Here is a 72,089-nt window from a genome sequence, read left to right on the forward strand (position 1 = left end):
TTATCATCAATTCACACATTTGTACTTTCCATAATAGTCTTAGTTCTCTAATTATAACATATATAAGCCTTTCTTTTAAATGAATAACCAAGAAACATACATTAATCACTTCTAGCATCAAACTTACCAATATCATCATCTCCTTTGATATAACATTTACTCCCAAAAATTATGAAATACTTAATTGTAGGTGAGTGACCAAATCATAGTTCATAAGGGGTCTTGTTTGTGTCCTTTCTATCTTGCACTCTATTCATAGTGTAGACTAGTATATTCATATCTTCTCTCCAAAATGTCTTGGATACATCATTCTCCACTAACATAGCTCTTGCAACTTCTATAACTGACTTGTTCCTTCTCTTTGCAATGTCATTCTATTCAGGGGTCTTCAACTCATCTCTTTCTTCTACTGATCTTTATTCTTCAATCTTATTCCCATTCTATGAATCATTTCTAATGATAACTTCCACATTTTCATGGTTATCCTTTGAATCTACCAAAGCTATCTCTTCTAATACTTTCTTTTCCTTCACCAATTCAAGCTCATTAACATCACAATCATTCAAGAATCTTTCCATACTTGCTTTGAATTCTACATCTTCGTTAGAAAGAAAACACTTTCTATATTTTCTTACTCTATTAGGGCATGTTGATGCATAATGAACAAACTCATTACATATCCAACAAGAAAAAATTTCCATGACTTCTTTTTCTCTTCTCATAAACAAATCAATACCTTCTATGATCTGCATGTCTTCATTAGATCTGAACTTATCTTTTCTTGTTCCTCTATCCATAAACTCAATGCTCAAATCAATACACAATTCTGATCTCTTACTAAGAAGCTCCATCTTCTAGGTGTCAAAATTTCCTCCATTAGATTTAGGACTATCTTTCTTGAACATATTCACCATGGATCTCCTTAAGTTGTTAAACTTTATCTTCAAGGACCTAATGCTCTGATACCAATTATTAGAAACAATAGTTCACCAAGATAACTGGGAGGGGGTGGGTGGGTGTGGAGGGTGTGTGAATCAATTACCCAAAAATTAAAACATTTATCTTCCTTAAAAAAACTTAACCATTCAACTAAAATAAACGACAACCATTGTAAAATGCACATAGACAATTACACTAGATATGTTGACTAGGGAAACCCTTGATTAGAGGGAAAACCCCAAGGGGAATGGTGCCCACAAGATGATGTACTAATATAAATATTGCTTGTTAGAGGATGGAACCTATTAGGATTCTAATACAATATTTAGTAAAATTAGTCCCTACGAGGAGACTTTGAGTCTTTTTTAGGAGATTCCAACCCTGTTAGGAGTTGTGGTATAGTATATGAAGAAGAGACCACTGTCCAAACATGTAATTTCAATTACAACAAGAGCTCACTACTCAAACAATTAATTTATTGTTATCTTCCTCTTTCCTTTGTTCTATTAACTAAACCAATCATTGTTAGACCTCTTAGACTAGGTCACAAATCTCAAATTTAAATGCCAAACCTTAGATCACTCAGCAAAACCTCAACAATGAATTTTCCTTCACTTCTACACTACTCTTCTCAACTTCACATTCCACACACTCTACTACTTATCATTTATCATAAAACCATATCATTCCTTTTCCATGATAAAGGAAAATTTCCTTTCTTTATACCAAGTCCTCAAAATAATTTCCTAAGTTGGGTGTTAGACCTTCTCAATTAATTATTATATGACCACATTAAGAACACGTTACACTTAACGACAACATTAATCTTCCACCTCAAAAATTTAATAACTTTCCATACACATAATACTATGATGAGAAAGCTTAGACACATCATCACTAACACATCTTCTTCATGTCCTCAACCTTGATTCTCAAAATATCAACTCTACTAAGAGATATAACAAGTTTACCAAAACATGCCTCTGTAAACTCTATCTTAGAATAGACATCACCAAAAATCTTAGAGCTTCTTCTATACTTATACTTTCTTCTTCCAACATTAACTACATCTACTAGATACTCAAAAGTATCTCCCATAACCTTGAGTGGTTAGAGTGCTCAGCTATTTGTCCATACCAACTTGATCTTTCCATTGATCTTCTATCAGATACCATAGAAAATTGCTATATTGACATCAATGACAAACTTAGTCATGAATGTAACATATCATCATAGTAACATATCTAGAATACCCCCCCATAGGAATATCATTAGCATTTATTCTTGCAACCAATCTTCTAACAAGGAGTTGAAGAAGCAAGTTTTTCTTCTATGTAAATACCATGATCACAAGGCTCATTTCCTTTGTAAAAGTGTCTACCAACATTACCTCTAAACTTGCCAACCTAGAGACACTCTTATAAGAAATTGATACTTTGGATCATCATAGGGAAACAAACACTCTTATAAGAAAATGCAGATGCAATACATGAAAAATTACACAACTTGTAGTTCTCTTGATATTTGGATTGTAAATTCTCAAAGACACTTGTAAGTGATTCCAATGGCATAGTACCTACTGCAACACTTTCCTAGATTCTATCCTATAGCTACCATAATATCCTTTATGTTGTCTAGTTTTTGTTTGTGCCATACAATCTCTTTCTAAAATTGTTCCTTTTGATTCTCTTTATAAAACCACTCCTTCACCTTCTCTCTCATGCCTTAAATTTTGATTATAAAACTTCTAAATATCTACCTCTACCATATCTAAACCAACTTCACATTGTTTTGTAACTCTGGCATAGGTTTTTTTATCATTGGTAGCTTTCATTTCAACATTCAATTTTTCAAGATTGGTCAACATCCTCACTTGCAGACCTCTCATGTCAAGCACTTTCTGTACTATTTCAACACCATGTTCTTGCTTCTAAGCTAACAATTTTTTAGGTACATTTTCTTGTAAAACATTAATTTTGTTGAACAATTGTAAACTCTTAGAAATTGTATTGTTGTTTTCATGTATGTATGTATGTATATATGTATGTGTATATATATATCTATGTATATATATGTACAAATGTATATATATGTATGTATGTATGTATATATACATGAGTATACATACAAACACATATATGTGTGTCTATGTATATATGTATGTATATATACAAAGATATCTTGTGGATTATGGATTGCAGATTATGGATTATAAACAAAAAAACCACGACATTAATTATTCCCCATTTTTTTTGATTGATTATGGAGAGTTGTACATGAAAGAGGGTGGAGAGCTCTAAACATTGGTGGAGATCAACAGATATTTAGGATTTTGTTGTCATTCCCTTTTGATCATTACATTTTGTTGTCGTGTCATGCCCTTTCTCTACAATTTTCTTCAAGGGGAGAAGAGGTACCTATGAAAATGTTCTTTTTTGTTTTCCCTTGTAAACATGTATCTCTTGTTGAAATATAATAGCTTTAGTCAAATTCAATGATAACTGATTATGATTATTATATACATATGTGCATATATGTATGTATATCAATTCACTATGTGAATTTCTTTACATGCATACACACTTGCATAGTACTTGTGCTAAATTAAATCAATCATTCATGTCTTGAATTTACACAAGAAATTATCCTTGCATTCAATTGAAACTATTCATACCAAATTAAGTACATGTAGAAATATTTACTTACAAATTATATTATCTCTAGGTCATTGAGTAAAGATCACATGCATAATATCATCTAGGTAATGATCAAATGCATTCACATTAACTCATAATAGGATCGAGTAGACGATCCATTTATGTTTATACAGATCAATGACTTAATATAAATCATGCTTGATTACATTGACTAAACTAATTACTACAAGGTTAATAATTATTTATATGAACAATCATGTCATGAATGGTGGTGTAGAGTACTAGGGCACTATTTTCAATTTTGGTTTAATGTTTTGGTTGTTCACCTAATCAGGCTAGGATAAATAGATCTTGGATGAAAAATCCATGGTTGTAATGAAAAGACACCTTCATGTATGCCTAGGTCACTTTGGGAAAAATTGGGTCTTTTTGAGTTTTCAGTAAAGATAGCCTAGGATTAGGGGTTTTTAGTTGTTTTTGAATAAGTTGGAACATTTTCCAAGTCTTAGAATTCAAAAATTGTGAAAATTGCAAAAGTTGCACTTTTTGTGTAAAATTACTAATTTGCAAAATTATATAAGTTGCTTAAAAATGCAACTTAGTTGAAAAGGAGTTGTAACTATTCTAAAAATAGTGGATTTGGTTTGGATGGATGTAGGAATGATATATACCTCATCTGTGAGGTCACAAAGGGAAGATTGTACAGATTGGGAGAAGTTGCAATAAGAGGTTTTTTAGTTTTGAAGCAATATTACTGGTTTCTTGTAATTTGTCCATATTGTACAGATTGGAAGGCATGATCAGATGATTGTTTGAGGAATTTTTTTTTTCATCTTTCTATTTCTTTTGGTTTCATAATTTTTTGTGGAGTTTCGTTCAAGTTATTCTATTTTTTGTACAGGAGGGTTTGTAGGACAACAATTTTGTGCAAGCTTCAAAGATGGGCCCATAGCTATGACTCTAGTAGTTGGTTTTTAATGGCCTCCTAGGGAATGAAAATTAGATGGGTCCTCTTAGTGATTCTATGGTTTCAATACTAGGTAATGTGTTTTTTCTATTTTTTCTAACTAGCCCTAGGTCAAGTGCCTATGAGGATTTGACCTTGTGAGAGTGTTGTTTGGAGTATAACAAGAGAAGGAGACCTATTGCAAGGCTAAGTGTTTGGAAGGAAATTGGAGGAATGTGAATAGACATTCTTGAGTGTTGGATGTGTTTCCATGACCCCACTTTCTCATAGCTTCTTTGTAATCCAATCTGAATTAGGTCAATTACAACTACATTGTTTACTAAAGGAAAGGGAGTCTTGGAGTGGAACTAAGTCTTGGCTTTGGGATTGGATATAGATCTAAAAAGGGTATCTGGAACCCTTTTTTTTTTTAAGGTTTGTTTGGGACTTTTGGAAGTTAGACACCAAAAACCTCTTAAAGAGGCCTAATAGGGCTACTAGGTGAATTTGGGTTTGATACATTGTGGAAGTGTGGGGATCAAACTAGTGATGTATTTTTTGTTATGTGGATGCCCAAAGTCCATTTCATGCCCTAGAACCATTGGAGAAAACCATTTTTTTGTTTTCATCATGTTGGCCTAGTTATGGGGATTAGGTCCTAAAGCCATAATTTTGATGAATTTGATCCTTAGATCATGGATTCTTGAAGAAGTTGGTAGTCTTGCTTTCTTCAGCACTTGGAGGATTTGAACTAGTTATAACCTTGTAAAAAGGTTTTGGATTTGGTAACTTTTTAATTTGGTGTTAGAGTGGGAAAGCCCATTTACACCTTTCTAGTTGTGCACTCTACATCAAATGGACATCAGACGTGTCCTCTTGTGACATGCTTTTTGGCTTTTTATTTTTTGAAACAATACTTATACCCAATTGAACAACCAAGAGAGGTATCAAAATAAATAAATGTCTTGCCCTTTGGTGTTAAGTTACTTCAAATATAAAGAGAAGACATTACTAATAATTATGTTCTGAAAATAGAAAAGACATTCATAGTCAAACCTATAAGAAATCTAACCACCTTCAACATCTCTTTATATTTCCCTTAGTGGGTGAATAGAGAAGATTTTCTTTATGTATATATATTTGTATATATATACATACACACATGCGCACACACATATAAAATAATAAAGCTCACTTGACCAAAAAAATAAAACTCACTCAACCCATGCTAAGTGAGTTACCTTAAAATCTTGCACATAAATAATGCAGACCAGGGAAAATGGGTTCAATTCGGAATAAATTTTACAAAAACATATCATAGCATATATTTTTAAAAAGAAAAAATCCATAACCTAGTTAAATGGGTCTAGTTGTTGATTAGCTGGGTTGATTACAAATTCTTGTAGAACTATCATTAGATTAGGTACAATAAAATGAACGATCAATTGCTATTAGCTAGTAGGATAAAATATTATTTTGCAAGGTGATAAAATTGCATTAGTAGATGTATGTATGTATGTATGTGTATATGTATATATGTATGTATGTATATGTATGTATTTATGTATGTATATACATATATACATATGTATATGTATATATATTCATATATACACACATACATGTGTGTGTCTATGTATGTATATATACAGAGAGATCCCTTGGATTATGGAGATTAGTGGAGATCTAGAATTTTTTTGTCATGCCCTTGTGATCTCTATATCTCATTGTCATGCCTTTGTGATCTTTGTATATGTATGTATGTACATATACACATATGTGTGTATGTATGTATATATACACATACATGTACATAAAGAGAACCTTCTTTAAATACTTTTTTTGGGGAAATATAAAGTGATACATGTTTAGAAGGAAAAGAAAAGAACATTTACATAGGTACCTCTTCTCCCCTTGAAGAAAATTGTAGAGCAAGGGCACAAAGATCACAAGGGCATGACATGACAATAAAATTGTAGAACAAGGATAGGGAGATCACAAGGGAACAACAAAAAAATGAAGAGATCACAAGGGAATAAAAATGAAATGTGGTGATCACAAGGGCATGACAACAAAATCCTAGATCTCCATGGATCTCCACCAATGACATAGAAATGAAATGTAGAGATCATAAAGAAATGACAAAAAAATGCAGTGATCACAAGGGCACAACAATGAAATATCCACCAACATTCAGAGCTCTCCACCTTGTTTCACACATATCTCTCCACAATCAATCAAAACAAATGGGTAATGATTTATGTCATTTTTTTCTTTTCTAATACACATGTAGGCATTACAATTGTGATACAAATGTTAGTATTGCAAAAATGTTGAGGAGAATTGAAAAAAAAACATGAAAATTCACAAATTACCCTACCATCATAATTTGACACTAAATGTTGTAGTGTTGTGTTAATTCTTTTTAAGAATTTCAGTTTGAAGATAGAAAAATCTATGGTTGAGCTTCCCACTATTGAAAGATAGTTATTAGATCTTGTGATTAAGTGAAAAGGAATAAGAAAGAAAATTTCTAATCAGATGAAGGATTGCAACAAGTATGATTCATTTGATCTTGGTAGTTGTATTAGCAAGAGAAGAGAAGATATTTCTAATGATATGTTTGGTTGTAGTAGTAAGTATCTACTAATACTATTAATTTGGTCATCACTATATGATCCAAAATGTTATGAAGTAGTGAATTTGGTAATAACTTCTTCCATGTCTCCATAAAATATAGCATAAGTTTAGGGTCCCTTGGTTTCTAAGAATTTTTAGTACCTATTCTCATTGCTAACAAGTGTTGACAAGTGTTGATAAGTGTTAGAACATCACCTAAGTGGTCTTTAGAACTTGAGTTACAATAGTGAGCCAACTTTGTGAAGATTGTTTGAATTTGGTATTGTAGCTAACTCTAGAAGGTAAATTATTGGATTGGTATACATATGAAATACATCATTTCATATCTAAGGAGAATAGATTGAATCATATCAAGAAATAAGTAGATGAGTGCAAATTAAGAAGGTTATGATCAGTATAAGGAAAACCAGAGACTTATCTATCATATCAAGGTGATCATTTTTATTCAAAGGTATCTTATTCAAAAATTTGAGTTGTAGATCAGAGATTAGCCAATGTTTCATCCTAACAAGTGCATTAGTCAAATCCTTTAACAAGGTGGGCTTAACAGTCTCTTTCCAAATTTCCTATCAGAGTGCATACTTCATTATATGTTGTAAATCCTTTCACAAGGTGGACCTAATAATCCTTATAATTTCTCCTAATAGGGTAGATCATGAGGAGTGATCAATTGTAAGCTTTAACAAGATAACTTTATACTGCAGTAATAAAGCTTGTGGGTATCATCCCCACCCTATTTCTAATTTCTATTTTGGAAGGTTTCTAGGTTACCAAATATTGTGTCAAGTGTTGTGAATGTTATATTTCTTTTAGTATTTAATTTATGCAATTAGATCATATTAAATGGTGAATGGTTAATTGGTGCATTAAAGTATAAGTTTTAATTGTTCTTGATTCACCCCCACCCCCACTCTCAGTCACCCATCCTATACTATATTTTCAATAATTGGTATCAGAGCATTGGTTCTCACATCAAAAATTTAGTAGATTGAGAAAAGATTGGAGGCAATAGAAGTATATAGATTGGAGAAAGCCATTGAAAATGAAAATTTGGATCTACAATTGGCCATAGATTAATTCAAGAGAATGAAGGAGCAACTCTCTAAATCCTAAAAAGAAGAAAATATCTTGTAGCACAGATGACTAATGATCTCTATATTGAAGACATTTATCAAGAAAGAACTTTAGATGAAGCTGATGCAACAATCAAAGATCTACTTGAAAAGAATCTTACCCTTTAGGAAAAAGTTAGAAAGTTGAAAAGAGAACAAGAAATTCAATCAACTAGGTTGTGTGAAGTCATGGAACAAAAGGACAAAGCCAAAGAAGAAATATAAGAAAAGGAAAATGAAATTAAGTAACTATCTCTTTAGCAAACAAATATGATTGATCAAATCAATGATGAAAAGCAAGAGCTTATCAACTTAAGGATAGAGAATGGAAGATTGCATAATGATCTTAGCATAGAGAAGTGAACCAATGAGATGATGATGAAATCTCAAGGAAGCATGAATCAGTTGAATGAGAAAAATCATTTTAGCCACAAAGGTAAAGAAGGATTAGGATACACAGAACAAGGTGAATCATCTTAGCAAGGAGCTCAAAAGAACAAAATGCCTACATATAAGAATTGTCGAAAGATAGGACATACATCAAACAAGTGTTGGAGAAATGATAAATCAAAGTTTAGTGGAAAGTGTTGCAATTGCAACAAACTAGGATATAGAGAAAGTGAATGCATAAAGAAACCTATGTTTGAAGGAAAGTATCATAATTGCAACAAAAAAGGGCACAAATATTTAGAATGCAAGACCAAGAAATGGAATCCTTCAAAACAAATTGTCAAAGCTATATTTGGTTGGGATTACAATATATGGTGTAGATGTCACTACAATAGTGAGTTTTGACACACTGGAGAAAATTGCATAAAACTCACACAAGGAAGATAGACACTACAAAGAGATGTTTTGTATGTATAAAACTTGGACATCTTGCCAAGAACTGTATCAACCAAGGAAGAGTTAAAGATGAAAAGAAAGTAAGGTCTGGAAATATTAGAAGTTAGATGAAAAAAAAATGGGTAAGGAAATATCCTAAGGATGAATATTAGAGTGATGAAAGTGTTGACACCCAAGTCAATGAGTTGGGTGACTCAACTATTTCAAACTAGTTACCCATAGAGATTAATAGAACTATGATTTAGAAGGAAATATCTCACATTAGTTCTAATGAGCAAGAAGAATATTATATCAGCATTCTAGATGCACAAGGATCACCAAGTTATGATGACAACTGAAGTGATGTCTTAGATACTACCAAGCATGGTTGAGTTACACAACCTTACTAAGTTTGGATACAGATACTGAGTTTATGACCCTATTAAGTTTTGATTTTAAACTGATACATCATAGTTCCTACCAGGTTCAAAGTTCCTTTCATTGAACTTCCTACTAAGTTAAGAGACCTTACCAAGTTGAAGGTGTCCTGTGAGTAGTGAAGACTTAGCCAAGTGGAGGAAATTCTATCACCAAGTGAAATATTGTATGATGCATTAATGGTGACTTTAAAATTGAATTTTGTTAAAAAGGGAAATCAAAGGTTATTATTTCATCACAACTTTTAATGCATAGAGAGTGAAAAGAATTTTAGAGCCCCCGAGCAATTCAAAGAAATTTTATCAAAGTTCTTTCCAACATTTGAAGTTTTACCAAGTTGTATGTCATCTTCTAGCAACAAAGTGAAGAAAGGTACGGAGATGATAGTTCAAGGAGTCGATTATAAAGCATTGACATTCAAACTAAGTTTGGTGATTTCTAAAGAAAGTGATCCAACTAAGGCACAATCTCAAATTGCTCCTAATGTACTCCTCATTCATGATATTTAGTCATATTATCATTTTTCAATTCAAGAGCTAGGAACCCTATAAATGAACAAGGCATTCAATGAGTTATGTGCAAATGGGAGCTTGAAAACTGACCACAAGCATTTGGAGACAAAAGCTTTAACACATATCATGTACATGCTAAAATATTTCTAAGGGAAATGGATTAGGTTAATCCTTAGTCAATTCTATGACATGTATTTTTGGTTGGACCAACCTATTCAGATCACCAAGAAGATGATACACACAATTATAGGGTTGTCATTGCTAAACAAGGCAAAAATCACCAAAACCCTAGGCCAGGTAGAACTAAGAAAGAGGACTCTTATTGAGTGGGATGGTAGAGGTGTGAATCTGAGTGGCGTAACTAACATGGAGATAAAGTTTGATGTCTATGTCATTGCCCACAAGATCTACAACTTGAGTATATTGAACAATGTTTCATATGAAGTTGTTGACCTAATGTTCAAAGTTGTGAAGAACAACTTATCTTTTGACCTTGTTGAGGTACAACTCAATCAACTCAACAAAAACATGGAGAGAATTTGGTCATAAAAGAATAATCCATGTAAGTTTGGATCTCTATTGACTTGTTTATTATTTTATATACAAAAGTTCTTTCCTTCTAAAGGAATTGTGGTTTAGAATAAGGATACACCAGTTTTCTATCAGATTAATGAATTCATAGCATAGATGGGTGATAATTTTTAAAGTGTAATGGATGCATATTTTGAAACTTTCAAAGAGAAAATGAAAAGAAAATATAGAATCCCTAAGAAACTTGGGGAAAATTATGAGAAATATATTTTTTTTTTGTGGATTCTGATAAAGTGCACATCCATGTAGTAAAGCCTAGAGTGCCATGGGTTAAGCCTCTTGGGTATGAGGTTAAGATAGATGACACAAGGGATATAATTGAGGCTCTTATGAATGAACTAGTAGACCCCCAAGGCACCATATTTTTGTGCCTATGAGGAAGTGAAGGCTAGGATCTCATCTTAGATCAAAATTCATCGAGCCATGAAGAAAGAAAGGAAATAAGTTGAGAAGATTCTCAAAGAAACCAATCTAGCTCTCCTCTTTTGTTGATAGAAGGTAAAGGAGATAGCATAGAGGATGAGGAAGTAGATGAAGAAATTATAGAGGGAGAAGAACCTGACGAGGAGGAACCACCTAAGAAGAAAGGAAAGGTTATCATAACCAGACCTTCAAATTCCTCCCCTATTGTATTCACTCAGAGACTTGATAAGTATAGGAAGAAACTAAAATTAGGTGAAGAAGAAGAAGATGAAGTAGTCTTTAAGAGGTCTTCCCCTACCTTCAAAGAAAGGCTATCAAGACTAGAAAGTGGAGGAGGCATGGGAGACTTCAAATTTCTTAAGTATGAGACAAGGAATAAGGAGGAGAAAATTTTTATTAAGGAAGCCCTAGTGGCTAAAATGGAAAAATGGAAGTACTCCCCAAAGGAACTGACAAAGCAAGTTCTTGATATCATACTAAAAATAGTAACACATAATTGGGATAATGCATTAATAATTTCCAAGGATGTTAGACAACCAACTCTCAGACAACTTATGTCGAGTCTATTTGATAAAGAAGTGGGAATGAAGGAAAGCTGACCCCTAGGTTCAATGCATTCATGATCCTATCAAAAAAAATTTAAGTAGTTGTAAAGTCTAACATAGTTGCATGGAAGAATATCTATGGGCTATGCAAACCTAGTAAACAAGTTGTGCAAATTGATGATGAAGAAGGTGTTGAGAAAGATGATGAAGAAATAAATGATGATGAAATTGATGATATTGACAATGTAGAAGGAGATGATGTATAGGATGAAGAGGGTCAAAAAGTAGTAGGAGGTGATCTTCCTAAAATTTAGAGTATTAAAAACTCAGACCCATATAAGATAGAAATAGATGTAATAGCTTCCCTCCCTCTCTCTAAGAAAATCCTTAGTGCCATGTAGCTTAGAGAAGGCTACTACCAAGTTAGTTGAGGTAAACACTCCTTCACTAAGCACCCAACTAACCATTGGAGCAATACTATCAAGCGTAATGATGAGTGAAGTTTTCATCACTTCATCTATCAAGCAACAGGTTCAAATCATCTCACCATTAGTGTCACAACAAGCACTAGTAAGTCTTACTATCATATCTGATGTCGATACTATTTCTACTATTGTTACTTCATCTATTATTTCTACTATGGCAAGAGCAATGATATTTTAGGATAAGCCTCAACCGAGCACTAAAGTTTTGAAGAATGAAAAGGAAATTATTCCTTTAGTTATTCATAAGGAAAAGGATTAAGAGGTAGAAGCCTCTATTGAAAAAATTGATCTATAGGAAGATATTGTAATACTAGATTGGGATCTTTCCAATTTGACTCCTGATAAAATGAATACTCTTGGTGAATTGTGGAAGAAGAGGGCAAAATAGAAAAAGCTTAGAGAGGAGAAGAAAAAGAAGAATCAGGTGCTTGTAGACATCAAGAATATATTTGTTGATGCACTAAACATTGGGGTTGATGATATACAACCAATTTTGGACCAACTTGTTGAAATTTTTCACAAGTATAATGTAGAAATGGATGGACAAGAAAAACTTCTATAGAGGGAAGAAAGAAAGTTTGAAAATGAAGGTACTACAAAGGATAGTTATTGATCAAGTAAAATTATCTACAATTCTTGCTACATTTGAAATTTCTATAAATAATGTTTTTGCTTTATTTGTAAAGTTAAGTGATACATATAACCTTGCTAAGGAAATAAAGGAGAAACTATTTAAGATAGATTCTAGCATGAAGGATAGTGCACATTAATTGTCGCTTGATCGTAACTACAATTTTGAATATTTTGTAAAAATCAAATATGTAATAGATCTCCAAGTAGAATTATTAAGGAAAGAAGCCAAGATAAGGGCTATGTTAACATAAATATAGGACATGATACTTCCCAAAATGGATGCAATGTAAAAACATATTGAATATGCAAAAACATTGATTCATGACAACAATTTCTCTATAGTAGATCACATGATGGAATTATCAATAAAGGTGCAAATGCACCCCAAGGTGGCTTTATTAGTCAAAGCAGAGCTAGAGAATTTGTTGGAGGCCAAAATAATTTGGCCAATAGATTATTCTGAATGGATTTCTAATATGGTACCTGTTACCAAGCCCTCTAGTGATATCAAAATTTACACCGATTTTCAGGATCTTAATAAAGCTTGTCCAAAGGATGACTTTCCATTTCCAAATATCGACATGATTGTGGATCTCACTGCATGTCATGAACTCTTGTCACTAATGGATGGTTTATCTAGATATAATCAGATTCATCTAGTAGAAGAAGATCAGCATAAGACAACATTTACTACACCTTGGGGTACATTTTGCTACAATATGATGTCCTTTGGGTTAAAAAATTTTAGGGCGACCTACCAGTGTGTGATGACAATAATCTTCCATGACCTAATCCATAAGATACTTGAGGATTATGTGGATGATATTCTAGTCAAATTTCTCAATGATTTAGACCACTTATCTCACCTTGAGGAAGTGTTCAACCGACTGGTAGAATATCATCTCATGCTAAATCTGAAGAAGTGTGTGTTTAGTGTTACTTCAAGAAAGCTCCTAGGCTTCATTGTGTCACAATGCGATATTGAGATTGACCCTAAGAAGGTCAAAGCAATCATGGATATGGCTCCTCCTAAGATACTCAAGCACCTTCATTCTTTGCAAGGAAAACTCCAATTAGTTTGGTGATTCATTTCTCGGCTTGCTGATAAGTGTCAACCTTTCACTCACTTGATTAAGAAAGATCAAAATTTCAAATGGGACCCAACTTGACAGTGCAATTTTGAGCTCATCAAACAATACTTAGCTAATCCACCTATTTTGGTTCCTCTAGTTGTAGGGTGCCCACTCATATTGTACATCACAGCTACTCCTACAGCATTAGGTGCTCTGCTAGCACAACTTGATGATGTAGGGAAGGAATGAGCTATTTATTACATCAGTCAAACATTAGTGGGATATGAGCTCAACTACACACCAATGGAGAAGGCATGCTTAGCAATAGTGTTTGCCACCCAGAACCTATGTCACTACATTTTGAGTCATACTGTACAATTGATATCAAAGATTGATCCATTAAAATATATGCTCTCTTCTACAGTACTCATCGGATGCCTGGCAAAATGGGTTATGCTTCTCAGTGAGTTTGACATTCAATATGTTGATAGAAAGGCTATCAAAGGCTAGGCTATTGTAGATCATTTGGTTGATGCCCCCTTAGTTGTAGATAACCCACTCATCATGGAATTTCTAGATGAATACCTTTGTTTGATAGAAAAGCAATCACTCTGGAAGCTATATTTTGATGGCTCCTATACATCTCATGGTTCCAGTGTGGGCATACTCTTGGTTACACCTCAAGGCAATTATATCCTTAAATCTTTCAAGCTACAATTTTAGTGTACCAATAACATTGCAGAGTATGAGGCCCTTGTTGTAGGACTCAAAATTGCCATTGAATGCAATATCACAGAGCTTCAGGTCTATCGTGATTTTCAGCTTATCATTAAACAAGCTTTGGATGAATATCAAACCAAGGATGACAAGTTACTACCTTACAAAGACCTAGTTGACCAACTAAAGGAGAATTTCACTCAGATCCAGTTCATATAGATACCTCGACTCTAGAATAAAGCAGCTGATGCTATGGCTACTATTGGTTCTCTCTTAGAAATACCACACGAAGCTACGTAGTATGAATTCTTCATTGAGCAGCTGCATGAACCCACATATGAGAATGATGAATCAAAACGGGTATGTATCTTGGTTGGTCCCCAATCTCCATGGTAACACAAATTTCATGCCTACCTACTAAATGGTATCATATCTTCTCACCTCACACAAACCCAATGCCAAAACCTTATTCACAAAGCTTCCCATTACACTATCATTGCACAAACCCTATATCATTGTGCTTATCATGATACTCTCTCTCGATGTTTAGATCAAAATGAGGTTGTGATGGCTCTCAAAGAGATACACGCTAGACTTTGTGGTGCTCAAACGAGCAGGATGGTGCTCACAAAGTAGATCCTTCAGGCTGGATATTATTGGCCTACTCTAGAACAAGATGCCTATGAATTTGTGAAATGATGTTTACCTTGTCAACAACATGATAATTTAATCCATGCTCCAGCACAAGACTTGCAACCCATTGCACCACCATGGCCTTTTTCCTGTTGGGGATTTGATCTTATTGGTCTTATTGAGCCACTTTCTTTGGAAGGGAAAAAGTGGATAATCACCACCATTGATTATTTCACTAAGTGGGTTGAGGTAGTCCCCCTTGTTACGGCCATGGGAGTTCCAGTGTCCAAGTTTATATTGTATCATATCATATGTCACTTTGGCATCCCATCTACCATATTCACAGACCACGGAGGTAATTTTGAAAACCTAAATATGGAGGAATTAGACACTTCCCTCTGCATCCACCACTGCTTCTCAAGCCCATATTTCTCATAGGGTTGATTTTAACGTAAGTCATTCATCATTAGATTATAGTTCATTTTAGCATTATCATTCATCATTAGATTATAGTTCATTTTAGCATTAGATTATGATTCATTTTAGCATTGTTGACATTTACCATTAGGATAGGTTTTATTTTAGCATTGTAGTTCATCATTAAGTCATACTCCATTTTCTTTTAGTTTGTAATTCATTTAGATCTTTCATCCATCTTTAGTTTGTGTTAAAAGTGTCATTATATTCATTTTTCCATATCATAAATCTATTGATTATCCTTTAGTTGGTGATTCATTTTACATTTGTCACTTGTTTTTATAGCTTGTACTTATACAACATCATACCAAATAACTCTCCAAAGAAATCAATTCTTCGAGATCGCCTCACATCTATCATAAAGCAACATCACATCATCAGGATCATATCAAAAACCTATCATACTACATGACATCTATCATATAGAAAATCTCATCATCATCACATCTACAACATCATAAGGAAAATCATGTCATCAAGAATCACATCAAAATGTGTCACATTTGTGAATATCATAAATCAAAATCACATCACATCATATCTACACTATCATAGCTGAAATCATATCAAAATAATATTATATCGTGTATACAATGTCATCAAAAACCACATCCTGAATCACAAACTATCAACACAATCATAAAATCATAGCACATGTTGCATCCTGCATCACCAATCATCAACAATACCATCGAAACATTCCTATCAATCACTATACATCACATCATCAGTCCATAAACAAAAATATCACCAGAGTCATCCAATCTATATATCAATGAAAGAATAAAAGTCCATCAGTGTATAATGTCCATATAGTACAAAAGGGTCTAAGCTCACACAAAATGTGTCTTGAAAAGTCGATATATACATGATACTTAGTATCCCTAACAAAAGATGCCTACTCATTGATGGTCAACCCATCATCCCTACATCATCAGTCTCCTCCTGTGCCCCTCTCTTCACCCCTAGTGATGGTGGTGGTGGAGGTGGTGGACCCATCAGTCCTCCCCCTGTCATAGAGCTCTCTGCATCCTCTCCCATCCCACACTGCTGGCTCGACCCTGCCCTCTAACTATGCCCTGTGCATTGAGACCCACCTGCACTCTCTCCCCCAATGCTCCATCCACTCTCCCCTCCTCCCTGCATCTTTGTGTGGGTACCTGCTATGCCTGACTGAGTCATCTGATTGTAATGCTCAATCTGTGATGTTGGCACTGTAGCATGGTACCTCCCTTGGTAGAACCTAGCCCTCTCCCTCAACTCCTCCATCTCTGCCACAATCTTCGTAGCTCCTCCAAACCCCCTCCCACTGCCACCTATTCCCATAAGGTCACCACCTCCACCACCAACATATCTCTCTCCTGCTGGAGGGTGTCTAGTCTAGCCTACACACCCTCTTGCTCCGTAGTCACAACATCCAATCTCCCCTCCATCTGGCCCACCTCTATCTGTAGCCTCCACACCTGCCTTGTCTGCCTACCCCTAGGTTGTATTTCGCTCTTGTATAAACTGATCTCACTCTACCTGGAGCTGGTCTCTCTCTTACTGAGTATCCCAAAGTAGCTGGCTTGTCACTATGTGTGCCTACTCTAGCAAGGCATATCGGCCTACCAACCAGTCATCTCCTCCCCCAGCAAATGATCCTCCTACCTCTCTGCCTGCTGCCCTCTATCATCCCTGTACCTCCTCTCCTACTCTCTCTAGCTGGGCTCCCCTCTCCTTCACTCTCCTCTCTAGCTTAGCTCTCCTCTCCATCGCCACCACCATCCTCCTCTAACGAGTAGGCTTCTCCCAATGTACAATCGCTATTGCATGTTGTTGCAACCCCCTCACCACATATCGCCCCTGTCAGGTTGCTCGGGCTAGCTTCCCTACCACTGCCATTGCCCCTGTGCTCTATGCCCTCCCCACTAGTCTCAACTACACAAAAGTATCTTAGTACTCTTGTGTGGAGCTTGCATCTGCTACCCCACCGAACCAATCCCACTGCTATGGCTCCAACTCTCGTCATGCCCTCAACAACCCATCCCTTCACAAGGATGGCTCGTACATCAACATCGGCTCATGTGCAACCCACTTATAATAGTGTGGATCTCCCACTACCATCTACTACCACCCAAATTGATGCATTGCCCTGTCCAACCTGTATTGCTTTGTAATGTGCTCTCATCTCCCAAACACAAAGCATGGAGAAATGGTGTAGGGGAGCTGTTCTCCCTCCTCTGTCCATGGCCCCAGGCTCATGTATGGCCTCCACACCACTGCTACTATCTCATTAATCCACACTCTCCAATAATCCATTAAATCTGTATGATGATATGTCAAAGGCTCAACCTAGCTGTATACCACTAGCTCCTCTAGCTGCCTATCCCTACATCCCAATGGCTTGAGCACTATAATATGCTCCTATGCCCACACTTGTAACAGTCTTGGGAACCCAATACTCCTCCCTTGTCAGCCACCTTGGTACACTATCTAATGAAGGTCCTGGTATAGCTCGACCAACATCAAAGAACCCCATGCCGCTAGGCATCTTGCATCCACAATCTGCATCACCACTGGAACCAACACCAACATCACACTTGTACCACCTGTATCTGGGGCAATATACCCTGAAACCAACCTCAAAACATAGAAGTAGATTTACCTCTCTATCATCACATGATCCAGATGCTCGTCCAATGCAAACTATCCTCACCAGATCTTGCGCTCCACTCTGGGCCCCATCAATCTCTGCATAGCCACCTTTGTTGTCATCTCTCTGGTCACCATGAGTGGCATCCCCCGCACTGGCAGTCTGAATATCTAGTACACATCCTCCAGCATCACCGTTATCTCCCCCATCGGTAGGTGAAATGTCACTGTCTCACTATGCCATCTCTTACACAACATTGTAACCATCATCATATAAGTATGGATTTGGGGCAGCCTTGCCAGGTGGCCTAGCCCAATCACCTTGAACCGCGCCCAGTCAACCGGTGTCAACATCTCTCTCACATGCAACACTACTGCTCGCTGCTCCCATGACACTAATGCATCTAGTGACCACTGCACACAACCAAAACCAATCTAGCCGTTAGTTTTCTATCTCCTTGTTTGTCCTACACCCTCCCTTCCCTCAACCCTAGCTTTTTCTAACTTTATTTTGCCAAAAATCATGTTCCCGCAGAAACAACATTCCTGTGAAGCCTATCCTCTCATGTTCCTATGGAATAATATTCCAACGGGATCGCAATGTTGACTTTTCTCTGAATCCCTTGACCTTTTCCCCCGATCTAGCTAGCATGTTCTTGTGATCTCTCTAGCTGGCGATCCCGCCAACCCTTTCTCCCACAGGATCATGTTCCTACACTATCCCCTTTTAAACCCCTTTCCCACTATACAATGACCTTAACCTGTGGGGATGCATTCCCGCTACATGAATCACATTCCACTTTATAGAGACATGATCCTGCTGACTCTATCTCATTCTCGCATGACATCCCATCCCAGGATCACTTTCCTGCAAAATACTATTTAAATCCCCCACATCCTCCCACCCGATGCTATGTTTCACAGGATCGTGATCTCGTTGATCTCACTCGTGTTCCCCATGGACCCATCCCTACAGGATCATGTTTTTGGTTTCACGAGAATGATATAACACATGCATAAACAAAAATCATGAAGAGGTTTTAGACCCTATCAATTGATCGGGTGTCCCTCGTACTCGTACTCATCACACTATGTCTGCTCAGTGCTCTGGTCGCCCAATACCTGCCATCGTAATCTCCACTACAGAGCTCCTACTCAACAATATCTCCTCCTCAATCTGACTACAAATGACCCCTTCTAGCCCCCTCTTCACCCCTTATAGCCCACCCTAGTGCCCTGGCTACCCCTCTTGGTCATCCCACCCTTCCAAAACATATTCTCATCCTACAAAACCACCACCAAACAACTTTGTACACTTGTAACACATCTTGATTAATTATTGTGTTGCATCCTTTAGCTCGATCTCCTGTCCCCAAAGTGTTATCCCTTAGCTTAGGTACTCTCCAATGGATCCTTGTAGGAGATAGCTTTCCTCCTATCTGATCCTTGTCCATTAGTAGCTCATCCTGCCCATCTCGTTGGCAAATGGTTCTCTTTTAAATTTTTTCTTTATTTTTAATTTGGCTTCTTCCCTTTTGGGTCATCATGTATCTTTTCCAAACACTCTCCTTGTTCCCTCCTCATGTTTGCCATGATCTTCCCTATCATGGTATGCTGTGCATGGGGCAATCTGAGCATAAGGTCTTGATCTAGTCTTTTGTTTGTTTTTCTTTTCTGCTTATGAGTTACCCAGTATCAGTTCTACGCTACTTCCTCTCGGATTCATGTGTGATGCTAGGGCAATCCTTGTGTGTTTGTTTTGCATCCATTTGTACATCCTCTAGAAAGTTGGTAAAAAGGCCATGTTGTTCTTAGTAACCTTGGCCATTAACCAAAATTTTTATATTAAATCTTGTGCTAAACTACATGGTAATACTTCCTTTCATCTCCATTATCCCCCATCCAAACAACTTTCTCTTCTCATCATCCATCCCTTCCTCCTCATCTCCTTTTCTCATGCTCCACCCCTTCCCTCCTCCCCCCAAATCCTAAATCATCCTATGCTTGCTTCCTCTTGTGCATCTGACCTCCCTTGATCATTCTCTTGTCATGAGAGTTTGAGCTAATTTTGCCCCTTCTCTTTGCCAATCTATGTCTCTGCTCGTCTCACTTTCTTCTACTTTTCAAGAAGTCATCGAGCCTTGTCTTCTCTACCCATCGCCTTCTTGAGGAGACATTTTTAAGTCTAGTCTCTCCTCTTCTTATATGAGATTGGGGCAACCTTGTTGCTAAAACATCTTCCTCGTGTCATGTCCGTTCGAACTTGTTTGAAATAGTGTTGTCTCAACACTATGTCAAAGAGGGGCAAAATGTAGACACCTAAATTTGATTACACCGCTTTGATAATCCTATTTAGCAATCTCTAAAGGCATCATTAATTAAATTCCTATTTAATTAAATCCTCTACCATCCCCTAGTTGATTAATTTAATTAATCATCTATAGTCCTAATTGATAAATAAAATAACCCACTATTTGTCAATTAATCCTATTCTCCTATCTAATTCCAAAACCCACATTTATTAAATAAATCTATTTGATAAATAAAGCCCTCAAAACTAATAACCCCTAAACTATCTTAAATCCTCCATTTAGCCTAATCCACCCCATCCACCCATACTAACTAAGCTTAGCCACTAACTCACCCACCCCCATGAATGCCATCCACTTGCACATCTCTAACATCCCTAATCTAATCCTAACCCAAGCCTAACCCATCCCCTAATCATTTGCACATTCCTAAGCAAGCTTAAGACTTTCCTAAATCAAACCAAAGTCTCCCCTCAAAATATCCCAAACACTAAGCCATAAGTGCTCTTACAAAGCCATGAATGACTCTTACAAGTTCATTCATTGCTCTTACAAGCACTTATTAGGGCCATTTAAAGCCTTGAGCCTCCTTTGTTGATTCATCCTTGCCCTTTTCTCCACCCACTCTCCCTGTGACATGTGTCACTCTCTAATTGGTGCTAAACAAGTGAAATCCATGTGCTCCCCTTTGAGTGCATCCTAGCCCTCCCTCACCATCTTGCCATCCTTGCATCTTACCCCTTCATCCCTCAAGCCCTTAGCCTATAAATTGGATCCCCTCCCAAGCCATTTTATCACAATCCTTAAGCTAAAGTTACCATGTCAATTTGAGAAGCCAAGTTCATACCATTTTCACATATCCACACCAAAAATCCCAAATCCATCTCCATTGAAGCATTTTGAAGCTTGAGCATACATCCCAAATCCATATCAATGGCCACATCTACTAATCAAGTGATCATCCTCACTAAGAGAGCCTATCCATGGCTCATATTCTCATTTGAGGACCTCACTTTGTCTCATCTAAAGTTTATACTAGTTTTGTTTTTAAATAGATTAGTATTTTTTGCTAACATATTAGTATACACATTTTGGCATGCCTGGTGGGACCCCATAAGGGTCATTTTAATCTTCATTTATGCTAGTTTTACATGCTTATTTCTCATTTTCATGTTTTGGTTAACCATGCAAAGCTAACATTAATGGAAATATCTTTTGTTTGTGTTACCTTTTGATTTTGCTTATAGAACCACTTTGAATGCCTCAAGAATGTGCTCCCAACCCTGTCCTTGATTTTCACCTAGTGAATGGTCAAAAACACAAAACTTTTTGCATCCCTGCAACCACAAAAACTTGATCCTGCGATGCGAGAATGCTACTATTCTCTGGTGTGAACGTGAACCTGCGACTGCGAGTTTGCACTTCATCAACACACAACCTCTGCCACGTATCATCAAAAAAGCCTCTTCATCCCCATTAACAAATCTTCTAGTAGGAACATGCCTCAAAAATAGCAGGATCATCATTCCCACCTTACCATTTCCTATCTTAAACTTCTTGGGACTGTAATAAATTTTTGTCAATGGGATCGTCATTCTCACTTGCGAGAACATTGTAAGGGCATAAACCTACGAGATAGCTCTATCAAAAAGAGCTCTCAAATTTTTGGCTCGCTACTTTAATTCTTTTTAATAGTCTTTCCTATCATTCCCATGATCTAGATTCATGGTGAGATTATCATTCCCGTGAATAGGAACTCCAGCGAGATCGTGAACCCACTTGTGGGAACACAGGTACCCTAGCGAGAACACTGTTTCTCGCATTTTCTCTATGAAAATGCTCCCTTTCTTTTTTTGGTCTTGTCAAATTCATTGTCATTTGTCTTTGTAAATTGGAAAAATGAACTTGTATGTTTAAAAACCCACAAATCAAACACTTCATTTTGGTGCGTTAAAAAGAACAAACAAATATCTCTTTTGCATGAAACTTAGGCAAGTTTGATTTTTGAACATTTACTAAATTGGTTAAGTTAAACACAAATCAACAAGAGTCAAATTGAGTAGTTTTTTATTGGACTCACCCTCTTTAATCACCCATCATTCTAACCATTGGTTGCAATATCAGTGCCATATATGAGGATGGGTCTACCTAAGAGAGTGTTAAGTGTTCCATGATCAAATTTTACTCAATTATTTTTTGAGGGTTTGTCCTAACTTATAAAATTTCTTGAATGTCCAAAAATCTAGATTAAATCAATCACACTTCAAGTTTGGGCTTTAAAACTGAACAAGAATCAATTGATGTGGAGGGCCTTCGGGCACGTGCTTGAAATCAAATTTTACCCACATCTTTATTTTGGTCTTAAAAAAAAATCACACTCAATCTTGGATGCCTTAAAGAAAATCAATCAATACTTGATGTGGAGGGCCTCCGGGCACGCGCATTTACTTTCTTGTTGACCCTAACTCTCCTTTGTGTATTCGTTCTTTGATCACATTTAATTTTGTTGACACATCTCAAAGTTGGAATTGAACATTTGCATCCTAAACATGTGTGCTTGCAAAGTCTAGATCAGAAAATGTAAGCATCAGTTGGAAAAGAACTCTATCTTTTTACCCAAGATCATCCAAGTCTTCTCTCCCCTTGTCATCTTTTGAGGCCATCTTGAGTGCATAAGATTAGGATCCAAAATCTTGTTTAAATTTTAGGAGGCTTGCTTGGGGATTTCATCACCCCTTGGGACAACCTCAACTCCAGCATTCCGGTGGAGTATAAAGATAGGGAGTTGAATCTAAAGACACCTCTCTTGGGATCAAGATTTTGTCGCTCGGGCTAAGCCCCAAGGAACTTTATACCCTTGAGAAGTGAAAGAGGAGAAGTGGGTTACTGCTCCTCTCGGTTGTGTGACATCTTTTTGATTTCATCTATGGATTTGGGCCTCACGTATTGTGCATATATCAAGGACTCCCCAGATAAACCAACTATTAGCTTTGTAGCCAACCATCTAGGATGTTCATGTGCTTGAAGTGATTGTTCAAAAAATTTGTAAAAACATACACACTCCTTGGAACAAGTATCAAATTCTAGGAATCAAAACTTCTATTTGGTTTTTCTTATCTATTGCTTGATCTTTTACTTGTTGAATGAATGGTTGCCAAAATTGGTCAATCTTAGCATAGGGCATACTTAGCATAGTCACTACCTCCAAAGAACCCCATGGTTGTGATTCTTAATCCTTGGAAGTATCTCATGTCAAGCCATCCTAAGACTAAGTTTAAAAAGGCTAAGCTTCCTCAAATACCAGCCTATAAGGAAATCGAAGCAGAACATAAGAAGCATACCCCAAACCCTAGGATTGCTAAATTGGATCAAATTGAGAAAGATGAAGCTGAAGTAGCATTACAAGCTAGAGTAGCATTACAAACTGAATGGAACTACAAAATCCAAAACCTAACCCTTCGACATGGTGTTAATACAAGCCTTATCGACAACTCTACTATTACTCATTCTGATTAGGTCCTTCCTTTTTTCCGCACACACTTACACACTTATAGGTTTCGTCTCTCATCTAGTAATTGCAGTATCCCATTCAAGCATTTGAAGTTAGACCATCTCCTCTCATCTTAGGTTGTTGAAGAAGAATCTTCCATCTACATTGTTAAAATCTCAGCATTATTTCCTCACTCACTTAGAAAATCTTTGCATCACATCTCTCATCATCCTGAGTATCCTTGAAACACAAAAATTTTCTAGGAATAGGTTGCTTTTGGTGTCCCACATCACCTTGAGCCAAAGGTTAGGGTCACACCTTTTACATCACCATCACATTTCCCACATTCATATTTTAGGAACACACAAGCTTCTTGCACTTAGCATCACATACTTTTAACACCCTTAGTATCATCCCTCGCTGCATTTAGGAGAAGCATCCTTTTATGCCACCCACCACACATTTTGGTAGGCATACATGGAAAAAAGACATGGATCCTAGTCATAGTGGTAACACATCCTGAGCTCAGCCATACTCTGTGGTATCCATGACACCATCAGACCAACCACCGCAAATCCTAGAAGAACCAGGATCATCCATAGATATTGAGGCTTTCATGAACCAACCTAGTCATGCTACTATCATAAATGCCATCATAGATCACAACAACAAAACTATCATGACAAATTTCTTATGAGACAATGTTGGTGTCTTTGAGTTTGGACATCCACCACCTATCAACATAACAGATCCTACTCACCCATTGTTTGGATGGCAACCACCTTAGGTAGAACCAGCAGACCCAAATATCCCCTCAACCCAGGTGCTAGTTCCCATTCCACATAACACTCATCCCACTCTCACTCAACCATTAGTGCATACTTAATCTCAACCAACCTCAAGTATACCATTTGCATCTGCTTCCACCACCCATTTTTTCACTCCACCAAATCCTCCATTTACATCTTGCAGCACTACCTTTTCGTTTCCACCCCATATTGCATCTAGTCCATTTGCCACTCAAATACCACCATTAGGGTCCAATACCTCATCCTCCATCCCACCAAACATCACTATCAACCCCTTTGTAACTAGCCAAAGCTCTTCAGCTGCTTTTCCTTTGGGACCTTGGAATTTTGCTGTGATACAGGCACCTATCATTAGTCTTCCCCATAGCACTGCAGTCGCGTTCACACCTTTGACACTGTCATCCACCACTTTACATAGCTATTCACTCCCACTCCTCACCAACTATTTCTCCATGCCACCTCTAGGCAATAGCCCAAATCCACTACCACTGCAATTCTCTACAGTAAACACTTTGCCGCAAATTAACTACCTTGCACCTACTCCAAATCAATCCTACTTTCAAGTAGGTGCACAACCCACATATATTGGGCATGGTATATATTCCTAGAGCATAGCACAGGCATCATTTGCATTACCACCATTCCATCCACAATCTTCACATCAGCAGTATGCCCAAGCACCCACACAAAACCACCTCATAGGGCAACAACCTCATAGTTATCTACCACACCTACCTTAGCAAATGCAACAGTATGCACAACCCACATCCCAACAAACCAGAGCATCCACTCCACCGGCTATGCAAACCATTTTTCCACAGATGCCATATGGTCATCAGAGTTCTCCATATCACACGCTAGGCTCTCGCATGTATCCTACACCAGGGGCACCTGGATCAGGGGCACCCACTCTTCCACTTGTAAAATCTGAATGGGAAGAGATGAAAGATGCTCTCAAAGCCCTTAAGGATGGGATAGACACCAAAACTTTCAAATTTGAAAATGATTTCCCATACCCTTTTGACAAGACTGTCACATTGACTCCATTTCCTAAACATTTTGAGACCCCCAAGTTTGACAAATTTAGGGGGAAGAGTGATCCAGTCACTCATGTTAAGGAATTATATATGCATTATCATGAGGTAGCTTATAATGATGTGTTCCTCATGCAATTCTTTCCCAAAAGCCTAGCAGGACCAGCCTTGGAATGGTTCTGTCGTATCCCTCAAGGTACTTTTAAAACTTTTACAAAACTTTTTGAGGCCTTTTTTGTTCAATATACCCATCTCGTTGAGATTGAATTATCTATAGTGGACCTTGTCCACACTAAACAAAAAGGAGGGGAAAGCCTCACAGAGTATTTACAATGCTAGCAGATCCTCACAACAAGGATCTCTTGTACCATCCCTGAACACCACCTTGTCAAGATGTTCATAAACAACGCACACCCTAGCCTTGCTCATCATATTTGCAAAAATACAAGGACATCAAAGAAAAAGGAATGGGCCTCGAGCAAGGCCTCATTAAGTATGATGTCATTAGATTGTACAAAAAAAATACCCAAGACTATGGGTCAAGCAATGACAAAATCTGATATTGGAAAAAAAACAAGAATACAGTAATAGATGGTGCCACTAACACTCAATAGGTCCATATTGTTGGGGTGGCTACCAATGTTCCCACCACATTTTTCCAACAACAACCTCCTACATATCGCCAGCCACCCATGCAAACTCATCAGCAAATATAAGTTCCTCATAATCAGACTAATGCTATCACATTGTCAGTAGGTAGTAAACCTCGTGTTCAGAGGCAACCACAAACATACACCCCATTGGGGGAACCTCTTGATACAATTTTTGAAAAATTGGCCAAAGACAACCTTGTTCAGTATCCAAAAATGCAACCCTTGGAACCCAATCAGTCTAGAGCATCTTGGTACAAAGATAACGAATATTGCAAATTCCATCGTGTCAAAGGGCACACTACCCTTAAAAGCATGCAACTTAAGGATTATGTACAGGACCTCATTGACTGAAAAGAGATCACAATGGGGGCACAACCCTCACCTAATGCAGGATTAATGATGTATCAAAATTATTTCCCTCCTCATAACACCAACCCGATAAAGGCACCTACAAACCCTCCTATCAACAAACCTAACAATGCTTTGGGTAAACAAGGTGACAACTGAGACACATCTCAAAATTATACCTCAGCATACTTAGACTATGGTAGCTTAATTCGTTGCATATCCCAAGTTGAACCATCTATTAATGTCATCAATATCAAAGGTCTAGACACTCAGTGTGTAGTTGCTACCTGTTAGACATGACTCAATATAGTTGGTCCACCTATGTCCACACAAATCAGACCACCATTAGCATGACCACCTCCATCTCGAGCATCTCCATTAGAATCACCTTCACTAGGGCCATAGTATAACATCTTGGAACACCTTGGAAACATGCCAGCCCAAATCTCCATCCTAGATCTCTTATGGACAAGCCCACTTTATCAAGAGATCCTTGACAACACTCTACTTGAGTCATGCATCCCATCCAACATTTAATACCACTGAGTTTCGCAGCTTGGTTGGCCATCTTTTAGCCTCTTGTGCCCTATCCTTCAAAACCATTGATATCCTAGTAGTTGAACCCAATCACATCCTCCCACTTTGCATCACTGTTATGGTTTCTAACTTTGCAGTTAAGCGTGTCATGATAGATAATGGATTGGCCCTAAACCTATGTACTCTAAAGTTCATCAAACAGGTAGGATATACTGAAGAAAATATCATCAATGAGGTGATCACCGTCAAGGCATATGACAACTTGGAGCATACTATTGAAGGAACCATCTTGCTCCCTATCAGAGTCGGCATAGCCACTCAAGAAACACGTTTTCATGTAGTTGATCTTAATCTTCTATATAATATCCTCCTCGATCATCCATGGATTCATGCCATGAAGGCTATTCCATCCACATATCATCAGTGCGCCAAATTTCCACATAATGGCACTGAGATAACCATCCACGTAGATCTTGAACCCTTTGCTTATTGCAATGTAGTTGAAGCTTCATACACCAATCACTGTCCTAGGATTGAAATTGGCAACACTATGGCTAGCTCCTCTGGCACCTGCCATGATTCAGACACCATTTTAGCCTCCACTCTCTCCATAGTTAAGATCAACTACCAAGGTTGTGGCGAGTATAGTCTCACGGATTCTTTTGCTATTGGCACTCTACCACTTGACCCACATACTCAAGGATGCCCAATACATCAAGGGCCTATACCAGAAACCACCTCTTGACTTCACCAGTTGGGCCCTGCCACATTTTTCACCAAGGGTATCCTTGATGGAGCAGAAAATACACTAGACACTAACACATGGCTATACAAGGAGCCACCTCCTAAAAGTGAAGCACTTCTTGATCACTTTAAATAGAAATATCCCTAGTCACATCACTTGACCATGGAGCAATGGGATTATCAAGGAGGTGGTTTAGGCTACTAGGAATCAGGTATGAGATAGCCTATAGAAGCACACCAAGGGTAGAAAACCAAAGGCTTGGGCTATGGACTCCCTACATTTGGGGGCACTACAACAAATGGAAATGCCTTTATAAACATCCAAAACACTCTCATTGAGGTTGAAGACATCCATAAGGAAGTTGAAAAGAAAGCTTACGATGATATTTTCCTTGACAAAATAATCCTTAGAGCCTTCGTGCTCTACCAGTTATCCTTGAATCTCATAGATCTCCCCCTCACTCACCCCAAACTCATAGATTGGGACCAACCAAGTGTCATGCATGTTGACAAGTTCTCTATTGAGAATGCACTCTTTAAACTCATGGGGGCAAAAATGCCACATAAAGGGCCACCTCTACCATTGGCATATGTCTACAAGCTGGATCCTGCAGGTTACTACGGGGAGGAGGAAATCTCTAGTTGCAAAAATGAAATCCCAAAAGAAAAAGAAAAAGCAAAAAGATAAAAGAAAATTATCCCATGGTGAAAACTCCTTTGGAGCACTCACATAAATTCATTTCTCTCTCTTAGGGTTCATTTTAACATAAGTCATTCATCATTAGATTATAGTTCATTTTAGAATTATCATTCATCATTAGATTATAGTTCATTTTAGCATTAGATTATGATTCATTTTAGCATTGTTTACATTTATCATTAGGATAGGTTTTATTTTAGCATTGTAGTTCATCATTAAGTCATACTCCATTTTCTTTTAGTTTGTAATTCATTTAGATCTTTCATCCATCTTTAGTTTGTGTTAAAAGTGTCATTATATTCATTTTTCCATATCATAAATCTGTTGATTATCCTTTAGTTGGTGATTCATTTTACATTTGTCACTTGTTTTTATAGCTTCTACTTATACAACATCATACCAAATAACTCTCCAAAGAAATCAATTCTCTAGGATCACCTCACATCTATCATAAAGCAACATCACATCATTAGGATCATATCAAAAACCTATCATACTACATGACATCTATCATACATAAAATCTCATCATCATCACATCTACAACATCATAAAGAAAATCATGTCATCAAGAATCACATCAAAACATATCACATCTGTGATATCATAGATCAAAATCACATCACATCATATCTACACTATCACAACTGAAATCATATCAAAATCATATTATATCATGTATACAATGTCATCAAAAATCACATCCTACATCACAAACTGTCAACACAATCATAAAATCATAGCACATGTCGCATCCTACATCACCAATTGTCAGTAATACTATCAAAACATTCCTATCAATCACTATACATCACATCATCAGTTCATAAACACAAATATCACCAAAGTCATCCAATATATATATCAATGAAAGAATGAAAGAATAAAAGTCCATCAGTGTATAATGTCCATATAATACAAATGGGTCTGAGCCTACACAAAATGTGTCTCAAAAAGTTGATATATACATGATATTAGTATCCCAAACAAAAGATGCCTGCTCGTCAATGGTCAACCCATCATCCCTACATCATCACTCTCCTCCTATGCCCCTCTCCTGGCCCTTGGTGGTGGTGGTGGTGGAGATGGTAGCCCCATTAGTCCTCCCCCTATTCCAGAGATCTCTGCCTCCTCTCCCATCCCAGTCACTGGCTCGACCCTGCCCTCTGACTATGCCCTGTGTACCGAGACCCACTTGCACTCTCTCCCCCAGTGCTCCATCCACTCTCCACTCCTCCTTGCATCCCTATGTGGGTACCTGCTATGCTTGACTAAGTCAGCCACTTGTAATGCTCAATCTGTGATGCTGGCACTATAGCATGGTACCTCCCCCAGTAGAACCCAACCCTCTCCCTCAACTCCTCCATCTCTACCCAATGTCTCTATAGCTCCTCCAAATCCCCTCCCACTACCACCTATGCTTGTAAGGTCACCACCTCCACCACCAACCTATCTCACTCCTATTGGAGGATGTCTAGTCTAGCCTGCACCCCCTTTTGCCATAGCATCCAATCTCCCCTCCATCTAGCCCACCTCCACACCTACCCTATCTGCTTGCCCCTAGGTTGTATCTTGCTCTTGTCTAAACTAGTCTTGCTCTACCTAGAGGTGATCTCTCTCCTATTGAGTATCTCAGAGTAGCTAGCTTGTCACTGCATGTGCCTACTCTACCGAAGCATACCAGCCTGCCAACCTATCATCTTCTCCCTCGATAGATGATCCTCCTGCCTCTCCCCCTACCCCCCTCTATCACCCCTATGCCTCCTCTCCTCCTCTCTCTGGTTGGGCTCCCCTCTCTTTTGCTCTCCTCTTTGGCTTAGCTCTCCTCTCCTCCCCCACCACCCTCCTCCTCTGATGGGTAGGGTCCTCCTCCTGTACAACCACTGCTGCACACTGCCGCAACCCCCTCACCACATATTGCCCCTGTCAGGCTGCTCGGGCTAGCTCCCCTACCATCGCCATTTCCCTCATGTCGTGTGCCCTCCCCACTAGTCTTAGCCTCACAAAAGTATCTCGGTACTCATGTGTGGAGCCCGCATCTACTACCAGACTAAACCAATCCCATTGCTATGGCTCCAACTCTCACCATGCCCTCAATAGCCCATCCCTCTACAAGGATGGCTCATACATCAACACTAGCTCACATGTAACCCACTGATACCAGTGCAGATCTCCCACTACCACCTATTGCCACCCAAACTATCACAGTGCCCTGTCAAGCCTGTATAGCTCTATAATGTGCTCCCATCTCTCAAACATGAAGCATGGAGAAATGGCGTAGGGGAGATGCTCTCCCTCCTCTACCCATAGTCCTAGTCCCATGTATGGCCTCCACACCACTGCTACTATCTCATCAATCCACACTCTCCAATAATCCACTAAATTTGTATGATGATATGTCAAAGGCTTAGCCCAGCTGTATGCCAGTGCAGATCTCCCACTACCACCTATTGCCACCCAAACTATCACAGTGCCCTGTCAAGCCTGTATAGCTCTACAATGTGCTCCCATCTCTCAAACATGAAGCATGGAGAAATGGCGTAGGGGAGATGCTCTCCCTCCTCTACCCATAGTCCTAGGCCCATGTATGGCCTCCACACCACTGCTACTATCTCATCAATCCACACTCTCCAATAATCCACTAAATTTATATGATGATATGTCAAAGGCTCAGCCCACCTGTATGCCACTGGCTCCTCTGGCTGACTATCCCTGCATCCCAATAGCTTGAGCACTCTAATGTGCTCCCATGCCCACACTTGTAACAATGTCAAGAACCTAATACTCCTCCCCTATCAGCTGCCACCCTGGTACACTATCTGATGAAGGTCCTGGTATAGCTCGGCCAACATCAAAGAACCCCATGTTGTTGGGCATCCCAAATCCACAATCTGCATCACCACTAGAATCAACGCCAACATCACACCTGTACCACCTGTATCTGAGGCAATATACCCCAATACTAGCCCCAAAACATAGAATTAGTTCCACCTCTCTACCATCACGCGATCCAGATGCTTGTCCAATGCAAACTATCCTTGTCAGATGCTGTACTCCACTCCTAGCCCCATCAGTCTCTGCACAGTTGCCTTTGCTATCATCTCTCTGGTCACCATGACTAGTGTCCCTCACACTGGCGGTCTAAATATCTGGTATACATCCTCCAGTGTCACCATCATCTCCCTCGTTGGTAAGTGAAACATCACTATCTCACTGTGTCATCTCTCGCACAGCGCTGTAACCATCATCATATAAGTACAGGTATGGGCAGCCTCGCCAAGTGGCCTAGCCTGATCACCTCAACTTGTGCCCAGTCAGCCGGCGTCAACATCTCTCCCACGTGCAACACTGCTACTCATCACTCTCATGACACTAATGCATCCAACGACCGCTGCACATAACCAAAACTAATTTAACCATCAGTTTTCTATCTCCTTGTTTATCCTACACCATCTCTTCCCTCAACCTCAACTTTTTCTGACTTTATTTTTCCAAAAATCAAGTTCCCAGAGAAATAGCATTCCTACGAAGCCTATCCTCCTGTGTTCCTACAGAACAATATTCCAGTGGGATTGTGATGTTGACTCTACTCTAAATCCCTTGACCTTTTCCCCCGATCTCACTAGCACATTCCCATGATCTCTCTAGCTAGTGATCTCGTTGACCCTTTCTCTCGTGGGATCATGTTCCTACACTATCCTCTTTTAAACCCCTTTCCCATTGTACAACCACCTTAACCCATGGGGATGCATTCCCGCTACATGAATCGCATTCCACTTTGCAGGGACATGATCTCACTGACTCTATCTCATTCTCGCATGACTTCCCATCCTAGGATCACTTTCCCACCAAATATTGTTTAAACCCCCCACATCCTCCCACCTAATGCTATGTTTCATGGGATCGTGATCTCATTGATCTCACTCACGTTCCCACTAGACCCGTGCCTACGAGATCACATTTTTGCTTTTGTAGGAATGATATAACACATGCATAAACAATAATCACGAAGAGGTTTTAGACCCTATCAATCGATCGGGTGTCTCTCATACTTGTACTTGTCACACTATGTCTGCTTGGTGCTCTGGTCACCTAATACCTACCATCATAATCTCCATTGTAGAGCTCCTACTCAACAATATATCCTCCTCAATCTAATTGCAAATGACCCCTTCTAGCCCCCTCTTTGCCCCTTATAGCCCACCCCAGTGCCCTACCTACCCCTCTTGGTCATCCCACCCTTCCAAAACACATTCTCATCCCACAAAACTACCACCAAACAACTTTGTACACTTGTAACACATCTTGATTAGCTATTCCCTTGCATCCTTTAGCTCGATCTCCTATCCCCAAAGTGTTATCCCTCAGCTTAGGTACTCTCTAATGGATCCTTGTAGGATATAGCTTTCCTTTTGTCTGATCTTGGTCCATTAGTACCTCATCCTGCCCATCTCATTGGCAAACGGTTCTCTTTTAAATTTTTGCTTTATTTTTAATTTGGCTTCTTCCCTTTTGGGTCTTCACGTATCTTTTCCAAACACTCTCCTTGTTCCCTCTTCACAGTTGCCATTATCTTCCCTATCATGGTATGTTGTGCATGGGGCAATCTATGAGTAAGGTCTTGATCCAGTCTTTTTTTTTTTTTTTTTTTTGCTTATGAGTTACCTAGTATCGGTTCCACGCTACTTCCTCTCAGATTCATGTGCGATGTTGGGGCAATCCTTGCATGTTTGTTTTGCGTCCATTCATACATCCTTTGGAAAGTTGGTAAAAAGCCATGTTGTTCTTAGTAACCTTCCTCCTCATCTCCTTTTCTTGCACTCCACCCCTTCCCTCCTCCACCCCAATCTTGGATTTTCCTACGCTTGCTTCCTCTTGTGCATCTAGCCTCCCTTTATCATTCTCCCATCGTGAGAGTTTGAGCTAATTTTGCCCCTTCTCTTTTTGAATCTATGTCTCTACTTGTCTCACTTTATTTTGCTTTTCAAGAAGCCACCGAGCCGCGTCTTCTCTCCCTGCCACCTTCTTGAGGAGGCATCTTTAAGTCTAGTCTCTCCTCTTCTTATATGAGACTGGGGCAACCTTTTTGTTAAAACATCTTCCTCGTGTCATTTCCATTTGAACTTGTTTGAAATAGTGTTGTCTCAACACTATGTCAAAGAGGGGCAAAACGTAGACACCTAAATTTGATTATACCACTTTGATAATCCTATTTAGCTATCTCTAAAGGCATCATTAATTAAATTCCTATTTAATTAAATCCTTTTCCATCCCCTATTTGATTAATTTAATTAATCATCTATAGTCCTTATTGATAAATAAAATGACCCACTATTTGTCAATTAATCCTATTCTCCTATCTAATTCCAAAACCCACATTTATTAAATAAATCTATTTGATAAATAAAGCCCTCAAAACTAATAACCCCTAAACTATATTAAATCCTCCATTTAGCCTAATCCACCCTATCCACCCATACTAACTAAGCTTAGCCACTAATTGACCCACCCTCATGAATTCCATCCACTTGCACATCTCTAACATCCCTAATCTAATCCTAACCCAAGCCTAACCCATCACCTAATCATTTGCACATTCCTAAGCAAGCTTAAGACTTTTCTAAACCAAACCAAAGTCTCCTCTCAAAATATCCCAACCACCAAGCCATAAGTGCTCTTAAAAATCCATGAATGACTCTTACAAGCTCATTCATTTCTCTTACAAGCACTTATGAGGGTCATTTAAAGCCTTGAGCCTCCTCTGTTGACTCATCCTTGCCCTTTCCTCCACACACTCTCCTTGTGACATGTGTTACTCTCTGATTGGTGCTAAACAAGCACAATCCATGCACTCCCCTTTGAGTGCATCCTAGCCCTCCCTCACCATCTTGTCATCCTTGCATCTTACCCCTCCATCCCTCAAGCCCTTAGCCTATAAATTGGATCCCCTCCCAAGCCATTTTATCACAATCCTTAAGCTAAAGTTACCATGTCAGTTTGAGAAGCCAAGTTCATACCATTTTCACATATCCACACCAAAAATCCCAAATCCATCTCCATTGAAGCATTTTGAAGCTTGAGCATACATCCCAAATCCATATCAAAGGACACATATACTAATCAAGTGATCATCCTCATTGAGAGATCCTATGCATGGCTCATATTCTCATTTGAGGACCTCACTTTGTCTCATCTAAAGTTTATACTAGTTTTGTTAGTTAATGCTTTTTTTAAAAAATATATTATTGTTTTTTGCTAACATATTAGTATATATAATTTTGAGTGAGGAAAATTGTAGAAAATCCTTGGGTGGATCTACATCAGGAAGTGCTTTGAATGTACAAAGCAAAGGTAGAATGACATAGAGAGGAAATAATTCTAAAAGTCATGGGAAATCAAGAGCAAAGTCAAAGGGGAAGTAATCTCAATCCAAAGGACAAGAGATTTCTAGTACTAAGGTAAAATAGGGCATAAGAAGAAAAATTGTTGGACCTGAAAGAATAATGAAGGAGATAAACTAATAGGAAACAAGGAGACAAATGTGGTAAGTAAGAAATCTAAAGAGGATTCTTTGCTTCTATCTTTAGAAAGTGTTGATGATTCATGGGTTTATATTTTTGTGCTTCATTTCATGCTACACCTCATAGAGGTTATTTCATTGATTATGTCTAAGGGGATTTTGGGCTTGTTTATTTGGGGGATCATGAACCCTATTAGATTTTTGAAAATGGAAACATTAAGATTAAGTTATAGAATGGGAATCATTGGCTACTACATGAGGTAAGACATGTTCCAAGGTTGAGTAGGAATTTAATTTTAGCAGGGCAACTTAGTGATGAGGGATGTGTAGTTACATTTAATGATAAAAATTGGAAGATTTCAAAAGGTTACCTTGTAGTAGCAGAAGGTGTGAAAGTAGGCACCTTATATCTTTGTGCACATTATATTGTTCCTTATACTTTGATTATTTCAGAGAAAAATGAATATTCAGGAATAGCTGGTACAGTTGAGCAGGGAGAACACATAGTTACTATAGATTCTCATACAACATTGTCACACAATAGACTTGGCACATGAGTGAGAAAGGTATGAAAGTACTTCATTCAAAGAAAGTTTTACCAAGTCAAAAATGTGTCAATATGGATTTTTGTGAAAGTTGTGTGCATAGAAAACAAAAGAGAGTGAGTTTTGTAAAGATTGGGAAGAAAAAAGAGAAGTGAAAGATTAGAGCTTGTGCATACAAATGTATGGGGATTGGCTCAGTTATCTTCCCTTGGTGGCTCTCATTATTATGTTAGATTTATTCATGATGCAACTAGAAAAGTATAGGTTTATTTCCTTAGACAAAAATATGATGTATTTTAAACATTTAAGAAATGGAAATGCTTGGTTACAAAATGAGACTCGAAAGAAATTAAGATGTCTCAAATCTAATAATGGTTGTGAGTATTTCAATCATAAATTTGAAGATTATTACTCCGCTAATGGTATTCTTAGATAGAAAACTATTCCAAGGACTCCATAGGAAAATGGAGTGGCTAAATGCATGAACAAGACTATAATGGAGCATGCAAGAAGCATGAGGTTGCATGTAGGGTTTCCCTTAAATATGTGGGTCTACCAGTACTACTATATATTTGATTAATAGAGGTCCCTCTACTCCTTTGGGTTGTGGTATTCTAGAGGAAGCATGGACTGGTAAGAAGACAAGTTATTCTTTTCTCAAAACGTTCGATTGTGAAGTATTTTCTCTTATAGATTCTGAAAATAGAACCAAGTTGGAAGCTTAGTCAAAGAAATGTGTATTTGTTGGATATGGCATTAATGAATTTGGTTATAGGCTTTGGGACTTGAAAACCATAAAATTCTAAGAAGTAGGGATGTTGTATTCAATGAGAAAATGTTCTACAAAGATCTGTTGCAGCAACATGAGAAGAAAGAAGATGATTATGTAGTGTTGGATGATGCTCCAAAAGTTGGTGTTCCAGTAGTTCCTCATGATGTGCAACAACTACAAAAAAAATACCACACACCCTAGTGAATGTTAGATAGTCAACAAGGATTAGTAGACCTCCAAAAATATTTTCTTCTTCCTTATATTCTATTTTACTTACTGATGCTAGTGAACCTAAATGTTACGATGAAGTTGTGTAGGTGCATACAAAGATTCAGTGGGAGTCTCGAATGGAAGAAGAAATGGAATATTTACTAAAAAATAAGACATGAGATTTATGCAAGTTACCTGTAGGTAAAAAGTATTTTCAAAATAATTGGGTTTGTACGTTAAAAGAAGAGGATGGAGGTAAGAAATGATTTAAAGCTAGGTTAGTTGTAAAAGGATTTGCATAGATTTTTTTTTTTGATTTTGATGAGATATTCTATCATGTTGTTAAAATAACTTTTATTTGCACTATTTTAAGTATTGTGACTACTGAAGATTTTCATTTAGAGTAGCTAGATGTTAAAATAGCCTTCCTTCATGGTGATTTTGATGAAGAGATATATATGGAACAACCACATGGATTTGAGGTCAAAGATAAAGAGAACTTAATGTGCATATTGAAGAAATGTTTATATGGCTTGAAGCAAGCTCCTTGGCAATGGTATCTAAAATTTGATAGGTTTATGCATGAGCATGGATATAGAAAGTTTCATTTAGATCATTGTGTTTATTTTAAGAGGTTGGATGTGTTGGCGCTCAAAATTGCAGCCCTGATTTTGCACACTATTGAGAAAAACAAGCCCTATAAATGCTTTTAGTGCATATGTACCCGATTGTCAGTCTAAGGCCTAAGAGGTGTTTAATGCTTCTAGCACCTTTCATTTAGTGCATCTACTTATTCCATAGTGATAAATTTCCATTCCGAGCTATTTTGTAAGATCCCATTTTGAGAAATTGTTAAATCTACATTTTTACCCTAAGTCTCAAACAACGATAGGAGGCTACATTTTCCATTGAATATCTTGCACCAGAAATGTTTTGTCATTCACCACTTTGGGAGTGTCTAATGTCCATATCCAATAACCTATGTTTTATATTTTGAGTTGTTCCAAGTTTGTTTGATTAGGTTTTGAATCCCTCAAAGTTGGCAAGTTACTATTTTCATATTTTCTCAATTAATTCTGAATTCTGGGAAGCCCTATTTGACATGCTATAACTTCTGACCAATTGACCAAAATGTTGCATTTCCTTTTGTGTTGCATTATAGATGTCAAGGACTTGTTATTTTTCAAGTTTGACCTCATGAAGAATCTGTTTGATCAATTTTCAAACGTGATTCCAAACGCAATTTCTAAAGTTTTACTAGTGTAAGCATTTGCAGATTGATTAGTACCCCTATTCATGATATCATAACTCAAAATCCATGATTGGATAGATAGAATGGATTGTACCATTGTGTAGTACCCTAAAAATACTTTAAGTGTGCCAGTTTGCAAGTCATGACGAATCCATATGCACACTTTTCTAGGTCAATTCCATTTGCAAAAATCGTTATCTTGTCAATGCTTCCAGTTTGCAAAATCCAAGTAGCCTACTTTGACCGCTTGCCAAATGCACCTAGTTATTCATCATGAGCCCAAATCCTAGATCCATAATGTCCTCATGACAAAGAACCAATGCCCTAGTTTTTGTTTCCCCATATGCTCTTTGCCTAGTTCTCAAAACCAAATCTGAACTTAGTTTATTATTTTCTGACATGTTTATCTGAAGGTGTTTTTAAGTGGTCAGCTTTGACATCGAATATTTTTTGACCTTGAATTCATCATGAGATGAGATTTGATAGGGTGTAAGTGTGCAGAATAGAGAATCAATGTACCAATTTTCAAAGCCTAGTTAGAGGTTTGGGCCAGTTTTTAAGGCCAGTCAAAGGACCTCTTGACATGAAATTCACAGTTTGCAGATAAGTGGTAAAATGAGTTTTAAAGGTCTCTCCAGTGGTCAAATTTGATCAAATCAAGTTCAAAAGATTAATAGGGTATTCCCAACACCCATATACCACTTGAGATTAAAGTAGCACTCATGCTATTGTTTGCATAACCCTAATTCAAAACAAGGATGCCCAACATCATATAGTTGATTTTTAAATCGCCTTAGGATAACTATTAAATGAGTGGGTTTGTCTATTGTTATTTACATTATTATTTTCAAACTTCATTGAAAATGATTGAGTAGGTATAGATTGGGAGCATATGGTTCAAATAATTAATGAGCAAGGTGTTGGAATATGTTGACACTAGTAGTTAGCAGGGGAAATTTGTGATTGAAATAATGACTTTAACATCAATGATAAGTCCATCATGGATACCAAAATGGAGAACAAAATTGTTGGAGGATTCCATGTGTTCAAGCATGAATAATTCAAAATTTATGTGCTATCTTGTCAAGATGGGAATAGTAACCATGAAGCAACAATAGGGACCCGTCCAAACACCCTAGAAGCAAACACAAGCACATGGCCTTCTAAAATATGGTGTTAATGTGAAGTTTTTGGATGGAATAAAGCTTCCCATCAAGGGATCTAGAAAAAACTTTGATTTAATGAATGATTTAACTTTGAAGGGCAATAAGGAGAAACTCAAGAAACATGATATGCTTGGAAACAATTTTACAAGCACTCTATTAGATTACCTTAGAATCAAATTCCCTAAACCATTTTGGAAAAGGACTATGCAAACAAGGATCTCTCTATGAATTTCAATGGAACAACACTCACCAATCTACTTCTCAAAATTATTTTTGATAAAAAGGCTGAAGAATTGCCTATGCTTGTAGAATCTATGTTGACTAAAGTCATGGAGGAGTTTGAGCAATGATTTGCCACTCAAGGGGAGTAGTTAAGCATGGTTCTGAAGGACCCTCTAAAATGTGATGACGATCCACTACTAAAGTCATATTTTTTGGGAGCAAAACAAGGCATTCATGAAGATGCTAGAGTACAAAATGCAAAATAATTTTCTTATCTGTCAAGTGAAGTCAATAATTATACAAATGCTAACCCAAAGCAACAACTACAACATGACATTGCAAGATCAATCGAGGAACTTAAGTACACAGTCTACACCAAAAAGAAACACATGTTAAAGAAAAATTTTGCATTGAAAGAATGAAAGGAAATCATTTGCAAATAGGGGCAGCATTTGAAAAAGGCAGTCAGCGCATAAATAGATTGCAATCATCCAAGGACTGCAGCTAGATTGTTGGATGCTCCACTATTTGAGTCACCAAAGGTAAAACAACCAAAGTTTATTAGTGGGTCTACTTTAGTAGCAATTGTTTCCAACACTACACCACTAGGGGACAGGACTGCAAGTTCATGCAAGTACAAGAAAATTGGTGGTCCACTGTAAATTTAAGTGACTTCTTTGTATGAATCGAAGAAAAAGGAAAATGCATAAAAGAATTTAAAGAGACCATCCTATAGTTTTTTAAAGAAGATGCCACACCTCATGATAGACACGCCACATGATTCAAAGTTCCCACATATATAAAAGACACACACAAGGAATAGGAGCAGCATAAAAAGAGAATGCACACGTCAAAAGAGGCAACTCATGATAAAAAGCTACAGGTTAGGATGAGGAAAGGGAAATGACATCATAAAAAGAGAGCCCACACATGAGAAAGAGCCAGAGTATTCATGCTAGAGAAGAGGACAGCTTAAGTAGGTAGTCACTGCCATGGTCCAGCAAGCAATGTAGTATGTTGATAAAACTCCAGACTTGGATTTGTGAATTGAGTTCACCAAAACATTGAATAATGCTTCTACTAGGAAGATTTATGTTGAAATAGAAAGGGCCCGATTGGTCAAAAACCTTGTACAAATAAAAGAGAAACATTTGAATTTCATATTCAATTTATTATGTGCTTGAATGCAACTATACCTCAAGTTTTTGGACAAGTTTGAATGCAAGTTTGTCACACAAGGAGCTTATGATACCCGTGACATTTATCAATCTTTGGATGTGGCATGGACACTTATGTATCTTCCCTCAGGAGCTACTTCATCATATACTTGCAAAGACTTTAGATCTATTCTACAATGGGGATTCTACTCATTAAGTCTTGGTGTCACAAAATTCTCTAAGAATCCTATGTAAAAAGGAGAGAAGACAGCTTGTAAGGAGGCATCAGAATGGAGGGAACAACATAGCACATGAAGTAAACCACAACGGAAGCCACCATAATAGAATGTCAAAGCGCATAGTAGACAGGAATACGTCCAAAGCCTTTATCCCACATTGTCAGTGTGGGAAGACTTTTATGGATTTAAATACAAAATTACCCACACAATGACTTGTCTTAAAAGACAAGCTCTTTTGTGAAGCCAAGTTTGCGGAGGTGGGTCCCAGATGATGAAATATGGATGCTGACAAAGGCTAAGTTTTGAACAAATACGCAATCCAACCATGATGACATTAGCAAGTTGGATGTCACCAGCAAATTAAAAATCCAGCTAGTCACTATGTCACTAGCCAGAATATCCAAGGATTCCTGGCTAGCAAGGTAGCGAGTTGCCAAAAAAATTCAAAAATCTAGCAAAAGACAAAAGATGGTCATGGGTCATGCTTCTAAAGAATCGAGTAGTTCCAAGTGGTAGTCAGTCATGGGTCCTACTTCTGACGAATTGAGCAGTGCTAAGTGGCAGCCAGATAGTGAATACAGTGATAAGATGATGACATGGCAAGTAAAATGGAGATGGAAGGAGATCGTAACATGTGGCAAATCATGTAGATGTCGCTATGTCGCCAAGCGAAGATGCTCATGAGTTAACCATAGCAACATAGCGAGGATTGATATGGTGATGACATGTGGTGGATGATGTAGATCATGTGGGCCAATCATAGAGTGACACATGGTGAGCTCGATCAATAGAAGTTTGACCCTAGATTCAAAGGATTGGAGAAAATTTGAAGAATATAAAAAAAATTAATTATTTTCTCAAAAAGGGTTTGCACATCAGAAGTTTTAAAATTCAAAAGAGCATTTAATATTAAGTCTGAACTTTAGGTTGATTTAAATTTTGAAAAATTTAAATTTTAAATGAGTTTTAGATCAGACATTTCATGGGGATATATTTTCAAACTAATATTCTGGGGGTTTCTGAGAAGTAAAATATGCATTCCAATATATCGTTGGAACTGGGAGAATCTAAATTTTCCAAATATGAAGTTAGATTGTACATAGGTGCTCATTGGTTCATGCTATAGGTCAATTTGTAAAATTTGGGGCATTGGCAATAGAACAGGTAAATTTGATCATTAATCATCAGAGTTTGTTAGAGGGTAGATTTGACAACTTTTTGGAGCTTGAATGTGGTAAAAATAAGCGGGGAAAGATTATATTACATTAGGAAGGCCATATTCAACTTATTTTTCACTTTTACCTTGTGAATTCATTTTAACATCAGAAATTAATTGCATCCTTTCATCATTACGTTTTGAGATAATTTATGCCTCTTAGAGCCAAAATGAAAGGATTTGATAGGCAATTACAGAGAGAGGGTAGAAAGAGGTTTTTCATCTTCTTGGGAAGAAATTCTGAGGGTACACATGTCAATTACAAATTCAATCCAAGAATTTTTTCCTTCCTATATCTTCCTTCCTTCTTCTCTTTTGTGGGGGTTGGCAATTTTCTCTGGGTAATACCAATAGGGTTCTAGTTTTATTGTGAAAACCAAGATTGTAGATGGTTTTTCTTCTTGACTATTGAGCTAAGCTCTAGCAATGAAGGCCACACATCCACCCTATGCAGATTTTCATTTTCATGTCATGTGTTGTTATTCAGATGTACTAAAATCTGAAGCTAGATCATGTGAATTGTTTAGAGTTTCATTATGTGTTACCAGTTAGTTTATTTACTCTTTCCAAGGATAAATACAAAAGGGGATTTACATGACTTATCTGAGTTCTCTTGTTCTATCTCCTAATTCTTCATGTATCATTAACTTTGTGATTAAATGGATAATGTTCATTTGAGTTAAGGCAGCTTGGATGAGCTGTATGTCAGATCTTTGTTGCTTTTGACTCAAGCCGTCAAGTAAATGCTTCATCGTTCTAGTAGGGTTTCTAGATGTATGAAAGGGATATTGCATAAGTATGGGATTAGGGGATTTTAGTTGATAAACTTGATTGCAATGCAATCTAGTTAGGTCATCCTGTTGGTATTGAATTTATGTTTCAATGGATAAGACACTGGTCACTAAATCAAATGCAAGCTGATATGAATGGCATTTGCACAAAATCTTTTATTCAAATAAATTCATTTTTTCATATCTTGTAGTGGGCTGAAAAGAAATTAACCCTCACTCATCTTCTGAGATTCATAGATCTGCATTTAGCTATTGTAGATTGATGTTATTTCATGAGTTACTAGGAGATATAAGGGTTTTCATCTGCTTAATAGATTCAAGGATATGTTTTGCATTGGTACGGTATCAATTGAATCTGAGGTCTACCCACCTAGATTTAGCAGAACCTGAAGTAGAAGAAGGCTCATGCCTTATAGTTGGCCCTGTGTTTGAAATGATATGTTGAGAATGGGAGTTAGCTACCCCTAGATATGTCATATTCTCACGGGGATAATTGAAAACCCTCCAACGTTTTCAAACATCAACAAGATGATGAAAGCTACATTATTTTATGTTTATATGTTGATGATATGCTTGTAGTTGGGTCTAACATGGATCATATTAAGGGGTTGAAATGCTAGTTAGCACATTTATTTTCTATGAAGAATTTGAGGGAAGTAAAAAAAAATCCTTGGTATGAAGATTTCTAGAGATAGGAAGAATGAAAAATTAACATTATCTTAGGCTGATTATATTGAGAAGGTGTTGCAATGTTTCTCTGTGGAGAATGCTAAAGTCGTCAATACACCTTTACCTAGTCATTTAAAGTTTAATACGAAGATGTATCCCAAGACATAAGGATAGGAGGACAAGATGTCTAAGATACCCTATGCTTCAGTTGTAGGAAGCTTAATGTATGCTATGGTATGTACTAGGCTAGATATTGCACATGTAGTGGAGTTGTTAGTAGGTATATGAGTCATCTAGGACCTAAGCATCGAACTGTATTTAAGTGGATTCTTAGATATTTGAGAGGAACATCTAGTAAGTGTTTGCATTTTGGGGGCTCTACTACTACTTTACAATGATATGTTGCCTTAGATTTAACAGGGTATATTAATACTAGGTGAAGTATTACAAGTTATGTATTTACTGTTGGTGGGGTAGTAATGAGCTGGGTTTCTCAATTATAGTTGGTTAATTCTTTATCCACTATAGAGGTAGAGTATGTTCCTGCTAAAAGGTAGCCAAGGAGATGATGTGGATTCAGTTCTTCATGGAAGAATTGGGACACTCATAAAAAGATAATTATTTGTTTATAAATAGCTAGAGTGGCATTCGTCTTGGAAAGAATTCAGCTCTGTAATCAAAGATAAAACACATATAGTTGTGGTACCATTTCATTCAGTCAATTTTGGATGATGAACAATTAAAGTTGGAGAAGATACATATTGTAGGAACTAGAAAATGGGCTAAATGCATAACATACTATGAGAGAATCACAAACTCAATAATCATACATTAGCACCCAGTAGTCTACCATGAAAGCCAAAATAATCAAAAGAAGCAAACACAAAGTTAGAAACTCCCTCTTTCATTTGTAGCTCCCATGTCCTTCTTTCTTCTCCAAATGATGTAGCTCAAATTTTCCTATAGTGCACACAAAATTGAAGCAAAATTCTATGATATGGATGATGCCATGAGAATACAAGAAGTGTGATTTTAGTGTGAGAGCAAAAATGCAAAATGCAAAGAAGCTAGGGACTCAAAGACTCAAGAATTAGAACCTTCAAGACTCAAGAATTAAGACCTAAGGACTTTCAAGAATGGAAATGAGAGGAAGAATGCTCATTTTATAATTTGCATGGAGAATGCCTTGGATTTGTCACCCATAGATATGCGATATGGCAAGAGATTCCTTTGGGAATCCATGATGCATATGACAAAATATGCTAATTGTAAGATTCTATGATGCATGAAAGTAAAACTTGGCTAAATGTGGAAGAGAATCTATGAGGCATCATAAGACACCTCAACTCACTTAAAGCCAAGAATCTATGAAAAATGAGCCAAATAAGGATGCGTAAGAGAATAAGAATATTTGATTATGACATATCTTATCCAAATGTCAAAGGAGAATCCATGAGGTGTCATATCCAAGTGTCACTATGATGCAATATTTTATGGAATATTTGAATTAAAAATCCTTTTATTCCACAAAATAAGAATTAGTAGAGAATGGAATTAAGGATGGAAAATGGAACTTAGAAAATTAATAATTTCCATGGTTTACAGATAATGAATCAATTAACTAATAAAATTAATTAATTGAGGATGACAATTAGGAAGAATAATTAGACAGAATAATAGGATTAAATTATGGGTTATTTAATCCTATAGGGAAAATTAGTAGATGATTGGCCAAATTGATTAAATGAATGCAACCATATCCTTTGATGAAAATGTGATGACGATAGATATCGAATAAGATGATGACAAGTAGACCAAAGCCATGGTCAGATTAATTGATTGATTGAAATTGATAACATGCCAAGGACACATGACATGAATTGATTGGTACGTAACATTTAACTAACATTGCAAATGCTATAGGATCAAGGTTGATTGAAAATGTTGATCATAATAATATTGATGGAAATTGTCAATATTATTAAAATGGTTGATAATGCCATGATTTGACATTGAAAGCCTCAAAAATATCAAAGATTAGATGACATGAATGATAGTTTGACCTAGCACTGAGAGTCATGATAATACTAAGGTTGGATTGAAAATATTGATAGGTTGATAGGTTTCCAAGGCACTGAAAGCCATAAAAATACCTAAGATCAGATAAATGATGATTGATTTGGGATGTTTGATATGTTCCAGGTTGATTAGGACTGATTTTGAGTGATTCTTAGTTGATTTGGGGTGATTCCAAGTTGATATGAAATGGTTTTGAGTTTATATGAAATGATTTTGAATTGATATGAAATTGATGTGAAAAAGGATACAAATGATAAAGTATGATCAATTTTGGCCAAAAGATCAAAGTTAGTAGAATGAGAAAATGGGACAAATTAGTATGAATAAGTGATGATACTGTAGATGCAAACCATTTTTGAGCATCTACACATACAAATGACAATCTAGCAAATATGTTGACAAAGGTAGTGAGAAGGGAGAAGTTGAACTCATCTTTAGCTATGGTTAGTCATCTAAATTAAACAAACTAAAAGAACAACATAGTCTAGGGTGGTTTAATATTCTAGTGAGAGGTACAAATTTAGTAGTGCTATGATCAGTCTCCAAGTGGAAGGTTATCATTGTGGAGTTTGATTAGTCTCCATGTCGGAGATTGTTGTAATGTGGAGCCTAATCAGACTCAAAGGCTTATTCAGCACAGTTTCCCTCCAAATTATTTCTATAGGGGTTTGGGGGCAATGCCCCCAAGATGGGATCAAGGGACAACATCCCTACAGGGTCCTCGGTGTAATCCTTATAACAGTATAGGGTGGGGTCGAGGGGCAACACACTTGCAGGGGTTTTTTGAGGCAGCACCCCTAAAGCCAAAAATGGCCTTATATTGGCATTGGCTACTATTTTCCTATCATTCTGGCCCTAATTTTGTAAGTGGAAAAAAGCTTGTATAAAAAGGCTTAGGATTAGGGATTTTCATAATGTGTGATGCAAAAATTGGTTCTTGTAGGGGTATTAAGTTGTAAGGGATTATAGATTGTAATCAAGTTGTAATCATTGGATCATAATAATATTCAACTTGTTGTTGGTGGATGTAGCCAAGGGATTGGGTGAACCATGTTAAATATTGGTGTCTTGTGTTCTCTTATGTGTGATCTACTATTTTCTAATATTGGTTATATTTTCATCTAACTGTTATTCCTATCTAAGGTTAATCCTAACACTATGTATGTATGTGCCCTTGTGATCTTCAAATATGTATATACATATGTATGTATATACATATATATACATATATACATATGTATATGTATATATATGTTTATACACATACATACAAACATATGTGTGTGTCTATGTTTGTATGTATGTATGTATGCATATAAATAAAGAGACCTTGGCACAACAGAAAAATAATAAAACTCACTCAACACGTAGCATTGCCACAAATGCAGTGGCAATGCCTATTGGTAAGTAGATTCCTCTTTTTCTCTCTCATTTTTCATGTATTTATTTTACTTGAACTATTATTTCTTAGGGGCATTTTTTAATATTGGATTCATTTTATGCAAGGCATAATGAGGACATTCCTGGATGTACCCATGTTATACGTATGAGAATCACTAAAGAATTGTGATGAATTGCTCATGGGCAATGAAGATGGACTTCCCCTGAGAGTAGTAGGAGGTGATGAGGGTATTCTAGGTACTCTAAAGATTGATCCTTTCTTAAATGTTTTAGATGTTAATGGAGAATTTAGATGTTGGGGGGTGGGAAAAAATGAGCTTCCACCTTCATTTGGTTGACCCTAATTAGTAGAGAATATTTAAGTATTCTCAAAACCAAATGAAGCTCAACATTAACCTATGCTTGCATGAAAACTAACTATGTGAATCTCTTGGTTTTAGGAAATGCAGAAGGATGTCATAGTTCAATATGCAATCTCAATTCATATACATATGACATTAGGTGGAGTTGGAAAAACCCAACAGGTTTGCATTTTTGTTAGAGGTTTGCATAGACCTATTAAATAAATGTAAACATGATGGTTTTTACATCTCTTCCTATTTTCCATGCATATAGAATGTAGTTACACATGCATTCTTGATTCAAAGTGGCATTCACAAGTTTATCAAATCAATGGTATAACACTAACAAGGAATTTATTAATGAAATAAATAAAATTTATTAATGAATGAATGAATTTAAGATGTTAACAGGGAATTTAGGTGTTGTGGGGGGTGGGGGTGGGGCCAAATGAGCTTCCATCTTCATGTGGTTGGCCTTGATTAGTAGAGAATATTAAAATATTCTTGAAACCAAGTGAATCTCAACATTAACCTATGATTGCATGACAACTAACTATGTGAATCTCTTGGTTTTAGGTAATGCAAAAGGATGCCATAGTTCAATATGAAATATCAATTCATATGCATATGACATTAGGTGGTCTTGGAAAAACCCAACAAGTTTGCATTTTTGTTAGAGGTTTACATAGACCTATTAAATAAATGTAAACATGGTGGATTTTTTCAGCTTTATCTATTGTCCATGCATATAGAACATAGTTGCATGTGCATTCTCAATTCAGAGTTGCATTCACAAGTTTATTAAATCAATGTTATGATGTTAATGTGGAATTTATTAATGGAATAAATGAATTTTATTAATAAATGAACAAATCTTAGATGTTAATGGGGAATTTAGATGTTGGGGGATGAGGCCAAATAAGCTTCTACCTTCACATGGTTGGCCTTGATTAATAGAGAATATTAAACTATTCTTGAAACCAAGTGAAGCTCAACATTAACCTATGATTGCATAACAACTAACTATGTGAATTTATTGTTATTCCTCATACTCGTATTGCTCCTTAAATTGTCAAAGTAAACATAAGAAATATTTTAGAACTCATTGTCACTAGAAAAGATAGGCATGCTATCCATGATTATTAAAGCCATAAAAAGAAGGCATTGACTTCACCTATTTAGTAGGAATATCTTGAGACCAAAAGTGAAACTATGCCATGACTAATAAATCCATACAAGAAGGCATTGACTTCACCTTGATAACCTACTTTGGAGATCAAATGTGGTATGATAGTTTTCCATATGCAATGTCCCTCCCTATGTCCCTCAATTGATTGCACATTCTTATCTGGCCATCTTTGTCCTCCTCAACAAGACATCTATTGAAAAGAGTTCCCTAACCAATTGTTCTACAAAACTTAGTGTGCCATTCTGCAATGATTGTACTTCTTCTTTCTTCAATGAAGAAACATGTTGCATCCAAGAGCATATCCTTCTCTTGCTTCCTTAGAGAATCATAGCTAACGTTGAGCCTCTTTGTGATGTCCTCCTGGGGAATTTGGGAGTACCTATTCAATGTTTTCTACCAATTTGTTTTAAATAATTTAGCATGTCATTGTAATTATAATGACTTGTTTTGATGGATAGTCATCGCTTCTACATTATTGTTATCACATACCTATCACAATTGTGGTGTATAGTTTCAATGGATAGTCATCACTCCCATAACACCATTGTCACACAATCATCACAATTAGGAAAATAGATAGAAAGCCTAAGTCATCATATTGGTGACAATTGACTATTGCAATTATGATGGTGTGAAGATGAACTCTTTCTCTTTCCTTCTTCCAAGTTATGATAGATTCATCTATTGCAATTATGACAAACATCCTTGATATCACAATTTTCAATAGAAAAAGTATAGCGCCTATCTGAATGGAGCCAATTCATGGTACTATCACTTGAGCAATGGGTGGCTATCATAATTGCAATGACATATCATCACAATTTTGGCCCAAAGGTAGTAGTGTCATTGATATGTTGATTCACTAGTTTCTTCTTATCCCATACTACATTTCCAATGGTAGGGAATGAGTTTTTCACATAAAATAAAATACAAAAACTTAGGGATCCAAACTTACATATACTATTCTTTTTTTTCCTTATACTTCCCAAATTCTGATCTACTAGCTATGTGAGTTGAAGATCTTCTACGTCATAACTATGATCCCTTTTTACAATCTTCCATCCCAAATCTGCTGCAACACATGGAACACTATCACCTCATCTTGACTGATAAATTTTGTGGGTGATGACTTTAACAATTAATTCAATCTTTGCATGCTTAATGGTAGATATTTTAATTCCACTTTTCCAGTGTGTTGGATTCAATCACATTGCATCCTTGGTAGTGAATGATCCTAACCATTTCTATGATAAGGTAAACTATATAATGATGATCTACTTTATAATGTTTACTAGTCCATTATCCAACCATAATTTAATGTCATGAATTCTTCTTAGAACAACCTTAATCCATTATATTATGAAGTGCCTTGGGAAGTTTAGGGCATTATTCAACCCTTTCTTGGAAACATTCACATGTTCTTCCTTCAACTGTTCCTTCTCAATAACTTATCATATGTCACTTTCAACTCAAAGTCTCCAACTTCTCCTATCTTCCACATGTGACATGATCCCACATAATGAATAATGATTACCCTTTGTGGAATAGATGACATGAAACCTAAAGAATCACCCTTCATCATCATTTTGGAATAAGATTTGAATTTAGGTAGGGAAAAAATATCATTTTTGACTAATTAAGTGTTACTAACCTCTAGTTCCATTTTATTCTTAGTTGTGGATGAACTTGATGTCATTTCTTCAATGTAGGGTTTGAATATACACTCCTATGTAACTTAGCCTTAATATAACTGCTCATACTTTACTTCCAACACTAACAACATTGGTAAACATTAGCATGAGTATTCTTAGCGTTGTGTGTGAAGAAATATAGAGAACCATACGAGGAAACATAAAGTGATAGTGGTAAAGGTGTTTTCTCATGCCAAATTTTTTAGGACTGTAGACAAGAAAAGGAAAAAACTGATAGGTTTGAACTATACTTGGTGAGATTTTTGACGATTTTGGTAATTTCCAAATATTAACTAATAGTATTGGTAAGTCTCAGGTAGATATGGACATTGTTTTTAGATTTTGGACATCATGCTAGTTTGTAAGTAAACAATTGTTCTTCACATAATAGATGCAAGCAGTAGTCATAAATAATCTAACAAAGGAAAAAGAAACTCAAAAGACTGGGGGAGTCTTGACCTTTTTTTGTTTGGATGATTTGGATAGTTTTTAGGCTTGAAAAATACACTTTTTAATCCCTATAACTAAAAATAGTAGAGGAAGCAAAATCTTTGTCTCACAACTTATGTGCATGTGTTCACCTCACATAGCTGTGTCACCCCACTAGAGGGTGCCCATGTTTTTGGTGTATTCCAAGAACTCAATAATAAATACACTCAATGAGTACCCTTGTAGTAGGGGTAAGGTTGTATATCACCTTCCGACATCTAGGTACATGCCTATGGTGAGGATCTACAAGAGAGATTCTTCCCCCTCCTTGCACAAATATTATGCCCCCTTTCGAAAGTGAACCGAGTAGCAACTATCTAAAAAAAATTTACTTGGCTTCATGAATGAAGTTGAGGCCAGCAACCCACACTAGCATTTGTAAGTGCACACACTTGACTAGCAAGCTTGGGGGCATCACCATATGGTGCAATAGAAAAAACATCTTCTTGATATGGGAAATCAAAATGAAGAAGAGGAAATTAACATGGCTTTGGAGTATTTTTCTCTACAAACCTTTTTTATTATAGTGAGTTGGAATCACCAGAGAAAGGTGTGTGCTCACTTGGGGAATTCCCAGAGGTTGGATCACTCTAGTAGACCCTTTAAAGGTTGACTTAGACCATAGCTCAGATTCAAGGGTCAAAGTTTCTAATTTTCCCAAAGGTAAAGAGCATACTCCTCTATCTTGTCACCTTAGCCAAACATAGAGAACATGTTCATAACTAATTTAGTTTACCAATCCCAATGTGTCTTTTTTCCAAGATTTTGATTTTCCTAAAAGGAAGTCATCATTTCTTCATACAAATTTTTGTTTGGGAGAACTGCTAACTTTCTTGCCTGCCTCAGGTACCATCTTCCAAAGGCATCTAGGTTTCTAGTTTACTCTTGGGCATCACTTCAAAGTAGTAAGAGCATACTCCTCTATTCCTTTGTCTAGAGTCCTATGAAGTTCACAAGCCTTATTAAACTATGTGTGTAAGAAAGCATTAAAATAGACACATTGTTTGAGTGGGTTTGAATATATTCTTTGACAAGTGAATCTTTGACTAAACATCTTGCAATCAAACCATTAGTATTGTTTGTATGTTCATGATATGGTATCTTCGACAAATGATTTGCACACCATAATTAAGTTGTCTCAAAAATCATTAATGAAAAACAAATGCTTTAGAAACAAGTGTTAGATCAATCAATATTATAAAAAACATAATATTAAAATTGCAATTTTCCTTTACTAATGTTGAGTTTCATGCAAGCTTCTGAATAGTCCCGCATGATAATATGATGTGTACCATGTGAGAAATTGGTCAAGAATACACTTTTTCATGTGAGAAAGTACATAAATATAGGGAAATATTATGTTTCTTTGCATGAAAATTGATCTTATCACATGATAATTCACTAAATCTTATGGATAGAAATATCAGAATATCAAAAATGATCAAAAGTTGAGGCTAGAAAATTGATTTTTCTACCCCACGGTGGGTGCAAGAAATTTATGTGTTAATTAAGGGCCTCTAATTTACACACACTTCAACATGATCTTTACATGTCAGAAACATCCTAAAATGAACATGGGATTATCCATTTGGCATGACCTAATAAAGTGATGTATTGCCTTCTAACTAGATAGGATTTTTCTATTCACTCTTAGAATTGAGAGATTAGCAGCTAGACCAACTCGTATGAATGATTTTGAAAGTGATGCAAATTCAATATAATATAAATGGAAATGAAACTAATCTAAGAATAATAAAAAACAAGAACTAGATAAATACATTTTAATCTAAAGAATGAATTTATGAGAGAAAAAGTAAATTTGAATGCAAGATAATTGAGTAATCAAATTTCCATTAATTTGATACTATTCATGCACATCTCACAAAATGAGAGGTTGAAGGTTTCTTATATAGAATCATGGAATTTGATCAAAGGTTGAAATCAAACTGAATGAATGGTTGAGATTTCAAGAAGATTCAGTTAGAATAGAAAGTTCCCTTATGAAAAGGAAGTTAACTGATTGTTTTTCAGTGGAATAAGGAGTTAACCAATTTAATTCCTTTTCTGACTTCAATCAACTCAATGTTTCCAATTCTAAACAAAAGAGAGAATATTAGAGAAGATATTTTATTTAAAAAGGTGACATATGACCTCCTTGTTGAATAGTCTAATTAATTGATTAATTAAATTTAATAATTAGAATGAGGGTGTTTAATTAAATCAACTATATTTAATTCCTCATGTATATTAGCTAAAGAGGTTAATTTATTTTAATGAAAGTACTAGGACTTATAATTAAATTAATAGGTTTGATTTGGCTAATTTAATTAATATTTAGGAATTAAATAAAGTATGTGATTAATACAGATTAGGGATTTTTGTATTTGACACTTAGATCGAGTGGAGATTATCAAAATTAGAATTTCCTAGTACAATAGGACTTTAAGCAAGATTGATAGACTGAAATTGGTTCAAAATGCCAATGTGCCAATTTAGGGGTATTACATGAAGCATTGATGAAACCCTAAAATTGAAGTTTTTAAGATATATAGTGAATTGTGTAAGTCATTTTATGCACCTTTAATTTAAGTTTTCATACAAAGAACCAAGAAGAATTATTTTGTGAGAATTTGAGTGAGTTTAAGTTGGATCATAGTGTTTTCAAAAAATTTGAGTCAAATCATGTCTCTGCTCTTAGTTTGTCCTTTCGTTGTGCAGTTCTGTCTAAATTCTCACACAAGAAAATAATTTTAAAATTGTTGTTCTAAATTCTTTCCTAGTTCATTGTACTTCTTCACATGGGTATGTGTGAATCTTCACACAATATTTGGTCCTAAAATTATTAAAATTTCTTTACCAGAGGTCTTTCCTCATCTAGTTGTCTGTATTTCCTCACTTGAGAGTCATTTCCTCACATAAGTTTGTCCAAAAATAGTGCACTATTTTGACTTCCCTCTTCAAAACTCGATCCAAATCTAATTTGTATCTAAAAATATTCAATCATTCCTCTACCTATAATAATATCAAACTCGTATTTCTCTCTTAGTTGATCATTGTGATTTGCACATGAACTAGTCTCCTTACTTAGTTATCCTATTTTTTTCTCTTGTTCTTGTTATACCTTGCGTTATTATAGTCACAACTCTTGGTTGTTCTATCCATTTCTTAGACTATTCATACCTAGATATACAACACACTTACTCACTCTAAGATAGTGTTCTAGTGTGATCTTTGTTCAAACTTATTTTTAAGTCATTGTCTATCACTATTGCCACAAGGAGTGGAAACTTGTTTTCTCCCTATCAACCATGACATAGTAGAGCTAGAGGTATAAATCATGGTAGAGGTCACTCCTAGGTTTACATAAAGTCTAAATTTAGTGAAGGATCCTCATGATCTCTTTCACGTGTTAGTCCACCTAGTACTTAAGGAATATTTTCCATAAACTTCCAACAAACTAGGTGTTGGTAATCTGATTAAAAATGATCATTTTTAAACAAGAGAGACTGTTGCAAAGAAGGAGACTATTGATAGAGAATATTTTCAATCATTTTTTGTCATTGATGTCAAACTTTCTATTTGATGGAATGACAATTGCTTATAAAATCCAAGTACTATCACTTAGTTGATTGTTGAAGAGGATTTAATCAACAAGATGTAACAAAAGCACCCAAGGGAAAGGTTGAGTTATGATTTTGTAATGAAGTACAAGGATCAGTTAAGGCAATGGAAAAATGATGTATTGATAGTATACTTGAAGATATAGATGTTGGCCACACTTAGAAACACTAGAAGAATAAGTTGTAATAAAGTTGTTTGCAAAGCTTAACTAATTTCATTAGTAAATGTTGAGCAAGCTAGTTCATGCTGAGAAAGTTTTTAGTTAGTGTTGAGTAAATGAAAATCAAGTGTGTGTTGAGTGATAAAAAAGGAGTTGAGCATGTTTAGGTGCTGAGTAAACTTTAGGTGCTAAGCATCAAAAAAACTTAGTGGATGACGAGTGAATCCACAATAGGTGTTGAGCATCATTAAAACATAGTTGGTGCCGAGTAACACAGTATGTGTTGAGCACTAGAACTTCAATAGTGCCAAGCTACTACATTATTTGAAAAGTCAAAGATTTTCCAAATCTGAGCCGATAAGGTTGTCACCTTGAATTTCATAAACTAGATGGAGGATAAGGATGACAAGCTGGAGGCACAAAATTTTAGATAAACCATTTTTGTGCGAATTCAAGAGGATTCTTCAAGATGTTTCTAGAAGGAACAAGATATGGGTTAGATTCATTGAATCCTATCTAATCCATTCGAACTAAAAGTAAAGGAGGAAATAATCGAGTAGGAAAAGCATTTTTCCAGACTTTTATTTAAGGAGTCATAAGCCAAGAAGCAAGAGTAGTTGGTGTGCCAAATTGTGAAGTTGTTGAAAGGTGTCAAGGAAAACACATCAAGAGGAGGAGAAGAATAGAGCACAAAGGCTCTACTTCAACAAGTGGTTATATAGGAGATTGTACTGGTATATCAAGGATGGAAACTAAAGGAGACAAAGTTTGAGAGGAGGACAAGCTGTTAGAACTAAAGAGATTGAAAGCCAAGCAATGTTATGAGTTGAACAAAGATTTGAAATCTGAAAGATAAGTTGTGAATTGTAATCAGGTCAAAAACCCCTTATTGTTACTCTCTAGCAATTGTATCAGTCAAGGTAAAAATTCTATGGACTGAGGTTGGTTTAACAATCATTTGTAAATCCTTTAACAAGGTGGCATTCCAAGTGAATGTTCTAAAGTCCTCTAACTAGGCCCACTTCTAATAAGGTGGTTAAATCCTCTAACCAAGTCACATTTAACAATGTGTTGTAGCCATTAATAGGGTAGGTCATTCATAAGGCATCACTTCAGAAGAGTGAGAATTGAGTAGCATGCCATTGGTGGTTTTTTCCAAATTGGGTTTCTATGTAAATCATTGTGTTATGTGTTGATCTTTCATGTGTTATGCTTGCATGTTGATTCATAGTAATTTGCTAAGTAGAAAAGTTTAAACTTAGATGAATGAATAGTTTGATGGGATCACTTTACTTGATGAAAAACTTTTATTAGGAAATTTAGACCTTGAATAACTGATCCACCCCCCCTCTCAATTATTCTAAACCATTTCTAACAATTGGTATCAAAGCCATCTACTGATTTAGTTTAAAGGTACTAGAAGCAGGAACATCAAGATGTCCAAGAGAAAATTTCTCAAGCTCAATAGAGATAACTTCACTGCATGGCAAAGCCTAATGAAACTACACCTTGGATCAATAGGTGACTATGCAAAAACCTCAATTGGAGTGGAACATGTAGATCTAGCTAGTGCCCTTACTATAGATGATTTGAAAAAAAGGTAGGAGCATAATTAGGCAATGTTGGAGATTGCCTCTGCCCTTAGCTATGTTGAATTTGATGACATCAAGGGATTTGACTCTACATTAAAGATGTGGAAAGCCTTGTTAGATATCTATGGAGGAGATCAAAATGTTCAAAGAGCAAAAAGAGAAAACCTCAAAGGAAAATGTGATGACATGAAAATGGAGGAAGGTGAGAATGTTGCTCAATATGCCTCTAGAATGAAAGAAGTGGTAAGTGCAATAAGTAATTTGGGTGGTCATTTAGAAGATGATACTGTTAACAATAAATACTTGAGAACCCTACTCCCCATCTATGCTATTAGAGTTTCAGCCATCCAAGAATTAAGGTGTGTACTAGGAAACACACTAACCTTTGAAGGTATAGTGGAAAGACTCATTGCATTTGAATTGTCCAACTTTGATAACTATAGACCTGAGAATCTTGAATCTACTTTCAAGGCCAAGCTAACATTGAAAGACATTGAGGAGGTGAAATCAAAGAAGAAGAGTAGAAAAGGAAAACATGCATCTAGTGACAACAACACAAATGAGGAAGATGTGGAACAATTGGAAGCACTATTGGCTAGAAAATTTTATAGAGACAAAGGTAAATTCAAAGGTAAGTTGCCTATCATTTTTTTTAATTACAATGAAGTAGGACATATTGCTGCAAGGTGTACATAGAAGAAGAACTTCAAAGAAGGAAATAAGTACCAAAAAAAAGAGAGAAGACGATAGTAGAGATTACAAGGACAAAAGAAAAAGATGCTACATTGTTGAAGAGGATTCTGATGAGAATGATGATGAAGTAGTCTATGTAGCCATGAAGGATGAGTCAGATGAAGATGAAGTGACAACATTGGTAACCTATGTGAACAAAAATGACAAATGGATCACAGGCAGTGGATGCTCACATCTAATGAAAGGAGATAATAAGTTTATTACCTTTACTCAGTATGATGGAAATAGTGTTAGATTTGGAAATGATGCTCCATGTCAAATCAAAGGAAAAGGTTCTATTAAACTTGCAGAGAAAATTGCATGTGATAATGCATACTATGTTGAAGGATTGAAATACAATTTGTTGAGTGTATCATAGTTAGGGAATATAGGTTGCAAAATAGAATTTGGAAATAAAATTTCCAAAATATATGATACTAATGGAAATCTGATAGGAAAAGGTGAACAATCTAGAATTAATTTTTTTTACCTAGATATGGAAGATGCAACTTGTGTTATGGTAAAATTTGATGATGTTTGGTTATGGCACAAAAGACTATGTCATGTTAACTTTGATAATCTGATTAGCATCAGCAAAAAAAAAATTTAGAGGTTTTCCTAAGTTAAAGAAGCCTAAAAATACAATGTGCAAACAATGTCAACTAGGAAAGATGACTAAGTCAAATTTCAAAAGTAAAACCTACACTTCCAAAGAAGTATTAGAGCTAGTCCATATAGACTTATGTGGTCTAATAGAAATACAAAGCTACCAAGGAGATAGATATATAATGTTGTTTGTGGATGACTACTCTAGGATGGTGACTATCATGTTCTTGAAGCAAAAATTTGATGCATTTCAAATGTTTAAGTGGTATTTTGATAGGGTTGAGAAGGAAATAGGAAAGAGTCTGAAGTGCTTAAGATTAGACAAAGGAGGATAGTTTACATCAAAAGTATTTGAGACATTTTGTAATGATAAAGGAATCAAGAGACAAACATTAGTACCAAGAACTCCACCCCAAAATGGCATTGCAGAAAGGAGGAATAGATTAGTAATAGACTATGCCAGAACATTGATGATGGAGAAAAATGTTGCACTTAAGTACTAGAGAGAAGTTGTAAGTACTGTTGTCTACACATTGAATTGAGTATAAGTCAAGAAAGGTACAAATGCAACACTTTTTGAATTATGGTATGGTCACTCAACCAATGTAAAACATTTCAAAGTATTTGGTTGTAAATGTTATATTCTTAAAGATAATAGGAATGGAAAGTTTGATGCAAAGAGTGATGAAGGCATATTCTTTGGATACTCCACTAGAAGCAAAGTATATAAGTGTTTGAATACTAACACTAACAAGATTGTGGAGAGTGTAAATGTAAATTTTGATGAGCATGTAGAAGTCCAAGTTGATGAATCCAAGAAACCAGAAGATTATAGATCTTTTGTATAATTTTATGAAGGAATGCTTACTGAATATGAAGCTACCAACAAAGTTGGGAATCAAAAAAAAGTTACAATATCAGTTGAGTCACAACCAGTGAATGCCAAGATGCATTCAAAATCCAAATTATAGAATGAAGAAAATGCAAACTTTGATACTAAAATTAGTACACTAAATCTGAAAGATCAAACATGGAAACAAGAATAGAACCAAGATTGTCCAAGTATGTGAGAAGACATCATCCTATAAAACAAATCATTGGTGACAAGGATGCAAGACCAATGACAAAGAATAGACTAAGGAATGAATCATGCTTGCTAAGCAAGATTGAGCCCAAAATAGTGAAATATGCACTACAAGATGATAATTGGCATAAAGCTATGGAAGAGGAGATAGATTAGATTGAGAAGAACAAAACCTAGACCCTAGTTCCTAAACCAACTGATAAGAATGTGATTGGTACAAAGTGGGTATTTAGAAACAAACTTGATGAGAATGGTGAGATCAAAAAAAATAAGGTTATACTAGTCTACAAATGTTATGCACAAGAAGAAGGATTGGACTATGGGGAAACATTTTCCCCTATTGCAAGAATGGAAGGAGTGAGAACATTACTTGCATATGCTACCTACAAAGGTTTCAAAGTCTAGCAGATGGATGTAAAGTCTACTTTTCTAAATGGTATATTGGAAGAGGAAGTTTACATAGAACAACCAAAGGGGTTTGTTTATGCCAACAACAAGGATATGGTCTACAAATTGCATAAAGAACTTTATGGTTTGAAGCAAGCACATAGAACATGGTATGAGAGACTGCACAAATATCTCGTGAAAATAGGATTTGAGAGAATAGATGACAAAAATAACCTGTATATTCTTATATCTGAAATCTTTGTTGGTGATATAATATTTGGAGGAAAAGATGTTCTATGCAAAGATTTTGTTGACCAAATAAAACATGAGTTTGAAATGTCAATGTTTGGAGAAATTAAATTCTTTGTTGGATTGCAAGTACATCAACTAAAGCATGGCATATTTGTGACCCAATCAAAATATATCAAGGAGATACTCAAGACATTTGGTCTAAAAGATTCAAAACTAGTTAGTACACCAATGGTAATGAGACATAAGTTATCCAAGAATGATGAGTCAGCTGAAGTAAATCAGACAATGTATAGATCAATGATTGAAATGTTGTAATATGTTGTGCATAGTAGAATAGACATTGCATTAGAAGTTGAAATAGTGGCAAGATTTTGTGCTAATTCAAGAGAAAATTATCTTATGGTAGTGAAAAGAATATTGAGGTACTTAAAAGGAACTGATGACTTTGGCTTGTATTACAAGAGAAGTGAAAAGTTTGAGTTGAAAGCCTACACTGATGTAGATTGAGGAGGTAATATTGATGAAAGAAAGAGCACCAGTGGAAGAGCAGTTTTCTTAGGAAAAATATCGGTTACTTGGACCAGCAAAGAGCAAAGTTGTACCACATAGTCCATAGTAGAAGCCAAGTATGTTGCTACTACTATTAACTACACCAATATTGTATGGATCAAACATCTGTTGCAAGGTATGAAGGAAGAGGTAATTGAACCTATGATACTCTATTGTGATAACACAAGTTCCATCAACATGTCAAAAAATCCTACAAAGCATATTGTAATTAACTATCACTATGTAAGAGAATTGGTGGAAGACAAGCAAGTGAGAATGGAATATGTCAGTTCAAAGGAACAAATTGTTGACATCTTCACAAAAGCATTACCTTAAGATGCATTTGAATATCTTAGAGGTAAGTTAGGGGTGATACCCCTAGTCAAGGCTACTTAAGTAACAACAAAGATTGTCCTGCATCAAATGAGTTGATTGTTGAAATGTTAAGAATTGATGTAGAGGATACTTATTTTAGGATTTTTTCCTAAAGTAATCAAAGTGTTGAAGTTCCAAATCAATCACAAAGCAAGGTGATAGAGGGAGAAATTGGAGTACCTACAAATGCTACACTTGTGTGTTAAGATGTTGGAGTGATAAATCTTTGGCATAGTTATCAAAAGAGGGAGAAGTAGCAAGAAATTGATCAATAATATTCAATTGGATAAAGGGAGAAGTAGCAAGAAATGATCAAATCTATAGGATCAAATGGACAGAGGGAGAAGTAGTTGATACTAGAATAGTAGAACATGATCAATGCATACAAAGGGATAAATAATGTAAGAAGGAGTTAGGAGCAATACAAGATCAAAGTGAATAGCGGTAAGCCACAAAAAAGAGGGAGAAAAAGGATGTTCAGGAAGATATAGCAGAAAGGAAAGAAAAAGGAAACATCAGCTAAGATGGAGAAGCAGAAGTAAAGTAATCAGGATAATAGATCAGAGAGTGAGATGTGAAAACTGATGGTAACCCATTTTTCTTTTTAGCATTTGATTTATTGTTTTAACCTAGTTAGTATTTTTGATAACTTGGTTGATCAGTTTGGTTTTCTATCAATGCCAAAGAGGGAGATTGTTGGTAATCTGATTGAAACAGATCATTATTGAAGAAGAGAGACTATTGCAAAGAAGGAGATTGTTGATAGAGAATTTTTTCAATCATTATTTTGTCATTGATGTAAAACCTATTATTTGATGGAATGACAATTGCTTATAAGATTCAAGTACTATTACTTAGTTGATTGATGAAGAGGATTTAATCAACAAGATGTAACAAAAGCACCTAAGAGAAAGGTTGAATTATGATTTTGTAATAAAGTACAAGTATTAGTTAAGATAATGGTAAAATGATTTTTTGATAGTATACTTGAAGATACAGATGTTGGCCACAGTTAGAAACATTGGAAGAATAAGTTGTAACAAGGTTGTCTATAAATCCTAACTAAGTTCACCAGTAAGTGCCAAGCAAGCTAGTTTATGCTGAGCAATTTTTTAGTTAGTGTTGAGTAACTGCAAATCTAGTGTGTGTCAAGTGATAGAAAAGGAGCCAAGCATGTTCAGGTGCTGAGTAAACTTTAGGTGTTGAGCATCAGAAAAACCTAGTGGATGCTGAGTGAATCTAGAGTAGGTGTTGAGCATTACTAAAATATAGTTGATGCCAAGTAACTCAGTATGTGCCGAGCACCAGAACTTCAATAGTGCCAAGCTATTATATTATTTGAAAAGTCAAAGATTTTCCAAATCTGAGCTGACAAGGTTGTTATCTTGAATTTTCTAAACCAAATGGAGGATAAGGATGATGATTTGGAGGCACAAAATTTTAGATAAACCATTTTAGTGTGAATTCAAGAGGATTCCTCAAGACTTTTCTAGAAGGAACAAGATATGGGTTAGACTCATTGAATCCTACCTAATCTATTCGAACTAAAAGTAAAGGAGGAAAGAATTGAGTGGGAAAAGCATTTTTCCAGACTTCTATTTAAGGAGTCATAGGCCAAGAAGCAAGAGTAGCTAGTATGCAAAATTGTGAAGTGGTTGAAAGTTTTCAAGGAGAAGACGTCAAGAGGAGAAGAAGAACATAGCATAGATATTCTACTTTGACCAGTAGTTATATAGGAGATTGCACTGGTATATCAAGCATGGAGACTCAAGGAGACAAAGCTTGAGAGGAGGACAAGTTAGAATTGAAGAGATTAAAAGCCAGGCAATATTATGAGCTGAACAAAGATCTAAAATCTACAAGATAAGTTGTGAATTATAATTAGGTCAAAAACCCCTTATTGTTACTCTCTAGCAATTGTATCAATTAGGGTAAAAGTCCTATGGACTTAGGTTGGTTTAATAGCCATTTGTAAATCCTTTAACAAGGTGGCATTCCAAGTAAATGTTCTAAAGTCCTCTAACCATGCCCACTTCTAATAGGGTGGTTAAATCCTCTAACCAAGTCACATTTAATAGTGTGTTGAAGCCTTTAATAGGGCAGGCCTTTCATAGGGCATCACTTCAAAAGAGTGAGAATTGAGTAGCATGTTACTGGTGGTTTTTCCCAAATTAGGTTCCCACATAAATCATTGTGTTATGTATTAATCTTTCATGTTTTATGCTTGCATGTTGATTCAAAAAGTTTAAGCTTAGATGAATAAATAGTTTGATGGGATCACTTTACTTGATGAAAAACTTTTGATAGAACACCTACATCTTTGAATGAAACAACTAAATTCTATTTCAAAACACCTTTACAACAAACACATACTGAAATCTTCTACACTCCTAAAATGGCTAATCAAGATCAAGAAGGAGACAATATCACCAAGATTACCAAAGAAATGAAATACTAAAATAACCTTACAACTACATCAATGAGTATAGGGATACTAAAGAGATACCCCTAGAAGACATAGAGAAATATCGTAAGGATAAAATTTTTTAGAAAGCGATGGAGATCTTTCTCCATGATGAGAAAGGGAAATATATTCTCAACCTCTCTCAAGAAGGAGAAAAACTACCTCAACATTTTGATGTTAAAACAATTATCACACAAGAAGAAGATAAAAACATCCAAGTTACAAAAACAACTTCAGGCCATGCAAGAACCATTAGCCCAAATGATGCATGACAAGAATAAACCAACAAAACCATACACTTTAGACACCATTTGTCCATTTCCTTTTGAAAAGGGTTTGGATATGCTTCCCTTTCCAAGAGGAGTTGAGTTACCCAAATATGACAAATACTTAAGAACATCCAATCCCCAAGATCATTTGAGGAAATTTGATGCTTTGTCTATGGAATTCATGCACAATCAGACATATCTTATGCATTTATTCCACAAAGTCTAGGTGGTAAAGTCATGGAATGTTTTTTAGGGTTACATATTAGTATTTAAATATTTTATAAGATTAATAACATGTTTATTAAGAAATACTCACATAATATACAACATCCAGTCAACATACGTGATTTGTGTAACCTTAAACAAAATATTGGAGAACCTTTCCTCATATTTCTTCAAAGGTGTCGATAGTTGTATGCCAAATATTCATGAAAAATTATTGAAACATAAAAACTCAACATCTTCATGGATAATATTTTGCCCAATTTTGAAAATAAAATATAACTTCAAGGTCCACACACCTTTGAAGATATGATTATATAAGCTATCCAATATAGGAGTTTATGGTCAAAAAGGGAAAAATAACACTTCAAAGGGACATTAAGAAAGGATCTATTTATAGTAAGGATAAATCCAAGTATGTAAACAAGAATTGAGAGGTAGTACATGACAGAGTAGTTGATAACATTACTCCCAAACCTTCTAAAAGGAATCTCAATCTCACAGATAATATTAATGCATCTAAAAGTGCTGACAAATCTACTCCCAATAACAAGACATTTAGGAACAAAACAAAGAACTCATCTTGGGTTACATAACCAAAATGAGAGTACAAATCTCTTTGTGAACCTCTAGATGTGGTCTATAAAAAAATTGCTTCAAAATCAGATCATTACTCCATTGGATAATACTCGTCCTTATGATCCATAGCCATGACCCACATGGTGGAATGAGAATGCATTTGTGAATACCATCAGAACAAGGGTAAAAAATAAGCAATTGTATCAACCTACATCATAAAGTTCAAACTTAATTGACGATTGAGAAATTGTTGCAGATGGACATAATGAGAAGTCAAACCACAAAATCTTTTAAAGAGCCATTTCCATTTTATGAAAAAGGAGAAAACTCTAAATAGAAAATCAATAACAAGGTCAATTATACATACACCAATGACAATGATGTGATCAACATGATTGAACCTGTGGAATTTTAACATTGTGATGTTATGATGATTAAAGGAAAACATGACAATATGAAACTGAAAACAAAATTTTTCTTAAGAGGTGCTACATCACTTACAACTCATAAAGAAAAGTCACAATCTTGTGTTAATGTTGTTATGTGTTTTAGTGCCAAGATAGTAGTTAAAGGCCCTATGCCTTATGCTCCTAAGGTAGATCAACATAAATACAACCCTATTGCTGGTCCATCTAGAAAAGGTATTAAAATTGCAACATCCTCCCATGGTTACCAACTATAGTATCCTTGACCAATTGCAATGGACGAATGCTCAAATAACAATCTTTGAATTATCTAAAATCTTGCCTGCTCATAGGGAGATTCTTGATAAAGCCCTCAGTGAGGAAAACATACCTCAAGATCTTGAACTTGATAGGTTTCAAGCAATGGTAGTGTTGGAGTTCTTACTGGTAAGAAAAATACAAGATTGTTTTGAGCCTAATACCAGAATGCATAGGACAAAGATCAAGCCTAAGGAATAGCTAAAACTTATAAATAGCTAGGTTTATCCTAGCTCTAGGCCAACATCAACAAAATCACTATGACTTCCTTCACTTTAGGCTCTATAGGGCCAAGGTGGGAAAACCTCAGGGATTGATACGACTACTTCTATGATATTCTTTTCTTCAAGACAACCCACTATAGTAGAAAGTGGTCAAAGTTCTTCCATAATTTAATAATAACTGCTCCATCATAGTAGCTAACTATAACTAAGAAGATGTTGTAAATAAATAATGACCAAAAAATTTAGTTCTTCATTACATGATATGGTAAATTGATTGTTTGTAATTTGTGTATTCAACAACTATATGAATCATCAGTTTGCAACTTAAAAATTATTGACCAGTGTCTTATCCATTGTTATATAGAGTCAAAATCAATATCTCAAACCTATTTAATCAACTTCTAACTAAATCTAGCAATAATGAGCTCTGAGTTTTATTCTTACAATATCCTTCTCAAAAACCCTAAACCCTATCACATAAAAAAAAAAATTACTTATTTCTTTGAATTAACAACAATTACTAAGAGATATACAATTCATTCAAATTGAATTAAAATGAAAGGAAATTGTTCATTTTTAATCGCAAGATCAAAGAAATATAAAGGAGACAAAACTCAAAGACACAGATATATATAAGTATGTATGTATGTATGTATGTATGTAAAATTTCCTATTCTTTTGTATTTATTTCCCTTTGAAAATTCTTACAATACTGACAGAGACTCAAAAAATAACATAAAACATAAAACATGAAAATTCTACATATTACACCCACTCCCCCCCCCCCCGGTCTTTTTTACTCCTCATCTTGGGAACCCTTATATAAAGGATTGTAACAAGTTTCAGATGGAAGTGCAGGTTGTCAAAACTATCTAGTCAAAAACAAAATGGAAAACCCTTTGAAGGTTACATTAATTCATTCTTTGTAGTTGGAGAACATACATGAAAGTGGGTGTATAAAGTAGATGTGATTTATGGAAAGATCCTTAGCTTTAACTATTTTATCTTCTTCCATCTCCTTATATCTTCTCATAGCAACTTTATAGTTATTTTTGTCTAATCAACCTCTTGGGATGGTAGAGCCTTGATGTCTACAATTAGTTCCCATATGGTGATGTCTTTTTCAATGTCAGGCCAGGTGGAACTTCTGATTGTTTCTAAATCCAAGCACTTGGTCCACTTGGCATCAGTTATGGCCTTGACTTCAGCAATTACCTTGGACATCACTACCTCTATCTTAAAGAGTATATCAATCATATTATAGACGGAAGTAAGACTTGCTTCATTTTTATAAAAGGAAAAAAATCTAGGATGGTCAAGAATATTCTCAAAAAATGATGACTGTTCTACCCAGTCCTTCATTTTACCTTCATTATCTAGAATTGTAGGTATAAAGTTTGGTACCCTTGTAGAAATTTTTTTCAATTTGTTCTAAACTAGTTGCATCTTACCTCCAAAGAAACTATTTAAATCCTTACTTTATGAATTACCTTTCTAGGGTTCACAATGGTTATCTTTGGTAGGTCTTTCTTCAATGGAAGCATAGTAACTAGATTATCAAAGAATTCCATACATGCCCCCCACGTACTAAAAAGTGGAGATAAGAGGGCAATTTCCTTTGAACATTTTTACTCTACTCCTTCCAATTCAAGGTATCTACTATGCACATGTTGAGAAACTATCTTTAGTGCAATGATCTTATGAATCAATAAACTTTTTATAGCTCTGATCTCCACATCCTTGCTAACTTCTAGATTTTCTTCATCAATCTCCATAGCATGGTCTGATTTTTCTCCTATATCATGTGGTTTTCCCTCTATTTGCATATCCTTGTCATGGATCATTGTAGCATTTTTGACATTATTTTTCAAATCAACTATTTTCATTTCAAGTTTGATGGTGTATGCACCCAAAAATGGTCGCCTAGACTATGGGCCCCCATTATTCAATTTATCAATTTATCAAATTTTCTGAATCAATGGTTTGTAATATTTTATTAAATCAATTTCCTTGATCAAATTTGATTTATTTCATTTCTAAGATTGATCATTTTATTCCAAGTCTTATTTAATTAAAAAAAAATCTTCTCTTTTAATTAAATAAAATAAAATCCCCATTTAATTAAAAGAAAACCTCTCTTTTAATTAAACAGTTCATCCACATTTAATTAATTAAGAGAAAAACCTCTCTTTTAATTTAATTAAATATCTTCTATTTAATTAAAAAGAACTTGCTCCCTTTTAATTAAATAAAAATCCCACTTAAATATCTCTTTTGATGAAAAAAGGAAATAAAATAAATTCTTTTTATTTAATTTCTTTATACTTAAAAATGTGATCTAAGTGGGATTTATCTTTCCACTTTCTCCTCAACCACTCCTCTTTTCTAATTGGTGGAATCTTGTCTCACATAGATCACCACTTTCTTCTCAACCACTCCTCTTTTCTCATTGGTGGAATTTTGTCTCACATGGATCAAGCTCTATTATCCCATATTGGTTGTGAGAAGCCTCTCAACTCCATAATTTCTTTTATAAGGGAGAGCCCTCTCCTCATGTTAGACACCCATGATTATGCTATCGTTATGCTGCAGGTTTGAAGACCAATTTTTGAAGGAGTTTGAATACAAAAGCTTTTTGTGGAGAACTTCTATTTTCTTGTATTTTTCTCTCTTGCACCCATCATGGGCTTTTAGCTTAGATCTTGCATTTATAGATTAAATTTTGCTTTCATAGATTAGATCTTATTTTCATGCATATTTGAAGATCATGAAGACTAGCATTCTTGCTTTTCCTTTTTAAATCTCTCATCTCATGGTGTACTTGCATGGGCACAAAAATAGGTCAAACTGAGGGCCTCCATTGTAAACCCTTGCACTCTATGAGTAGAGAGCTATGGATCGATTTGTGAGGGCTCATTCTTGAGTTTTCTTACATGTAATGATTCATAAAAGTGTGACAACATTTTAGCACACATTTTTGGCGCCCACCGTGGAGCTTGAATCAAGTTTCTAGCTCCATTTGCTTTTATTTTTTCATCTCTCATTTTTTACAGCAGCATATTGGATCTAATCAAGTGTTTTTTGTAAATTTTTCACTTTGGTTTTAAGGCCAACCCATATATAGATTGGTTTGCAGGCAAAAAATCTAGTTGGTTAAAAGATTCAATCATATATTTTAAACCAGTTAGAGTTTGGTTTTGAAATTTTTTTTGTGAGTTGTTTATGCACCCAAAATGTCCCAGTTCGATTTTTAGAGCATTTTGACAAGATTTGCGTGAGTTATGAATTTCTCTTTAATTTTCATAAAAAGCCATTTTTGATCGCAAATAATTGTATTTTTCAGAAAACTTTACATTTTCAGAAATCTCTTTGAATTCTATGGGGAGTTCTTTCTTTGTGTTTTGAATTTTGAGGCCGTATTAAAGATCAAAAACTCGATTTGATGAATCTAGCCTATTTTAAAAAATTGGGTCCCTAGGGCACAAATGAAGAAATTTTTTTGAATTTTTTACATTTTTGGAAAGCTCTTTAGTTTTTAGTAGGGGTCTCTTCTTTTCATTTCTATTTTTGGATTCAAAATCATAGCAAAAAAAAGGTCTAATCATGTTGACTAGGTTATTCGTATTTTTTTTGGAGGGATTTTTGTGTTTTTCTGGTTTTTTCTGCTAACTGCTCATTGTTTTGGGTTTTTCTGTGTTTTTTTATTTTTTTGGAACAACATAGCAGCAAGTTGTGATTTCATTGGAAAAACGTACTAAAGTTGTTAAAAATAGGTAAGATCTACTAAGCGCATTGCGAGGACTTCAAGTATTCTTCTTTGGCTGATAACACTTTGATTTGGAACCTTAAAATGAACCTCTCATGTGTCTAGCTTGTGTGTTTTGCTTATGCTTTTATTTTTCAAAAACATGCATAATTGATACTAGGTTGTAATCTCCACTAATTTTTATTTAGCAAGCTTGATTATTAGTGATAGATTTAGATAGCTATATTGGGTTATTGGACTCGTTGAATCCGCCAGCCCCTCATTCCACCCCGTGGTTGCAAGATCAGCACCACATTAAAGGGGAGTGGTCTACAGGATAGAAGCATTAAGTGCTCCACTTGGCAACCCTCTTGTGCTTTCTAGAACTCACTAATCTTTGATTTGTGGACTCATTTTGGCTTGTGTGAGGGGTTAAGTGTTCCACATCTTTGGACTCTCCTTGCATTAGTTAAAGCGTTAAGTGTACCACCTTGTGCTTTTTGATTATTCTTGGATAGATTTTCTTTTGGGGAATTAACATCTGTACACAAATAGTAATTAGGCCCCATGAATACTATTCATGGATCTTGAGGGAGTGAGTTCCTAGTGAAACTCCTCTCAAAGACGGATTCCTTGTAGGTGGGGAGGATACTTTGAGAATCTCTTAGATAGATGGATCTTCAACTTGGTGATTAAGGCATCCTTTCTCCGAAAAGGTTGATAGATCACTAGGGGTTGATATCATAGATCTTGAGATAATCTTAGTTAGCGTGTCAGATTAATCTGCTTGCTTTAATTGGGCTAAAAGTGAAAAGGTGTCAAAACCTTGGATCTGAAAGCTAAGTCCCCTTGTGGTCCACTATTGTGAGTCAGTCACCTTTAGAGAGGGTTAACCATAGCAGACAATCCCTATATAGGGAAAACTGCGGACGGAACCTCAAGCAGTAATAGCCACTTCTGTCGTGGTTGCAACAATCGCTATATAAATGTCCTCGTGGAAGAAATCTCCATGGGGTATGGTTCATTGTGGGTTGTCAGATCTCCCTACCAGCTCTTGAAGATTAACTTCTCAGACTGTGTCAAAACCTCGGTGCACCGGGATTGGAGGTCACCCCTGTGAATCATAAAAGTTGCAGAGTCAAACCATTACTAAAAACCTTAGAGAGGCCAACTTTTATTTTATAGGGATGTATGCACATCTTTGAGAACATACACAATTAGCTCTCCTAGGGATTAGCATAAACTAAGTCACTTGATTGCTCATGCGCAAGGTTGCTTTTGCCCTTGCTCATTGTTTGAAGACTGCTTGCTTGAACTCCTTGATTGTTGTCTTATGTGCCTATTCAATGATGAAAAACCTATTGATGTGCTTACTTGATATTTTAAAACAAATATGGGTTCTTGAGTTGAGACTTCACGATCAAATAACTTTGTTGTCCCATTATTTTGAGTCTCCCTAGGTTGATCCTATTTGGATTAGGCTACTTAACCCATTGTTAGAAGCTTTTTTTGCACCTTAGGTTATTGTTCTTTGACCTCTTGAATTAGTAGTCATTGATTTCACAAGAGACCTTGTTTGGAGTTGGTAAGATAGAAATTGTCCTTATTGAGAAAGATATACACTTGGATCCTTTGATATTACACTTGGAGAGTTTTAGTAATTTCTTGTCCACACTTTCATAAAAAAAAAAAAAAAAAATCAATTTTAATTATTTATAATTTGGGTAAATCATCCTCCTGGTCCATATGTGCTAGGGTATTCACCCAAAGTTGTGGGCACCTCTGTGGCAGTGTTGGTTTATGCCTATTGCAAAATTCTATCTCATCACATCTCTTTTGGACAAGTTAGTGCTTTTACTATCCTAGTTTGATACCAATGTTTCTTAGGGTTATCCTATCAACTAGTACATTTTCTTTCATGTTGATTACAAGTGCTATTACATGTTGCTCAACATTCAAATGATCTCAAATGGTATCAAATTTCCCAAAATGACTCTTGGTCTTCTTTCTTCTTCATCTTCCATGTCTTTCTAGTCTCTCATTTCCATTATTCCTCTTCTTCATGTCTTCTTTATTCTTTTCCTCCTATTATCATATAGTGTACCTTCTTCTATTCATTCTTTCTCTTCTTCCATACTTGATTCTTCTTCTTCTAGAACCATGGATCTTGGATATCTTTTTAGGGATCCTCATTTGAGCTCAGATGAAATCCACCTCCTTCTTGAATTTGAAAAGTGTTGTCACTCCAATAGATGCATGGATGCTAACGTTGCAACAAAAATGATTAAAAAAATGGATAAATCAAACACCTTTGCTAGGATCATGTGCAAGATCAAATCACAATATCCTTCTTCCAAATATTTCCCATCTTCCAAGTCTTATCATGATTATTCTAAATATCATACAGATTTTCCATCTTCCAAATCTTATCATGATTCTTCTAAATATCATACAAATTCTTCATCCTCCAAGTCTTATCATTATTCTTCTAAATATCTTTCAAATTCCTTATCTTCCAAGTCTTATCATGATTCTTCTAAATATCCTTCATATTCTTCATCTTTTAAGTCTTACGATAATTCTTCTAAATATCATTCACATACTTCATCTTCTAAATCTTACCATGACTCTTCTAGATATCATCCATCTAGGTCTTCACCTACCTCTTCCTCACGATATCATTCTTCTTCTACTTCTACCAAGAGTCTTATTCCTCTTATTAAAACATATGATAATGAACAACATGAAAAGTCTTGTGATATGCCTATCTATAATTCTTCTAGTGACAATGATTATGATGGTGATGATTATTACATTCCAACAGTTCCTAAAAGTCCTCCTAGTCCTATGCTTGTGCTTAAAGGGGATGAGTCACGAAAAGATATTGATGGTAATTCACATGAATCAAATCTTGAAAACAACATTGATAAATTTTGTGAACAATACCTAAATGATAAATCTACATTTTTTGACGAAGAGAAAGCATTTTTTTGTGCTGAAATACAACATCAATGGGATAAGAGTTCCTCTTCTAAGAACCCTCATGCTGAAAATAAAGATTACACTCTTGAGCAAGATCATGTTAATGTTGAACCTTTGTCTTCTAATGCTCCCCTTCCATCTTCTACTTCCTCCACTATCCATACATCTCTTAAAGATTCAGAGTCTTTCAAATCTCCTACCAATCCTTCATCCAACAAAGATTCTAATGCTTTTCATGCAGTTCCCTATAGTTATCCTCAAGGGCTACCTCTTAAAGAAACTCAAGCTGCAAATACTTTTGATAATGCTAAATCTAAAGATCCTAAGCCTTCATGTGCTATAATGCCTACTTCAGCTAGTCCTTCATCATCTATTCCAAAGTCTTCCATACAATTCCAACATGCTTCCTTCTCCTTAGGAGTGGTTTCATGTCAAGAGGACTCTAAAAATGATAAAGAAAAGAATATAAAAAAAGATCAAGATCAAGAACCTTCCATGTCATCCAATCTTTTTCACAATGTTTCTGATACATTTCATGGTTCTTTTGATCCCTTACACCCTTTCTCATTCATTCCACCATGTCTTAAGCCTTCTCCTAAGCAATATCAAGATACTGTTTGCACCACTGAGCTTATTGACAATAAAAATGGCCTTAGTAAACTTTCTCCTTCC

Source organism: Cupressus sempervirens, chromosome 11 (assembly GCF_028749045.1).
Source record: "Cupressus sempervirens isolate cs-2001-9-10 chromosome 11, ASM2874904v1, whole genome shotgun sequence".
In the NCBI taxonomy this organism is placed as follows: Eukaryota; Viridiplantae; Streptophyta; class Pinopsida; order Cupressales; family Cupressaceae; genus Cupressus; species Cupressus sempervirens.